The 72,089-nt window shown below is 41.1% G+C and overlaps 1 protein-coding gene across 1 annotated transcript; it reads left to right on the top strand.

Annotated features, from left to right (window-relative positions):
• The first annotated feature begins 20,145 nt into the window (after positions 1-20,145).
• Positions 20,146-43,003, top strand: NPTX2 (neuronal pentraxin 2). The gene is made up of 5 exons (XM_066577512.1): positions 20,146-20,574; positions 23,964-24,180; positions 34,878-35,122; positions 40,251-40,430; positions 42,776-43,003. The coding sequence occupies exons 1-5, from the start codon at positions 20,146-20,148 to the stop codon at positions 43,001-43,003; spliced, it is 1,299 nt and encodes a 432-aa protein (XP_066433609.1).
• Positions 43,004-72,089: the final 29,086 nt, after the last annotated feature.

Below are 72,089 nucleotides of genomic sequence, written 5' to 3'. Positions count from 1 at the left end.
ATCTTTATGCTGACAGTGCAGTGGGGGGGGGGGGCACTCTTGCCGCTATTGTGGCTTAATAGTGGGACCTGGGAACTTGAGATGCAGCCCAACATGTAGCCCCTTGCCTGCCCTATCCGTTGCTGTGTCATTCCCATCACTTTCTTGAATTGCCCAGATTTTCACAAATGAAAACCTTAGCGAGCATCGGCGATATACAAAAATGCTCGGGTCACCCATTGACTTCAATGGGGTTTGTTACTCGAAACGAACCCTCGAGCATCGCGAAAAGTTCGTCCCGAGTAACGAGCACCCGAGCATTTTGGTGCTCGCTCATCTCTAGTTAGTACATCCATATATTTTATTTTTTTATTCATAGAATTATAGAATCATAGAGTTTGAAGGGACCTTCAGGGTCATCGGATCCACCCCCCTGCTCAGAGCAGGATCACTAAATCATCCCAGACAGATGTCTGTCCAGCCTTTGTTTGAACACTTCCATTGAAGGAGAACTTACCACCTCCCATGGTAACCTGTTCCACTCATTGATCACCCTCACTGTCAGAAAGTTTTTTCTAATATCTAATCTCTGTCTCCTCCCTTTCAGTTTCATCCCATTGCTTCTGGTCTTTCCTTGTGCAAATGAGAATAGGGCTGATTCTTCTTATTACATTTTTTTGTTAATTATTTTTCGATACCTACTATGAGATATAATCGTTTAATTGTTGAATTATTTATACTGTAAATATATGTTTTTTTTCCTATATGCTTTTTATGTATGTATTTATTTATTTTTATTTTAATCCATTTGCATGTATTTTTGCAAAAAATTTTGTATTTTGTTTTCCTTTTTCCTTGTTTTTATTAAGTCTTGTACTTCCATTTCTTTTCAAACGATTATATACATTATTTTTATTCATGTACATTCTATATAGTGCATATCCAGAGTGACTTAGGGCTCGGTCAGACGAGCAATTTTTCAGCGGATGAATAGCTGTGCTAAAAAGAAATCGTACATCGCATGTAGAAAAATCGCATGACCGGGTGCATTTGCACTCACACGTCCTATCTTTTTCAGGTGTGATTATTTAGCACCTCTAAAAATTGGACATGTGACCACTTCCATTGGAAAGCATTGGTTCTAATAGAGCCGATTTTTTAATCGCGTCTATTCATGCACTAAAAAAATCGCTTGTCTGACCGCGGCCTAAAGAAGAGGAGTATTTTGCCTTGAAACACTGTGCGTTTCAGCAGGTTTTTTTTAAATAAAGCAACACTTTCTTCTAAATATCCAAGCCTTTGCACAATTTTCTAAAAGTGGTCGTGCCACTCGATCAGCGTCTTTTTATCTCTACCCAGAGTGAAAAACTATAATAGATGCTGCTTCGCATGCCTTGTGGTGAGTTGTGACATACTTTGCAGTGTACATCAAGTGTCAGTTGGGGCTGTGTCGGCTGCAAGAGATTGAATTAAATATTTTTTCTATCTTCCATCTAGGAACAGACCAGGCCCCCTAGGTTCCTGATGTAGGGGTGCCCTTATCAGGGCAATCGCTCTGCATCTAGGCAGGGTCTGCAAAACCAAGATTGACCAAATCCAGCTCCAATTTTCAATCTGATGTTTGAGAAGTGGAGCTGGGTTCGGCCAGCATGGCATGTTAGAGCTGTTGAGACTGAGATCCTGTTGGATGATAACCCACCACCCTGTCATTATGGAGCATGTTAACTGTGGCCTTGCTTGGAACTGCTCAAATGAAGAGAATCCTCTACCAGAAGAACTGGGGTAATTGCAGATCACTACCTAGAGAAATTACTATATTATGGGTTCATCAAAGCCCTGGAAATGCTGATGGTGAGGAGAGACTATTGGGGTGAAAACTTAAAGTACCCTGAAGTTAGCACAGACTGTAACCAATACGATGTGTGCCCTATTGAAATGCTGTTTGTTGGTAATAGTAGCCACCAAGCTCTAGTGCCCTTGAAATATTCTGTAACCACCAAGCTTTGTACTTACTGTGATGCAGCCATTAAACCATGCACCTTTTTGGAGTAAAGTTACTCAAGTTCATTACTTTGTGTCTGCCCTGTCACTATGTGCCATCCGGAGGTAGGGCCCTGCAAATAGGGTCAAGGGCCATGCACAGAACTAATCCTCTTACAAAGACCTAGCCTGACAGTCCTTCCACATCTCTTTCCTATAAGGAATGGGTAGGAAAAAGGGCAAACATGCACTTAGCCCTGTTGTGCTCGTGAATGCCAGTGCCAAGGGGCCAACATTTTGATCCTTGCCATGGAGCCACCTTTACTGTTTACTGTAACCCTCTGTTTGGAGTGGAAATTACAAATTTGTCTTATTATATACAACCTGGTCTTGGGAAGTCTGCCAAGAATTTACATTTAGGTTATCTTAAAATAACTTGATTGTGTTGTGTGCATTCCAAAAACATTTTTCATACGTGCCTTACATACGCAGCCGGTGTATCTAGCATTTGCTTCAGTATGTGAGCTGTTTTTCATGTCCTTAAAAAATACTGAAACAGACTCAATTCTTTTATCCCCCTCATCTTTGAAGAAAAGCAGACTGCACACAGACAGCCCCCGGACTGCACGTGGATGGCATCTGAGCGATGTCCGTGTTTTTGTATCCCCATTGACTTGAATGGGCACGTCTCATCCACAAATTACATCAGAATAATGCACGCCATGAGTTTTTTCTTGCGATCCATGTAAAAAAAACTATTTTGTGTCTTGTCATAATGACTAATATGAGACAGTATGCTGTCCGAGGGCAGTTCGGTTTTTTAATCAGACCGCGCTCTGACTGTATACACATCCGTGTGCCAGAGGCTTAACTTTGCTTAGTTGTGATATGCTGTAGGTTAGCACTCGCTGGTTATTGTACAGAAGACGTGCGGAAAGCATTGAGCTGTCTTCTCTTTACACTTACAGAACAAGACAGTGAGAAGTGCAAGAATTAATCTTCACTTGTATGTCACATTCCTGCTACAGTCCCTGGGCTCAGTCGTTGGTCTCACTGGTCTGAAGTCAGACTGCGCACATCTTCTGGTGAATGGAAGGAATCTTAAACTTGACATAACCACTTGTGCAATCCATGGGGGTCAGTGTGTACACAGTCATCGCTGTCTAAATAGCGTAACAAATGAAAGGTGAATACAGAGCCAAAGAATAAGAGGAGTAAAATATGGCCGTGGTTACGTCTTCAGTTTATTTATACTGCCTCTTCCATCCTTCTACTGTGTATATTGGGGGGAATATCATATGCCTTTTTAAAGCCAGTATTGCTGGAGGTCACATTTCCATAATTTGCAACAAATTTGCAAAAATGTCACCTGCTGATGATGAATTATGAGCTTTACATATATCTAGGGATCCAGAGTCATTTATTAATGTCACCTTGCTACTGGAGTGAGATTGCAACAAAATTTGTGATTTTTTTTACAAAGTTGTATTCTTAAATCTGTCCAAAAACCTCAATGCACTCATGCCCCACCTTCTCTGCTAGACACTTCGGAAAAGTGGTGTGAGAAGCATACAACAGCAAAAGGTTGCAATGTTTTTTTTAGTAAAACCCTATCTTTTCTCCTTAAGGAGAGCACCTAGATGGTAAATGAGGAGACTGAAATGGCCATGCACGCTTCTCTGGGTAATATGCAAATAAGGAAGATGGAATAAATCCTCCACAGTGCCACCTATCAGAAGGCAGCATTCCTTCAAGCCCAAGTCAGACCTTTTATACAAGCCTTGTAACAATGACCGGGAATTAAAAGCAAAGCCAGACTCCATGTGCAGACAGCTGTTTCCGGGGTGTTTGTCCTTCATCAGTGTACAGTAGGAGTCTGGCTTTGCTAGTGAGAGGCCTGGGACAGGGGGTCAGAAACGCTATATTTTCTCCTTAGTGAGACCACCTAGACGGTGAGTGAGGAGACTCAAATGGCCAAATTAGTAAAACCCTACATGAGCAAAAATTTGGACTTTTTGACAATAGAAGACTATCGCTCAGCCATGATAAATTCAGCCATTGTGTTTTTCAGGCTGCTTGCATCATTTGGATACAGTGATGATGTATATATAATAACAGCAATGAGATAAACTGGTGTAACCCAAAGTTTCTTTAGGTCAAGAAGACTTAAATCTGTTGTCCAGTTGTAAACTACTGATGATCTAGCCTTAAGGTTCCTTCATACAAGCATATGCACAATTGCGCGTGACTCAGCGCTGCGTTTTTGGGAAGCAAATGATGCTTTTTTGCTAGCGTATCAGTGTTGTTTACTGTACTTTTGGTGCTTGTAGGGCATGGTTTTTTGCATATTAGACACAACCAAGCACCAATTTAAATGGCTATCTAGCCTAATAAGTTCCAGATGTGTTCTTTTTCTCACAGAATTGCGCATCCCGTTGCACACTGCGTGTGCATTTGCCCTTTTCCCCATAGAAATGGGGACCTTTAGTGTGTAAATGTTCACAAAAATATAGAATGCTGCATTTTTTTAGCTTGAGCGCAAAGACGCTCGTGTGAAGGAGCCCTCAGTTTAGGCTCAGTTTCAATAATATACCAGCAGTAGTCTTCCACCAAAGATCCTCATTGATCAGCCTTTCACCCGGCTGGTACGCTCATGCACTGAGCTGATCAATTTCCATTGCACTGGTAAGACAAAAAGAAAAAAACATTCCCTAGTACAGTATAGCGTAAACTAGAGACAATGGTACTCATATATAGGAATAGCGTTACCTGGAGGGGTTGTGCAGCCGTACAACACACTGATGAATCTGTTGGTAAGCAGCAACTGCCGCAGTGGATAAGCAGTGACCTCCGTTATCAAGTCAGCAAAAAAGGCATAAAAGTGGAGGATCTGGCATGCTGATGAAAGGAGACCCAGAGTTAAAGTTAAAATTTTAATGGCATTGTACTGTAAAGCTTGGTATTTCAGGCAAAGTTTCCATTCACTTCAATGGGAACTTTGCCTGTAATACCAGGCCTGGCCACTGCAGAGAGAATGGAACTGTCTGCTTCCTGTAGAAATCAGCTCAGTGTACAAGCACACAGGCCTGGAGAACAGCTGACAGCTAATTGGGTGAGGGGGTCTGGGTGGCAGACCTCTGCTGATCTACTGTTGTTGGCCTATCTTGAGGATGGATTATCAATAGTTTACAGTTGGACAACTCTTTTAATAATTAGTTGAAAAAGTTGATGGCAGGTTCTCAAAACAGATAGCAAATAAAAAGTTTATAAAGTTTTATAATTATAATCATTGCACCCCCTTCCCAACCTCTTTGGTCATCCTGTACAGCAGTTTGTCGGGATACCATCCTGATTCACTTTGAGCACAGCTGCATCAATGCCAGCACTGGCACCCATTCTCACAAATTGACATTACAACCGCTGCACCAGTGGCTCTCATAGTTCTCCAGAGGTACCCCCAACTAGCATGGGCCCAACTGAACCAAGATGAAACCTTCTCTGAAGATTTTTGATCCAGGGATTACTCTTACTGCCATTATGGAGTCGGGGAGGAATTATTTTCCACCAGGGTGGGGTAAATAGGCTTCTGCCTCATTTGGTTTTTTTTGCCTTCCTCTGGACCAACACAGAGTGGGGGTGGGAACAGGCTGAACTGGATGGACATTTGTACTTTTTCAGCTTAGCATACTATGCTAATAGCTGAGGCTCTACACCCAGTATACATAAAATATCTATTAGATTCAGGCTTAGTGTCACCTTTCTAAAAACATCGCAAATATTAAAGGATATTCCCCTAGGAACGCCCTTGTGGGTCTTTCTTTTTCCCCTTCCATTATTTAGAATCAGCAACTTCTAATCAGAATTGACACACGTTTTGAGACATAAGAGTGTAAGTCTGTCGTTGACAAACTTACAAACCCATTATCATAGGAAATCGCTAAAGAAGTAATGCCATAAAATAATGTTATGAGGGGAAATTTCCATAGAGGTAGACCACCTGCTCTACGGTCCATGGTGAGAAGCGGTCAAGGACTGCTGAACTGCTTTCCACACTTCTTCTCCCACTGTCACAGAATATTTGCGAGACCACTATAAGGGGGGGACTATTCTAACTTCCATTGACTTAAACTGCAGTAACATAAATCCATATGTCATTATCACCCTCTAGTGGTGGCTCCATATAGCAAAAATGTAATCATTTAATGTTATGACCGTTTCAAGGAAAGTAGAGTTATGTGTAAAAAAACAAAGTTCTGATTTAGCAGGAAATTATGGTGGAAATGAGACTGAATAAAAAGTCATGTAGCTCTCAGTATAACACTCCAGCATTAACCCTTTCCAATCTACTGTCTGACATCCGAAGACATTTTAATTGAAGGCTGTACAGCTACAATGTTGGAAGACGTCCGGCAGTGTATTCTTACTGTATATTACTGGCTGCTCTGTCATTGGGGGTCTCTCCAGCATGTCCCATACCGCAGTACTGGCTCTAGCCAGCAGACAACACCATTGTATAATGGCAGAAAGCCCCCTAGAAAACCGTAAATCTAAAATTCAAATGCAAAGGGTTAATAATAAACATTCCCCTATGTTACAAGCAAGTACACAGACAGCTAAGACAGCGCTGCAGTGAATGGATGCTCACAAACATCTCCCATATGTCAACTTCTTAGCATTGTGGCATGGGGAAGGTTAATTTGTCGTTCATTGTAATCATATGGGAATGTTTCAAGTGGACTTTGGCTTAGAAGAAACAGTGTTAGAAAAGTTTTCTACATGTGTATAATATAAACTGCTCAAAATAATTATGGGAATACTTTAATCACACGTCGGATCTTGATGAATGAAAGATGTGCTCAGTGTGAACCTGATCTTATCTGTGAAGACAACGGGGCGCCAGAAGCAGATCTGCCAATTTTGATGTTTTCTGGTGAATACCAATTGAACTGTATGGTGCTGGGCTGTGGGCACAGGTCCCACTACAAGGCATTGTGCCCTCATGGAGTCTATTTCTGACAGTTTGGTCAGAAACATGCAGGTCAGTAGCCCATTGTAAGTAATTTTGTAAGGCTCTGGCTATGCTACTCCTGTTCCTCTGGTCCTGATGCTGGGTTGATGCCTTTCTACAGTTCTGTCCTGCTTTCCTTGTGTAATGACCATGTCCTGGTATCTGCTCTAAATTCTTGAGACTGTGCTGGGAGTTGATGCCCTTCTACGGTCCTGTCCCGCTCTTCTTGTGTAACGGCCCATATCCTGGTATCTGCCCCATGCTCTTGGGACTGTGCTGGGAGTCAATGCCCTTCTACGGTCCTGTCCCGCTCTCCTTGTGTAACGGCCCATGTGCTGGTATCTGCCCCATGCTCTTGAGACTGTGCTGGGAGTTGATGCCCTTCTACAGTCCTGTCCCGCTCTGCTTGTGTAACGACCCCCATGTCCTGGTATCTGCCCCATGCTCTTGGGACTGTGCTGGGAGTCGATGTCCTTCTACGGTTCTGTCCCGCTCTCCTTGTGTAACGGGCCCATGTCCTGGTATCTGCCCCATGCTCTTGGGACTGTGCTTGGAGTTCATGCCCTTCTACGGTCCTGTCCCACTCTCCTTGTGTAACGGCCCATGTCCTGGTATCTGCCCCATGCTCTTGGGACTGTGCTTCGAGTTCATGCCCTTCTACAGTCCTGTCCCGCTCTCCTTGTGTAACGGCCCATGTCCTGGTATCTGCCCCATGCTCTTGGGACTGTGCTGGGAGTCGATGTCTTTCTACGGTTCTGTCCCGCTCTCCTTGTGTAACGGGCCCATGTCCTGGTATCTGCCCCATGCTCTTGGGACTGTGCTTGGAGTTCATGCCCTTCTACGGTCCTGTCCCACTCTCCTTGTGTAACGGCCCATGTCCTGGTATCTGCCCCATGCTCTTGGGACTGTGCTTCGAGTTCATGCCCTTCTACAGTCCTGTCCCGCTCTCCTTGTGTAACGGCCCATGTCCTGGTATCTGCCCCATGCTCTTGGGACTGTGCTTGCAGTTCATGCCCTTCTACGGTCCTGTCCCGCTCTCTTTGTGTAACGGCCCATGTCCTGGTATCTGATCCATGCTCTTAGGACTGTGCTGGGAGTCGATGCCCTTCTACGGTCCTGTCCCGCTCTCCTTGTGTAACGGCCCATGTCCTGGTATCTTCCCCATGCTCTTGGGACTGTGCTTGGAGTTCATGCCCTTCTACAGTCCTGTCCCGCTCTCCTTGTGTAATGGCCCATGTCCTGGTATCTGCCCCATGCTCTTGGGACTGTGCTTGGAGTTCATGCCCTTCTACAGTCCTGTCCCGCTCTCCTTGTGTAACAGCCCCTGTCCTGGTATCTGCTTAAGGCTCTGGGGATTGTGCTGGGAGACACAGCAAACCTTCATGTGACAGCATATATGGATATGCCATCCTGGAGGAGCAGGACTACCTGCGTAAACAATGTGGACTGCTTTATGCTACCAGTAGTAACAAGGACAGTAACAAAACACAACACTAGCGAAGAATCAGTCAGGAAGGATAAGGAGAGAGGAATTCTCTGCTGTTACCACCTGCAAAACCATTCCCTTTTTGGTGGTTGTCTTGCTGTCGCCTCTCCAGTCACTTGTCGTCACTTTCATTTGCACCAAAGCAGGTGGAATTGATTAACGATGTCTCCTACTTTCGAATGCGCCATTTACGGTCCTCTAGGTAATATGCAAATAATGGAGATAAAACAATACCTCCGCAGTGCCACCTATTAGAAGGCAGCAATACCTAAAGTCAATGTTAGACTCTTTAGACAAGCCTTGCAACAATGACCAGAGGAGCGTAAATGGCCTTTTGAGTCTCCTCACTTACTTCTAGGTGCTCTCCCTAAGGAGCTAAGATAGCATTTCCGACCCACATCATAGGCCTCTCTCTAGCAAAGTCATAATCCTACTGCCCACTGATGAAGGGCAAAAACCCTGAAACAGCTGTCTGTGAGTGGGTTCTGACTTTGCTTTCAACTCCTGGTCATTGTTGCAAGGCTTGTCTAAAGAGTCTAACATTGACTTTAGGTATTGCTGCCTTCCAATAGGTGGTGCTGTTGAGGTATTGTTTCATCTCCCTTATTTGCATACTTTCTGACTGCACAGGTTGATATTCCTGAAGTTTAAGTGACTTGGGGTTTTACTGTCATGCTGAAGTATTTTCTTCTTTTTTTAAAACACTGTATATTATATTATTTCTGATCCATTACTAAAAATCATCCCACAAAACTGCAGATGTAAATGTTAAAATGAGTCAACGGGAGAACAGGAACAAAAAAGGCAAATGCAAACTTGAAGTGTCATTGTCACCGGCAGATACTCTTGTGTATTGACAAACAGATATAAAGATTATACTAGAAGAATTCAGTGCATCGTCTGCCGCTTGTTATGTAGAGTACATTAGCAAATCTTATGAATCACATCAACTAGACTATATCATTTTAAGAGTGCAAGGTAGTAGAATTGATTTCAGATTTGCACAGAGTAAAGCAGCATTGATCACTCCCATCCTAGCTTTCTACAGCCGAAGAATAAATACAATAATGAATGGGAAGTGAGTCTGCGGACGAACACAGCGACAATAATGATATACATCGCATTTGTTAACATTCCCAGTTGGAATATTGTAAAGTAGCAATTGCTGCACCCGCAGATAGAAAGTTGTACAAGGGACCTTTAACACAGGAGGGAAGATTCCACAACAGCTTTGCACAATACGCCCTCCTCCAGCCCCAAAATTCGCACTGCTAACGTGCAGATTTTATTCCGGAATTAAAAGTAGCCGCATCTAAATCCGCGATTAAGCCTCCTTCACACGAGTGTCATTTTGACACTCGGATAGCTGCACTAAAAAATGGCAGGTATCAGAGCATAAAATCACATGAAAGAAGAATAGCCGCAACCGAGTCGCGGCTATTCTTTGCGATTTTTCACGACTGGCCGCGGTGTCTTGCAGTGAACTGACGCTGCAGCCATGAAATCCCCTAAGTACTTAAATCACTTTAACTGCCTCACTAGAGGCGCCTATCATTATTTAGCAGTGTTAGCCGCTGTTAAACTCCCTCCCCCTCCCTTTTACTCCTCCCCTGATCTTTTGACATGAGAGATAGTCGGTCATTGAAATAACACACCTATGTTCTATCTTTTGGGGGGCAATTTTTTAAGGCACATCAAAATATTGTTCATCTGAAGGAACCCATAGGAAACCATTGGTTCTAATAGACGTGATTTTTTGACGCACCTACTATGCATCAAAATGACGCTCATGTGAAGGAGGCCTTAGTGTGGATTTTGGTGTGCAATTCAGTGATGGCATATTCCACAACTCTCTTGCTAAATATTCTATCCTGTGTGAAAGGTCCCTCAGGTTAACTTGGATGATAGCGTCGAATATTGCAGCTCAAGTGGTAGCGCCTGGTATTGCAGCTCAGGTGGTAGCAGCTGGTATTGCGGCTCAGGTGGTAGCAGCTGGTATTGCAGCTCAGGTGGTAGCAGCTGGTATTGCAGCTCAGGTGGTAGCAACGGGTATTGCAGCTCAGGTGGTAGCGCCTGGTATTGCAGCTTAGGTGGTAGTGCCTGGTATTGCAATTTAGCTGGTAGTGCCTGGTATTGCAGCTCAGGTGGTAGCGCCTGGTATTGCAGCTCAGGTGGTAGCACCTGGTATTTTTAGCTTAGGTGGTAGCGCTAGGTATTGCAATTTAGCTGGTAGTGTCTGGTATTGCAGCTTAGGTGGTAGCACCTGGTCTTGCAGCTTAGGTGGTAGTTAGAGATGAGCGAGTATACTCGCTAAGGCTAACTACTCGAGCGAGTAGTGCCTTACCCGAGTATCCTCCCGCTCGTCTGCAAAGATTCGGCTGCCGGCGCGGGTGACAGGTGAGTTGCGGCGGTGAGCAGGGGTGAGCGGGGGGGAGAGAGGGAGAGAGAGATCTCCCCTCTGTTCCTCCCCGCTCTCCCCCGCCGCTCCCCGCCCCCCGCCGGCCCCCGAATCTTTAGAGACGAGCGGGGAGATACTCGGCTAAGGCACTACTCGCTCGAGTAGTTAGCCTTAGCGAGTATACTCGCTCATCTCTAGTGGTAGTGCATAGTTTTGCAGCTCAGCCCCATCCAAGTAAGGCCTAATTCACACGAGCGTTATATCGTGACTATCTGAAGCATTGATTTTCAATGTATTCGTTTAGACTAACAATTTTTTGTATTGGAGCGAATCATATAGCACATAAGTGCATTATTTCAGCATCCGAAATTTTTTTCTGCAGAAAAACACAGGTGTAGCCCTATCTTTGGACTGTACAATGCTGGTGGCTTTATAGATTCCTATGGGAGTCTATGGGAACCATCAGAAAAGGGAGGGGGGAGTTTAGTAGCGGCTAGCGCTGCTAAACACTGACAGGTGCCTCTAGGGAGGCATTTATAAGTGATTATTATTAGTTCTGCCGAACGAGGGATTTCGGGGCTGCGGCGTAATTTCCCTGCATTACGCTGCAGCCAGCCGTGTGAATGGATGCGGCTATTTTTCGTTCATATGATTGTATGCTATGAGCTACAAAACATAGAATCACAATGCTTGTGTGTAAGAAGGTAGTTCCACATTGGCGATTATGATTTAGTTGCCGTGATTTTTGAGTATTAGCGATGCTTTTTTTTCCAGAATAATCTTACATAGGATCGCTGCCATCCGCAATAAAATCGTGCAATTTTTTTACCACGAAAGTTAATAAGTAGGGATGAGTGAGTATACTCGCTAAGGCACTACTCGCTCGAGTAATGTGCCTTAGCCGAGTATCTCCCCGCTCGTCCCGAAAGATTCGGGTGCCGGCGTGGGGCGGGGAGCTGCGGGGGAGAGCATGGAGGAACGGAGGGGAGATCTCTCTCTCTCCCGCCCGCTCTGCCCCGCACCCCGCCGCAACTCATCTGTCAGCTGCGGCGGCCCCCGAATCTTTATGGACGAGCAGGGAGATACTCGGCTAAGGCACATTACTCGAACGAGTAGTGCCTTAGCGAGTATACTCGCTCATCCCTATTAATAAGTCTTTCTAAAGTTAAAATTGCATTGCAACGCTAGTTTGTGCATTGCGATAAAAAGGAGGCTTGGTAGGGAAACATGGGAAATAAAAAATTGCACATCGCTGTAAGATAGAGCATGCCACGATTTTTTGTTCTCGCAACATCGCAGCAGTGAAAACATCGCTAATGGGAAAGAAACCATTTAAAATCATTGGTTTCATAAATCTGTTTTTTTTAATCACTCTTGCATTTCGCAATTTCATCGCCCGTGTGAAACCACCCTAAAGGTAGTCAAGGATGGTTTCACAAGCGTATATCGACCGCGTTTTCATACTCGACTGATACATGCAACCGTCTGAGGCATTGGTTTTCAATGCATTCGTTTACATGGATGAATATACGGTGCATAAAAATATCACACCGTAAAAAACGGAACATACGCAACTGACATACACATTGGCGAAAATACTGTGGGTCAAAAGATAGTTCTGGTGTTATCTTCTGACCAATATACAGCAGCGGCTCCCATAGACTCCTATGAGAGCTGGGGAAAAAAAGGGAAGGGGAGGCATTTTAGCAGCGTCCAATGCTGTGAAAGCTTACAGGTGCCTCTACGTAGGCATTGGAAGTCATTCCCTCCCTATCACAGGCTCACCTCTCGTTCCTCCCTGCTCGTTCTGTGCAATAGGAGCGGGCGGAACGGGGCAAAGCGCCAGTCCGCCCAGCCTCCTCCTATTGATGGCTATGGACAAGGGGCGGGAAGAGGGCGGATGCTTAGCTCCCCCTCCCCCCCCTTTCCGCCCCCTCCTACTGCACAGAATGAGCAGGGAGGAACGAGAGGTGAGCCTGCATGGGGGGAAGCAGAACAGAGGGAGGGAGTTTAGCCACGCTGCTAAACTCCCTCCCACCTACGGCCGCTGTCATGGGCCCCCATAGCAGCCCATGCAGCGGCCGACGTATTCCGGCCCAAAAGATAGTTCCAGGACTATCTTTTGGGCCCGACGTACAAACGCCCGGCGCTATATTGGCTTTGCCGGGCATTTTTACGTCTCAGAAATACGCCCATTCAATCTGATGCATTGGAATCCAATGCATCAGATCACAGCACATATCGTGAAAACGGCCGGCCGATATTCGCTCGTGGGAAAGAGCCCTCAGGCTGAGCTGAAGTACCAGGTGCAATAACCCTTCATTCTGCTTATCAGTGAGCGTCTATGGGGTCAAATCCCGACTGATTACACATTGATTGCATATCTGAAGAATAGGCCATTCCCGGAAAACCTTTTCACTGAATGAAGTTTCTTCCTGTGTTGTTTCTCCTTTGAAAGCCATTTAGAAGACCTTGACCTTCCATTTTCACAACCTGCTGACTAATCATACTATTATACCATGAAATCCCGGTCAGGAGAACCTTGCATTATAAAGCTCTAAACCTCCCTCTGACATTGACCTTAAGTTTAGCCATTATCTTTTCAAGTTTGAACAAAGGAAAACCTCTGGGGTTCCACATATCACTCCTTAAGCATTAACAATGTTGCTATTGCATATAAAAAAAAACATAAATGTGATATAGTATCATATAACGCCAAGGTAAAAAACACACTAAACATCTGTTTTCTACACACCATGAATGACATATGACTTTTCATTACTGCACAGTTACAATCTTACTACTTAATGTCCTACTAGTCTGTCAGTCTTTACTGTAGTTTCTAGATTGTCATGCTACTTATCAACCTGCTGTTTCCAAGTTTTTCTCTAAGCCTTGTGGGAGTACAGAAAAAAAGATATATTGACTGATTAATTTATTTTAATGTAAAGGTCTTTATCAAGGACTGGAAAAAGTGTCTGCTGTGTTTCCTGAAACAGCACCAAGTCTGTCCATGGACTGTGTTTGGTATTACAGCTCATCCCCATTATTATCGTCTGCAATACCACATACAGTCCATGGACAGACGTCGTGCTGTTTCTGGGAACACAGCAGATACTTTTATCCAGTCCTGGACAAACCCCTTTAAAGGTGTTGTCCCACTTCTAGCTGTTTTCAGACAGGTCTGTATGTTGTGCAGTGGCCCATGTTGGTACTGTAGGCTGAGTCCTATTGAAGTGAATGGGACTCAGCCTGCAGTACTAAGCCCAGCCACTGTGCAATGCACAGAGCTATTTCCTGCAGTAAAACAGTGGAACAACCCTGTTAATAAAAGATAAACATTGGCAGTAAAGCATGTTAGATTTGGGGCTATAGTCTGTGGATGGCCCTGCAGAATACCAGGAGATCCTCTGGTTGGCCCAGAATCTGACATAATAATGGGACCTAAATGTTCAGCAGGAGAAGCCTAATTTGGAGTTAACTTTGGAGCCAATCACTTTCCACTGGGGTCTATTTCTTAAGTGATGGTTCACAAATAACCTATTGATGATATGTACTGTGTGTAAAAACATAAGAACAATAAGATAGATGATGGGCTCTCAGAATAATGTTCTGAAGGGCAGACATAGACTGACCCACCAAAGCAAAAGCTCATCACTCTATGGGTCCCTGAGCTAGCAGTGGGCATCCTACATGAGCGGCGCACAGCATACTACATGCACTGCACTTTGCTGTCAGCCAATGCATCTATCACAGTGCACTGGCCATAAATTAGGAATGGGACTAGGGTGACATCATGGTATCAGCTCCAGCCCATGTGACCCTCTTGTTGGCACATGCTCAATATATTTTTGCCACTGGCCACCGACAGGAGCACTTCTCTGTATGTGTATAGGCTGATAAGTTGGCTGAAGATGGGAAAGCCTAGCCAGCCAATTGCCATTAGTTTATGTATATTTATTTCCAGCCCCTTCAGACTCTCTACCTGAAGGGGTTTCTGGTCCAGTTGGCGGTTTCTGATCAGCATATTACTAAAGATAAGTCTTTCTAGTGATTATTTATTATCTGGGGTGTTGTAACATCATATTGCCCACACTAGTGGTTTCTACATCTGTATTACATGTAACCTATGCCACACTCCATGTTATTATCTAGGGAAAGTCAGGGTCACCCCAGGTTCCTGACATGGGGTTGCCCTCATCAGGGCGATCACCCCGCTTAAAGATGGAGTTCTCTCTTAACAGTAGGTTAGGGTCAGTTCCCTTGTCTTTCCCATGTACATTTTCTTTACACATACTTTGTGTTATCCACGTTTGTGCTAATATGTATTTACTAGTCCTTTTAGGACATTATATTGAAGTGCAGGAAGAACACTATGGTTGCTCCCTGGACCAATGTAACAGCATCCATATCAGGTGCATTGCAGACAGGCCAGTATACTATCTCCTCAGGCAGGGCCTTGCCTTCTCAACACCACCACAAGGTCCCCTTCCATTAATTATCTGGCAACTTCTTATTCCTGCCTGATGGTGGTTGTTCAGTGGGCCCTAATCACCGTAGTCTAACATTGCTAATGAGCCTAAGGAACCTCAATCCAGGGGTCCCCTTGCATATTCCATTAAACAAACTCCCTTTATATATGCATGAACAAATGTATAGAATACAGAATTTGTAAATTGATACATATTATGAATTCTATGGAAAACAAACTAAGGAACATTGCAGTGCAGGTCATAATAGATAAGAGCTTCATATACAGTAATAGAATACATCAAACATCCATCTTCTGCCACAAAACATGTTTGTGTCTTCCGCTAATAACCCTTCATCCTGCAGCAGCTCCTGATCACCACTTCCCATTACTAGAAGTCCATTAATACACTTTCCTAATTAAAAATGCATCTCCCCTATGGGCAGAGGAGTCTCTTTTTTCCTGTTTTCTCAATGATAGCTAAGCAGTGAAAGAAGGATAGAAAACAACATCGCTCTACCCTTAACCCTTTGAGTATTTCACTAAGCTGCCATGAAATTAAAGTCTGATGCTGTGATAATGTGAATGCATCATGTTATTTGCAAAACCTAATAGCCATGTGTGATTATAAAGTGTGAGCACCTATGAATTTAGGATATGTATAAAGACACGCACAGACACATATACACAGTTGATTCCCATTATCATGACCACCTCCTACTTCGATGTCGGTAATAACCGACATGGGAACTGCAGAGCACCACATGCTATTACTATGAGAGGTGAACGTTGGCTACAAAGGTGCGCAAGGACTGACCAATATGCTACAGTGAAGCAGCTCACCACGAAAATAAACCAGGGGGCTACCAGACGTGTCTAAAACAACAGTTTAGTAAACCCTAATGCATATGGGTCTCCGAAGCAGACGGATATAACTGCACCTATGCTAACAAACGTTGCATGTGAGGTAAAGGCTTCAGTTTGCACGTCAGTATCGGAATTGGACCACCACTGATTGGCTATGGGTTGCATTCTCCAATGAGTCACATTTTCTGCATCATCAAACGGATGAACATTGGCATATCAGACAAGAAACATCAGAGACCAAACACCCCGCAACCATTGCTGGAAGAAGCCAAGATGATTGTGGTAGTGTTATGGTCTGGGGAACTTTTTCATGGATTCTCTGGCCCGCTCATCCATGTGGAAGGCACTCTGTACCAGTTTGGTCTTCCTTAGGGTAGATGAGATCTTCCAACAAGAAAATGCAACATGTCACATGGCTAGAAATGTCTGACAGTGGTTGGAAGACCACGATCAAGACTTACAAGTACTTCCCTGACCCCCTAATCCCCAGACTGAAACCAAATTGAACATTTGTTGGACCCCCTCGATCATTGTATTCGCTTTATGGATCCTTCCCTACGCATCCTCTAACAACTGTGGGATGCACTGGAGTCAGACGGCTCCAGATACCTGAGACAATCAGCACCTTATTGAGTCACTCCCAGCCCGTCTAACTGATGTCCATGCGACACACGGCGACTACTCTGGATATTAGCTGATGGCCATTATAATGTGACTCGACTCTGTATATATGCATATATGTCAACTGTAACAAATAAAATCATCAGCTAAATATTCTGCAGATCCCTCACATGCCAAAAAAACTGTTTTGACTCGTTGAGAAATGGACTTTACAACATCTCCACAGGTGACCTCTGGTATCTGGCACTATTGGCACCAGATCCTCTAAGTCCTGTAAGTTGTGAGGTGTGGCCTCCATGGATCAGACTTGTTTTTCCAGCATATCCCAAAGACTGAGGAGAATTTTAGAGGCTAAATCAACACATTGAATTCTGTCTTTAAAACCATTCTCACACAATTTTTGGAAGGTGGCAGGATGCCTTATCCTACTGAAAGAGGGTACTGCCAGTAAGGAATACCTCTGCCATGAAGGGGGGTACTTGGTCTGTATAATGCTTAGATAGGTGGTAGATTTCACATCCTCATGAATGCCGAGACGCAGGGTTTTTCCAACAGAACATTGCTGCGAACATAATACTGTTTCCATCCCCTAGTCTTCTTCCCACACCACATCCTTGTGCCATCTTTTCCCCAGGTAAGTGGCACACATGCACCCAGCTGACCGCATGATATAAAATAAAATGTGATTCATGAGATCAGGTCACGTTCCTCCATTAGTCCATGATCCAATTCTGATGCACATGTACCCACTGTAGGCACTTTTGGTGGTGGACAGGGGTGAACATGGGCACTCTGGCCAGTCTGTAGCTGCACTGCCTCATACATGGCAAACTCACATGTGCCCTAAACTATATAAAATCAATATATTCATCTTGGTACTGGACCGCAGCATCTGACAAGTGACGTCACCCAGACAGAAGATGTCTTGTCAACCTGTCATATGGCAGGTTTATAAGATGTCACTGTGGTCAGGCCTCCTGCTGGCTGTAGAGGTAATGCGGGTAAAGAACCCATGTGACTGCTGCGGAGCAAGTAAACTATAACCGAGGACAAAACCGGAGTAAGGGAAGCAGCGCAGCAGCAGGAAGGTGAGCATTTAAAAAAAAAAATCTGTCACCCCTCCTCTCCACTGCCACCAATGTTTCCATATACCAGATAACCCCTTTAAGGGGTTAATATAGCCAACCCCTTGTCAAGAGATAATCAATATATTGTACCTGTCAGTGGTTTCAAGGTCACGACTGATCAATGTGTGTGTGTATACACATATTTATATACGTACAAGGTAAAGCTTATAGACAGGTGTGGAAAAAATACTGCGAAGTAAGATTTTCTTTCCAAAATTAAAGACGTTCGATTGACTCCAAATTTTTTTTTCTGCAGCAGGATAACGACCACAAACATACAGCCAATGTCATTAAAGAGCCACTCTGGTGAAAACACATTTTGCCATCCTTGCCTACCTCACCTGATTGCCTATCACATTCTGGAGGTCTCTGTGTATTCCAGTCACTTCCATGCAGTGCAGCCCCATGTCTGATACTTATCAACTACCATATTGAGATTTTTTTACATTGAGTTTCACATCTATGCCATAGTGCATCAGTACAGCATTAACCGAGGCTATACCATTTCTTCCTGCTGGAGGAGACAGTTCAATTCATTACCTTCTACATTCACCTTCATAGGCTACAGACCATAAGTATACAGTCAAGAGGATGAGCTGTGATCTCCTCTATTATAAGAAGAGCTATGCGATCACAAAAAATTCCAGAGTGTCAACAGCACTTCCCAATGCAGTGCAGGGCAAAGCAATGCAATGTCACCAAACCTGGAATCCACAGGTCATCCTTGCATATAGAATACTTTGTTTCGACCACGATGCTTGATAAAGACTGTTACAGCCAGAATGTTGCACATATGGAGTTATAAAGCTTGAACTTTTTCAGAAGCACCAGATATTCTGGCACAAAGTATTCTGTATGCAGTAGCTGTGTGACCATCATCAGTAACTGTGACAGAAGTGCCCATCTCCCTCTCTAGGCAATTGCTGTGGTTGATCCATGCAACAGCATTATACAGACTGAGAAATTGAATTAAAAAATGAACACATAACCCCAAGTAGATCTGAGCTGGACAGAACTGAGATCACATGACCACCGGAGGAAACCAAGCCAGGAGTTTCAGATAGAAAGAAAGAACTCACCTAGGTAACCCTAGCTCACTTATATATATAATGGGGCAATAGCTACATAATAAATGCATTTAAAGAAAAATCTCTTGAGTGGCTCTTTAAGAACTATCTTTGGCGTAGAGAAGGACAGAGGGGCCTGGAAGTGATGATTTCACCCCCACAGCGCCCTGATCTCAACATCATCTAGTCTATCTAGGATTACTGAAGAGACAGAAGGATTTGAGCAAGCTACATCCACCGAAGATCTGTGGCCAGTTCTGCAAGATGTCTGGAACACCATCCCTGCCGAGTTCCTTCAAAAAGTGTGTGCAAGTATACCTAGAAGATCTGATGCTGTTTTGAAGGCAAAGGACGGTCACATCAAATATTGATGTGATTTAGATTTCTCTCTTGTTCATTCATTTTGCATTGTGTTAATGGATAGTACTAATCTATTAACCCTTCTATTTTTGAAGACATTCTTACTCTACAGCATTTTCCCACACCTGCCTGAAACTTTTGCCCAGCACTGTATACTCTGTAGTTACACACAATCACCATGATTCAGCAGTACACACAGATAATCCTAAAGACATATGATACTTATATTTGCACTCAATATACACTCTAAATTACTTGTTAACATGAGTAGATTGCACATGGCAGTTTCTTTGCATTTCCTAAAGCTAAGTTAAAAGGAAGTTTTCCCATATTATACCACTAGTGTCTCTTGTATCTCTCACAGCCTCCACCAGCTCCATAACTCTACATTCTCCTAGGATGAGATGACGTCTAAGTAGGAAAGATGCTGCATCCAAGACCCGCCTGTTGGAGTGCTGTCCCTTTAAGATGAGCAGAGAGCTGAGCTGCTACACAGATCTGAAGGGAGAAGATCTCACAGAGCAGCCAAAGGAAGAAGAGCTCCAGTACAAAGTGTCATCTTACAGCTCATTCACTCTGACCAGTCTTGGACCAACTTCACTGAGTCTCAGACCACAAGACCATCCACCAACCAAGTAGACTGAAGCAACTTTTATCCAGCTGATCAGACAGCAGAGATCTGAGTCTTGGATCATAGATTCATTATTAGTAATTTGCTCAGGACAATTTAACAATACCAAGCAAGCAGTCCCCCCTGTTGTGTGGAGCAGTAGTAGTCGGTATGATCATCTTGCTGAGTGGGATTATCTGTTTATTGGCTTTTGCTACCGGCAATACTATTAAGAAGCAGGAGAGCACTGGAGAACGCTTTGTGTGCACTGCTCTGCCCCCTGATGCCACCCCAGGGTGCTCAATGCCTGGTTTCACCCCAGAAGAGGAACTGAGAGCTACTGTTATTCAGCTCCGGGAAACCATCCTGCAACAAAAAGAGACCATAGGCAACCAAAAGGAGACTATCAGGGAGCTGACTGCAAAACTAAACCGCTGTGAGAGTCTATCTGAGGATGGCAAGCATGGCACATGGAAAAAACTTACCGGGAAATCAGGAGGGAAAGATACTATGGGGGATCTTCCCAGAGACCCCAGTCAGGTCATTGATCAGCTCAGTCGCACCATGCAGACCCTTAAAGACAGGCTGGAGAATCTAGAGGTAAGGAGCTGGCTTGTCTTAAAGTTAATGCTGTTAGAAGTGAAGAATTCACCTGTCTGGGCATGAATGGTGTACCCTCATATCAGAGCACTGGACACATGATGTAATACTCAGCTCCCATTCATGCTTCTTGCAAGGAGGAGGAAACTGACGGAGTCTTGTAGTCACAGGCAGGACTTCAGCACCAAGGACAGGAGATCCCCATAGAGAAGCACGGGGAGCGGTCGGAGGGGCTGCGCGGGGCGAGCAATGCTATTATGTAGGGATGTAGCAGAGCTGAAATTGTAACTGGACTATTTAGTTTATCTAGTGTATCAGATAAGATAATTTGCAAGAATTAACTACAGTCCTTTATAGAGCAGAACTATAAGCAAATTGTAAATGAGCGCATCACATGACCAACTCAGCTCAGCCCGACTTCATTGATAAACTCAGCTCTGCTGTATCTGTGTATAGAACTGCAGAGGAATTCTATCTATCTATCTATCTATCTATCTATCTATCTATCTATCTATCTATCTATCTATCTATATGTCCCATATCTATCTATCTATCTATCTATCTATCTATCTATCTATCTATCTATCTATCTCATATCTATCTATCTATCTATCTATCTATCTATCTATCTATCTATCTCATATCTATCTATCTATCTATCTTTCTATCTATCTCCTATCTATCTATATGTCCCATATCTATCTATGTATCTATCTATGTATCTATGTATCTATCTATCTATCCATCTATCTATCTATATGTCCCATATCTATCTATCTATCTATCTATCTATCTATCTATCTATCTATCTATCTATCTATATGTCCCATATCTATCTATGTATCTATGTATCTATCTATCTATCTATCTATCTATCTCATATCTATCTATCTATCTATCTATCTATCTATCTATCTATCTATCTATTCTTACATGGGGTGATTAAACAGGACATATGTCCATCAGGGAAGGAAATCTATCTATCTATCTATCTATCTATCTATCTATCTATCTATCTATCTATCTATCTATCTGTCTCATATCTATGTATCTATGTATCTATCTATCTATGTATCTATCTATCTATCTATCTCATATCTATCTATATGTCTCATATCTATCTATCTATTCTTACAGGGTGTGATTAAACAGGACATATGTCCATCAGGGAAGGAAATCTATCTCATATCTATCTATCTCATATCTATGTATCTATGTATCTATCTCATATCTATCTATATGTCTCATATTTATCTATCTATTCTTACATGGTGTGATTAAACAGGACATATGTCCATCAGGGAAGAAAATCTATCTATCTATCTATCTATCTATCTATCCATAATATTAAGTCAACATGTAAATTAACCTCTTAGAAGCCTGTATTTATACTGTTGTTTCCAATTACTATATTATTAATAGATAGATATATCATCTCTCCACAAAGCCAAGACATTTTGTGCAGCACTACTTCCTACACTTAATAACGGGGTCTGATCAGAAGCAGTAAATAAAAAGTGAATATGTGTAATAGATGTATACTATACCAGTACAGTTCATCAGCATTGTGAAAGCCTAAAGCTCAGTCCATACACTTTCAATCTGATGAACTAAAATGATATGCATAATCTGGAGTCTGCTGCATAGGGGTTGTGTAAAATGGGAATCTTTAGAATGAAGCTGAAAATATCCATTAGCCCAATTATTCAGAAATCAATTGTGCTAGAAGAACATTCTTATAAACAAAACTTTAACCATTTCATTTCTCATCTGATTATTACATGTTTTGTTATTGCACAGTACTATAGTTCTACATATGGAATGAGCTGTATATAAAACCAACACCCCATTTTACAACTGCTGGTTATTACAGTTTAGTAGGAACTCTAATACATCTCTTTACTTTGTATCTGTGTTTTATAGTTAAGGCAAATGGAGACCAGCAGCTTCTTATGTACCCAACACTGACCCTATTACACCCTGATGCGTTATATTTTGACTCTGTAGAACATCAGATCAGGATCAATTCTGTATGATTCAAAGACACAGATGAAGTTGCTTAAATAGGGCAGCTCAGGATAATATCATGCTGTGTTGTGTACTCATTATTTTCATGAAGCTTGGTATTCCATTGGGTATACTGTAATTCCCAGTGAGTGACACAGCTATTTCAAAATGCCTTCTAGAATTAGAAGAACATTATAATTCTTGGCGCAATTACACAAGCTGGAATGTGAGGCGACATCTATACATCTAACATACGTAGACACTATATTTTATAATGCACACACATGTAGCAGACATGAATTTGTCCCTTGAAGGGATATTATGGCTTCAGTAAATTAATGTTTTCTGATAATGAAAAAGTTATATAATTTTCCAATATGTCCTTCTGTATCTTTTCCACTCAGTTTTTGCTACATCTCTACTTGTTGTTTTTCAATATTGACCTTCATGGTTTACATACCTGTTCTGTATATGTAATGGTCACACTGGTGTATGCTCACGAAAATGGGCAGAGCATCGCTGTGATCATTACATGACCTGGACAAATTTTCATCCCGTAGAAGTCAACCCTGGTTCAAATTGAATAACAGCAATTAGGGTTTTTAAAAATTGAGTAGTATAGATTACAATATACTGTTTATTGCAAAATTGGTATATAATGAAGGATTCTGCTGAATGACTGCAAGCAGAGATCTTGAAAACTATGAGAAATTGATTCAAAAAGTATATTGGTAAATTGTGTAAAATGTTTTATCATAGAGTATAATGTGATTGTTGGTACTGTGATACCCCTTTAAGATAATGCAGCATTTTTAGAGGTAACACATTGCAACCTAACAATGAGTGATATAAAATGTCCCTGAGAAACTTAGTTCTGCTACATCTGGACCTCTAAAGTGATGACAACATGATGGCTGGGTAATCAAATAAAGAGGATACCGTGTTTCCCCGAAAATAAGACAGTGTCTTATATTAATTTTTGTTCAAAATGGTTTAACTTGTTTACATGTATAGCTGCCTGGACACTATTTAAATTGACTTTTTTAATTAACTGTTAGCAGGGCTTAATTTTGGAGTAGGGCTTATATTTCAAGCATCCTCAAAAAGCCTGAAAAATCATTTTGCATGCTCAAAAATTCTGGAAAATCATGCTATGTCTTATTTTCAGGGTATGTCTTATTTTCAGGAAAATAGGGTAGTAGAAATGCAGTGGTGGGTATTTTGGCTTCCAATGGAGTAATGCATTGTTGATTAGTTTTGGCACATAAAGGGTCAAGTCTTTGTTTATGGTAGGATGCCAAGAATCCACTGCAGGGAGGACTATGAATTTGGATACCTAACCTATCCACCAGATACCTAATTTATTTATCTTTTTGTTGAAGCATCAATTGAGATCCAATGTGTCTTACTCGGCTCTGCCTCCTGATCTTCGAGAGATGCTCCAGAGGAGGCTGGGAGACCTGGAGCATCAGCTTTTAAACAAAGTGGCAGAACTTGAAGATGAGAAGTCATTGCTTCATAACGAGAGTGCAGCACACCGGCACAGGACAGAGTCCACTCTTACTGCTCTCCTGGAAAGAGTCAGTGAGCTGGAGAAAGGTAATTCTAGATTACTTTAAAGAATCTGCATAAGAATGTTATCATGGAGACAGAATTGTCTCAGCAGGTTTTATGGACTTGGTAAAGTTAAGAGTTCTCTAGGATTAGAAAAACATGGCTTCCTTCTTCCAGAAACAGAACGACACATGTCCACAGGTTGTATGTAGTACTAATAATAGCACAGTTTGCTTTTACTTGCTATGGAGCTCGCCTGCAATACCAGACAAAACCTATGGACAGGTGGGGCGCTGTTTTTGGAAGAAAGTAGCGAAGTTTTCTAATCCTTGACAATCCCTTTCAATTATGAATATGATGTTTTTCTAATATACACTTCTATCAGGATAAATGTTCTAAAATAGCAATATGAGCATGGAATGTATCAAAGAGTGAAGATGGATGGATGGATGGATGGATAGATAGATAGATAGATAGATAGATAGATAGATAGATAGATGGAATAGATAGGAGATAGATAGATGGAATAGATAGATATGAGATAGATAGATATGAGATAGATAGAAAGATAGATAGATATGAGATAGATAGATATGACATAGATAGAGATAGATAGATAGATAGATAGATAGATATATAGATAGATAGATAGATAGGAGATAGATATGAGATAGATAGATAGATAGATAGATAGATAGATGGAATACATAGAGAGATGGATAGAAAGATAGATAGATAGATAGATAGATAGATAGATAGATAGATAGATAGATAGATAGATAGATAGATAGGAGATAGATAGATATAAGATAGATAGGAGATAGATAGATAGATAGATAGATAGATAGATAGATAGATAGATAGATAGATAGGAGATAGATAGATATAAGATAGATAGGAGATAGATAGATAGATAGATAGATAGATAGATAGATAGGAGATAGATAGATAGATAGAAAGATATAGGAGATAGATAGATATAAGATAGATAGGAGATAGATAGATAGAATAGATAGATATGAGATAGATAGATAGATAGATAGATAGGAGATAGATAGATAGACAGATATAAGATAGATAGGAGATAGATAGATAGAATAGATAGATAGAAAGATAGATAGATAGAAGATAGATAGATAGATAGATAGATAGGAGATAGATAGATAGGAGATAGATAGATAGATAGATAGGAGATAGATAGATAGATAGATAGATAGATAGATAGATAGATAGATAGATAGATAGATAGATAGATAGATAGATAGATGGATAAAAAAATAGATAGATAGATATGAGATCTATAAGTAGATTAATAGAATTACCCAGTTCCGCACAGGTCTATTCGTGTAACTGCTTGATGTTTATGTGTTTGATTAAAAACTTTGTTTGCTACTAATATGGCACCAACCTAATAAACAGAATATACTTCAATAGATTCATGGCAAGTAAAGAAAAATTGCTGGGTTGTTATGTGCAGGCATTTGACATCTCGCCAGTGGCGTCCCAAAGAAATTTTAATGAAAGGGGTTGTCCGGTTTCTGGACAACCTCGCTTCCATAGGACCCCCTCTATTAAAATAATGAAGTGAAATATACTTAGCCATTTGAGGCTGCAAGAATCCAGTGCTGCAGCCGCTGTGGTCCTGGTGATTGCTGTGACGGATGGTATTACAGGAAATCAAGGAACTGCTGTGGCCCATGGGAGCCTGCAGCATCACCATATGATCTTCTGGCATCAGCACTCACATCCTGAGCGCCCTGATGCTTAGAGTTCAGGAACATGATGCTGCAGCTTCTCATTGGCTGCAGCTGTCACCTGATTTCCTGTGACATCATCTATCACAATAGCGGGACCACAGCACGGCAGTGTTGAATCCCAATGGCTACGGAGGATTAAGTATAATTGAATTTATTATTTTAATACAGGGGGTCCTAATTAATGTAGGTTTGTTCAGTAACCAGACAATCCCTTTAATATTTGCATTTGTATTCTAATTTTTTGTGACTATGTTGAGAATGGTAAGTCCTAGAGAGGTGAAACGTTCGGAAGTGTCTGATTTTTCTATGTGGCAAATTTGGTGCAGATTGGTCCAGTCATTTGACCGTGCATTAAGAACAGACAGCAGAAATACATTTTTACATTAATAAAGATTAGATAGATAGACATTTCTTCTAGAAGTAGAATACTTTTGTGATATGTACTGTAGATCAGTTTTACTCAACTTCAGTCCTCAGGGAACACCAACAGGTCATGTTTTCAGGATATCCTATAGTAAAAACACCTGTGGCAATGTCTGAGGCACCGACAATAATTACATCACATGTGCAATACTGAGGAAATCCTGAAAACATGACCTGTTGGCGGTCCAGGAGGACTGGAGTTGAGAAACACTGCTGTAGATAAATGCGATAGGTAAACAAAGACATGGAAAGACAAATATTATATAGATATGAGAACTATAGATAGGTATTATATAAAATAGATATTAGATGATAGCTATAAGACGGAAAGAAAAATAGATGGATATGAGATGGAAAGATAGATGAATATGAGATAGATGGATTCATAGATATGATATGGAAAGGTAAATAGATAGATATGGGATAGATATTAGATAAAATAGATAGATACATAGATATGGGAAGGATAGATAGATAGATGTGAGAAGGATAGATAATAATAATAATAATAATAATCTTTATTTGTATAGCGCCAACTTATTCCGCAGCGCTTTAGATAGATAGATGTGAGAAGGATAGATAGATAGATGTGAGAAGGATAGATAGATTGGTACGAGATAGATAGATAAATATGAGGATAGATAGATACAAGATAGATGGCTAGATAGATAAACAGATAGATGGATATGAGATAGATATTAAATAACATAGATATTAGATAGATAGATATGTATTAGATAGAATAGATCGATACAAAAAGGATAGATAGATAGATGGTGGATAGTAAATAAAATAGATATTATATAGATAGCTAGATGGATAAATATGAGTTGGATAGATAATAGATGAGATAGATAGATATGAGATATAGATAGATAGATAGATAGATAGATAGATAGATAAAATGGTCAGTTCTGTGTGTGTGGCCTTTAGCGGTAGATAGATATTTAAATGATAGATAGATATTAGATAAAATTGCTAATAAATAGATATGAAATGGATAGATTGATAGATATCTTGTAGGATCAGTTCTGTATGTGGCCCTTAGAGGTAGATAAACAACAGTTAATGATCCATACATATGAGAAAGATGGATAGATAGATATTAGATACATAGATATAAGAAGGATGGATATATAGATATGGGATAGATAGATAGATAGATAGATAGATAGATAGATAGATAGATAGATAGATAGATAGATAATTCTTGTGGAATATCTTTGTGCAGATACATAGATAATACAATGTCACAGCCCTTAGGACATAACATTTTGATGATGAGTTTCACAAGTGTTAATGTCTACTGACATGGATGAAAAGAATTAGTGCACTATAGACTACTCCATATGTTTAATGTATATAACCTTCTGTACTTTACGCCTGGTGACTTGATGTGTACAGGTCTACCTACAGTCAGTTTATTCTCCTGTGTACACTAAGTATTTTTTGTCTCAGCTTTCCAAAACGGAAGGAGTTGTAATCATTGTCAAAGCTTATATACATTCATGCATCTTATGCCAAATGAACTAAACTGTTGGATCCCCATATTAAATGACAATGGCTCATACTATTACTCCTTGTAAGCCAACTATACAACATAAGTGAATACTGTTAGCTACAGTTAGGGATATTTTCTCAAGCAATGTTATAATGTTGCTGCATTTTATTTATAATCTATACAACCTGTAGGAACGGACTGTAAAACATGGAATTATCGTGGTAAGCTGGGGTCTGATTAAACAGCACACCATATCACATTGTGAGAAGCAGAGCCCCAGGTCATGAATTCAAATCTATGTTTGCTGGACATGTTACTCCTTAAGGACCGGGAAATCAAATATCGCCATGGGCACTTAGCAGTGTGTTGCTCAGTAACGAAAATGGCTGAGGGGGCTGTTTTCAGTACTGAAGTGTAATTGATGTATAATTAGTATACTGATTAGAGATGAGTGAACCTTTCAAAAGTTCACTTTGGCTGGTTTGATGAATTTTGCCAAAAAGTTTGATTCAGTCCGATCCAATTAGTTCAAACTGAACCAGAAGTTTAAAAACCCCCTTCCTGCAACTTGAGCCCTAAAATAGGGGTGGTGGTAGTGGTGGTTCTTCTTAAATGGATATAGTTTAGTGGTTAGCCCTGTTGCTTTGCAGTGCTGGTGTCTCAGCAGATGCTTTCTTTGGTCAGATTTGAAGCTAGGACTCAGCACTGCAAGTCAATAATGCTAACCTCGGAGCCACCGTGTGGCGTCCTGCCTCCAGCCACATAGTGTGTTTCCTCTTCTTGTCCTCCTTCTTTGGAGAAGCAAGATGCATGGTGGCTCAGTGGTTAGCACTATTGCCTTGCAGCACTGGAGTCCTAGTTTTCAATCTGAGCAAGGGCAACATCTGCATGGAGTTTGTATGTTCTCTTTATGTTTCTTCTTCTTGTTCATCTCCTTCTAGAGAAGGTAGAAGCATAATGGTTTAGTGTTTAGCATTGTTGCCTTGCAGTGCTGGAGTTCCAATTCCATACAGATTTGAACCTAGGACCCAAGGGCTGCAAGGCAACACTGAGCTTCATCCATTGAAGAAGGACCACCACTACCAGGCTCTCACACAGTGTTGAATACTAGTTTGGATAGTGGATTATACTAGGTTTTTATGAACTTCAGGTTCAGCATAAATAAAGCACATGAGGTTTGAGTTTTTCCTGAACTGAAATTTTAGCATTTTAGCAAAGCTTGGCCCGGATTCGGGTTCTACAGGTTTGGTTCACTCATTTCTAATACTGATGTGTGACCAATATCAAGGCTCATTTTTAAAGTTGTACAATAAGACCCCATACTGTGGTGAACTCCGGTGAACCACATGTGGCCGAAGTCCTGCCCACTAGCAGTGGCCAATGGCTGGAAGATTTTCATAGACTCATAGAATGGTAGAGTTGGAAGGGACCTCCAGGGTCATCTGGTCCAACCCCCTGCTCAGTGCAGGATTCACTAAATCACCCCAGACAGATTCTGCTGGTAAAAGGGCAGCTCTGATGTGTTTACAAGCTGCAGCAGCATGCATACAAAATGTCACAGGCTGCTGCAGCCTATTAACAATGCATCAGCAGGGAGGCCCAGAGCTGCCGGCCGGGGACTTGCAGGGAGAGGTGAATATGGGCTAATTTATTCTTTTGGGGCATGAGGAATCTAGTTTTAACAAAAATATTTAACTTGGGCAACCCCTTTAGCAATGAATATTGGTATTGAATGTCTGCATGCAAAGGCTCTGGGAATTGATACTGAATGTATATAGAAAAATCACTGCTATTATAAAAGTATATGTGATTGATAATACTGACAATGCTGTATATACTGATGGATATACTACTAATGCTGTAGTACATGTAAATGATAGTAATAACAATGTAATATACATCAAATACTAATACTATCGCAGCATACATATTTGATACTACATGATTCAACATACACTAGTATCTCTACTCCTCCTGCTCCAGCATTCATAAATGACAGTAATAACAATATATCATATACTAATGTGTACTACTTCTGATACAACAGATATAGTTGAATATACTAACAGATTATCACGTGCATATACTATTTCAACAAAGTTGAAAGAACTAGTAAATGTTTAACATTAACGCATACACTGTACTACTGCTCCAACTATACTACGAATATCATACAGTAATACATATACTATACTACAAATGTCATGTACTAATGCATAGCGTATACTGTAGTACTACACTACAAATGTGATACATAAACTGCAATACTACTATACTACAAATAGCATATACTAGTACATACACTGCACTACTACTAGAGATGAGCGAACGTGCTCGGCCACGCCCCTTTTTCGCCCGAATACCGCGATTTCCGAGTACTTCCGTACTCGGGCGAAAAAATTCGGGGGGCGCCATGGCGGCACGGGGGGTAGCAGTGGGGAGTGGGGGAAGAGGGAGAGAGAGAGGGCTCCCCCCTGTTCCCCGCTGCTACCCCCCGCACCGCCACGCCTCTCCCCGCCCCCCGGCGCCCCCCGAATCTTTTCACCCGAGTACTGAAGTACTCGAAAATGGCGGTACTCGGGTGCGTAAGTACTCGAAACGAGTACGTTCGCTCATCTCTAACTACTACTCTTACTGTACTACAAATGTCATATACTGATATACACACTGTACTACTGCTCTTACTATACTACAAATAGTGTAAGGTAATACATATACTTTACTATTACTATACTTCAAATTTCATATACTAATACATACACTGTACTACAAATATTGTATAATAATGCATACACTACTAATACAGCCGTATCCATAATTTATATGATAGACTAATACATAACCTACAACTGTTGCAGCAAATATCTCGATAGTACTAGCAATATACAGTATTATGCAGTAGTGCATATAACTATGGCTGCCTGCATTATGTAATTCATGGTACGGACAATGTATTATATACTTTACATATACTATTACTACTTGTAGTATATTGTAACTGATAGGGTTAATAGTGTACCAATATACTAGTACATGTATGACTATTGTTTCAGCATATATAAATGACCTATATCTGACTGGTTTCATGTTCTACAACTCAACAAAATGAATAAGACTACAAGACATCAGAAACTGCAACAGCACCATATGAAATTGATAGGAATGTGTTGTGTATGATTAAAACTCTTGCCTATAACAGCAAGAGCATGAATAATGCATAAAACACTAATATTGGAGACAGTGTATTTATAGACAACTTCTATAACATGGTTGGCTTAGATACAGTGGCTCAGCTTTATATATCATAGCAAAGCTCTAAATAATCGAATCACCAAACACAATAGTCTGATATCAGTTCTACGCAGTGATACTGATTGCAGTGCAGTTACCTCCAATGATGACAGTTGGTATCTTCTCTTATTGGAGTCAGACAGTTTCCCTTTTCTTCTTTATTTGGGCCCAGACCACCATGAAGGCTTCTTCTAGCCACTATTCATCTATGCACAGTCCCCCAATCATGCTGCTACCGCTATTGACCTCTACACAGCAGGAGTGCCCCTCTTTGTTCTCCATGTAGTACTAGTATGTCCATACATTAATAGCTCCCCCATAGTGCCCACCACAAAACAATAATGATTTCTCATTTGTGCCTCACAGTAGTAGTGCCCTATTGTGAACCTCCAGAAAGTAATAATACTTCTTTTTGCACCCACAAGGTGACCCTGAAAAATATTTCTCACATGTTCTCAAAGAAATAATGCCCCATCTGTACTCCTAAAATATAATAATGTTTTCTCTGTGCCCCACAAAATAATAGTGCCTCCTCTGTATCTCCACAAAGTAATAGATCTGCTGCAATACCCTCAAAGCAAATATACCCCTCTCTGTGCTCTTATCAAAACAATAGTGTCCTCACAAAGTAATAGAGCCCCCACTGTGCCCCCACCAAAGTAATAATGCCCCTCTAAGTAATAATGTCTCCTCCGAACTCCCACCATATCAATAGTGCCCTTTCTGTGCCACTGTAAATAATAATGCCCCTCTGTATAACTGTGCCTATTCCCGACACTCCACACAGCAGCACAAATGAAACTTTATCACTCACACTTTTGCCAGACACAGTGCCTGACTCCTCCCATGTCTCCTGATCCATGATGGAATGCATGCAAGACTTGGGGGAGGAGTCAAGCTACGTGAAAGCCGCAACCCCCGTGACAACTTATCTGGAGATAAAATTGTAGGTTTGAGTAAATATCATAAGAAAGTTATATATTTATCTGCTACAATATTGCAGAAATGAACTTGATTGGTCAAACCCGCCCTTGTTTTTCTTGCTAGACGGTGTTGACAAATCAGGTCCATTGTATAAGAATGTATCTTGAAGACTATATTTTGTGATATGTATCTAAAGAATGCTCTTAGTACTAGGGAGATAAAAGCATGGCTCCATTACTTAGTGTAAAGTGCCTTTGATCTGCTTTAATAGTGTATTATGTTACTGGAAGGTAGAGAAATTAGATTTTCCATTTTAAGATAACTTACTTAGGATCCGCAAGAATATTTAAGAACATTTAATCGCTGTATAACACATACAGTAATGGAGATTAGAAAAATGAAAGTTGGCAGGAAGTAGAAGGCAAATGTTTCCATCTGTAGGATTATGGGAAGTGTAAGCAGGGTCTAAAATGACATGCGAAACGTAATAGGACAGGATCTAATATAGTGTAGGACCCCCTCTAATCTGGCGAAATGCAGCAACTCGACTGATTCCACAACTCCCTGGTATTTGTAGGTGTAGGATCTCAGTTGTGAAAGGACCTCTCCACCACATCGCATAAATGCTCAATTGGGCTTATATTGGGTGAAATGGGAAATCCACACCATTAGTAGGAACTCTCCAGAATGCTCCTCAAATTAATTTCTGGACAACTTAGGCTCGATGGCATGGTGCATTATGCTGATTGAATATTTATCATTGTAATGGTACTTGAAGTCTATAAAGGGCTGCAAATGGTCACCAAGCAGTGAAATGTAGCAGGAACTGGTCAATGGTGTGTTTAGGTGGACCAGTGGATCCAACCCATGCCGTAAGAATGCACCCCACAACACTTTGGAACCACCACAAGACTGCACAGTGCCTTGTTGACAACTGGTGTCCATGGCTTTATAGGGTCTGCACCACAGAGGAACATTACCAAAACTCCAAATCCCTGGACCATGCCGCATTTTGCTAAACCTCTAGGGTGCAGTTAGAAATCTCACAAGTCCAAGTGTGGCACTGTGTCCAGTGTTGTGATGTTAACATGGGCACTCTGGTGGGTCTTCTGCTCCCACATCCCATGGAAGCTACACAATGCTGCACTGACTTGCAGGACATGTGTGTGGAGCCTACTGCATCAAATGTGGATGTGATTTCTGCTGGAGTCACTTGTCTATTTGCACAGACAATTCTACTTAGACACTGCTGGTCATTATTATTAAGCCACCATGGGCTGTAAGTGACAATGCCTTCAATTATGTATTCCCGGTACACACGTGACACTGTGGTTTGAGGTATGTTAAATGCCTGCATGACTTCGAAAACTGAACGTCTCATCCATCTGAGTTAGGAGGGGTATCATCTCTCCTTGAGGAGAGGACCTAGAAGGTGTGTGAGGTGACTTATAAGGCCATACATGCTCCTCTGGGAAATATATGCAAATAAGGAAGATGGAACAATACCTCTGCAGCGCCAACCTATTGGATGGCAGCATTCCTGTAAATCAATGTCCGACCCTTTATACAGGTCTTTAGAACAATGGTTGCGAATTGAAAACCAAGCCAGAATCCATAGACAGACAGCTGTTTCAGGGTTTTTTGCCCCTCATCAGTGTACAGTAGGATCCTGACTTGGCTAGTGAGAGGCCTAACATCCCCTCATTCCCTGGCTTGGCTAGTGAGAGGCCATTATCCATCTGACACCCACTTTGATGCCTCATTCGAACTCTGAATTTATGTCACCTTGCCATGAGCACGCAAGATAACACCTCACAATCTATACAGGTGGGGGTGTTCCCAAGCCGTCCCCTAAGGTGACATCACTTCATAATCAATTTACATATTGGTTTCCCATGACTTTTGGAATGTCAGTGTATTTCAGCACAAAGTGTTCAGAGACGTTATATGAGGTTAGACCAGGAAAAGAGTGCAGTCATGTACATATGCACCTATTATGCTCTGTACTGTACTCGCAGGCTTCTTTGCAGCTTTACTCTACCCATAAATGCCTCGGATTTAATGTGAAAACATATATAGGTTTTCTCTGTTGAACTATGTATCAGCATTGTTTGTAGGATAGAATAATATTGTAATACAGTGCTATACAGAGCACTATACAGAGTGTTTATGGTAATACGGAGCCACAGAAAACCTCTAAAACGGAAAGAACATAGCAAATAACTGTCGGCAGACGCTGCCTCTGGCAGTGGCTTGTCACCTGTGGGAACAAAGGATCGTGCATGTTAAAATCCCACATGCCTGATCCCACTTATAGCCCAAGATCTGCATCAGGGGTGAGTTAGGGGACCCTATACACATCAGATTGTTGGCCTATCCCTCTCTTACATATATGGCCAGTTTGCGTTGCACACCCATACAACGCAATGAGGCTATACTGTGCTCCTGTATGGCTCCAATTTAATAAGAAGGCATATGGTGTTTTTTTTCTATTGGATTCATGCGGACTTTAAAAAGTTGTGTTCCATCAAATGTAATATTTTGTAAATATAATCCCTTAGAAGTATTGCTGATGACTACCTCTACACTATGGCACTATATGAAGGTACTACATGGCGACACACAAAGTACCCACAGTTGCATGTTCATAGTACAGAGCCATAGGGACTTAATGCACAAGTGTGATTCCTACACTGCCCCCTGGTATGAACAATATATGGCACAGATGTGCACAATGTACCAGCAGATGAAGCAATGAATCTCTCTATTTTGTGTCAACTTCAGCTGAAATTTTATTTGTGACTACAAAAGCTTCAATTTAGTTTTAACCTTGTATATCCTGACAGGTAGCACCGCATTCAAATCACCAGACGACTTCAAGGTTTCTCTCCCACTTCGCACAAATTATTTGTATGGGAAGATTAAAAAGACTCTGCCTGAACTCTTTGCTTTTACAATCTGCATGTGGCTGAAGTCCAGTGCATCACCGGGTATTGGAACCCCATTCTCCTATGCTGTACAAGGCCAAGCCAATGAGATTGTGCTGATTGAGTGGGGAAATCACCCGATTGAACTACTGATCAATGACAAGGTATGTGCAGCGTGCAATCTCCTATAGCTTGTGCATAATATATATAATGTCTTGTAATATGCTCTCCTACCAAAAATAGTTGGACACCTGAGCAAGAATCAAAAGTAGTATATATTTCCATACGTTAATAGTACTTAAAGGGGCTCTTTTGGCTCTAATGACATCAGATACTCTCTGTGGGATACTTTCTACTCATGTGTGATATACTTCAGCTGGCATTTCCCTCAATGTATCCTGCAAATGTCTGTCGAGTTCTCACAACGAAGATGTACGCTGTTTATATTTCCTGACTCAATGTTTCAGTTCATCCCAAAGATGTTCAGTAAGGTTCAGGTCAGGACAGTCCAATTGTGGAACATTCATATCCTCAAACCAATGTAACACAGCGTTGGATTTGTGACTAGGTGCGTTGTCTTGTTGGAAGTATGGCCGACCATTCCCGGAGTATTACCACATTGTCAGCAGCACATTATTGTCTAGAATGTCAGGGTACACCTCTGTGGTCATGGTTCTTGTCACTACAGCCATGTCACGTAAAACATCCACAGACGATAACAGAACCTCCACTGTACTTAACTGTTAGCATAACACACTCAGGCAAAAGATGCTCCCTAGGCATCCTGTACAGCCAGATACCTCCATTTGATTTGATGATGGAGTAGCATGATTTATCACTCCATAGAACATTCTTCCATTGCTTAACTGCCGAATGAAGATGCTCCTTGTAATATTGTGGACCAGCCAATGCATCTTCTTTGAGAGAACTCGACAGAGATTTTCGGGATGGATGGAGGGAATTACCAGCTGCAGTGTTAGTTGAAAGTATGCCATAGAGAGTATATTATGCCATTGGGGTCAAATGAAGCCCCTCTAAGTATTAACATATGGAAATAAATACTACTTTTGATTCTTGCTCAGATGTGCAAATTGCTTTTGGTAGAATAGTGTACAAAATCTTGTAATAGGTTTTTAAAATTGAAATGGAGCTCGGCTAATGAGAATTAGAGGGGTGGTTCATGAATGGGCAATAACATTGTGTAAGCAATCTATAATGGTGACGTTTCACAGGGCTAGACTATCAGTGACTAATTGGTTCGGGTCTGAGAATACTCCTAATCACTAGAATAGAGGGATTTTAGTGCTGGAAAAGTAAATCATTGCTTCTAGGGGAGACAATAGTGCCTTACAGATATCCCATACAGTGACACATGGTAATAAAAACTCATAGGGAACCTGTGCAGCCATACAGGATCCATGTACATGGTTATGCTGTGTTCATGAGCCCTCAGTGTGCCCATATAACTTCAATAGCTGTCTTGTTTGAGTGACTGCTATTTCTCCAAGCTCCCACATACACATGAATGCGCCATTCAACTGTATTTTACACAGGGAGAGTGGAATAAGCTGCAGACAGATAGCTCTTGCAGCAGCTTATCTCCAGGGGAAACTAAAGGATCAGGCATTAAAATTCAAGATACCCAATTTCTCTTTCCCCTGATATCATCTGTTGGGGAAAAGTCGTGAGATCGTCATACACATACTATAGCCACCCAGTCCCATCCAAATTGGTGGGTTCAGATGACTATTGTTTAAAGAGTCCAAGGTGCCACCAATATAAAAAAGAGAAAAAGAAGTGTCTCATGTGCTGACCCACTGGCAAATAAGCCCAAAGGCAATGCTGTTCACCTGGCAAAGCTGGGACTAGTACAGCACTGTAAGTGCCAGCTCCGCTCTACACTCACTAGCATCCAGTGATGACTGAATGTGGGACCTGGAGCTCCAATTGGCACACACCAGGGAATGAGGATGGTACTGTATGTAACTTTTTTATTTAGCAGAATGCAGACAATGCATTTCACTTCATCAGACCCGGTTCCCTAGTGTGCACCAATTGGAGCTCTGAGTTCCACGTCCTTTGAAGGTGCCATCAAGTTCAATTCATCTCCCATCAAATTTCAAATTCTGTCTCCTATCTTCATGGTCTTTCCCAGCACTACAAGAAGAGGTAGCCCCCGCACCAAAAAGTAAAAGAACAATCCTTTATTTAGTAGAATCTATCTAGCTATCCTTAATTTATTGCTGTGATTGTGGCTGAACTAAAACGCATAAGAGATTTTTTTTAAATCTGAGCACATTTAACCATTTCCAATCCAATTTGTACCCTGGTTTTCCTAGGGGGCTTACTCTTTTTCTGCTGTTATACAACGGCGCTATCTGCTGGCTAAAGCCAGTACTGCATGAGGTGATACGTTGGATAGGCTCTGACAGCATAGAGGCTGTCAATATACAGTAAGAGAACCCCGACGGATGTCTTCCAACATCAGAGCTGTACAGCCTTAAATTATAATGTCTTCAGACAGTGGATTGGAAAGGGTTAATGCGAGTCTTCAATAAAAAGGATTATTCTTTTACTTTTTGGTGCTGTAGTTACTTCTCCTTGTTATGTAGCACTTTCCTGGGATCTGTCCTTCATCTATGTGCATCTGCTATTCCATACCAAGCTGACATTGAGGCTTCCTTCATTTGCATCTTACCTTTCGCAGCGCGGTGAGCTGAATCTGCCTTTTTCTACAGAATTTTGTCTTATCCAAAGCACCTTCATGATTGCCTTGTAGACTTTCTGTTTTCTTAGCTCTCCATAGTTGATCCTTTGTCAACACAAGCTTCAAAGATTTACTACCTGCTCCTTAATCTTTCAGCTTTTGCATCCATAAAGTCACAAAAATTTGATAGCTGCAACATCTCTAATATATATCTATCTCTATATATACTGTAGATATAGATATATATCTAGATGTATATCTATATATATATATATATTTTTTTATTTTTTTTTAAATTTTTTTTTTAATTTTTTTTAAGACAACCCAAAGGTTAACTTTATATTCTATGCGGTGTGTAAAGAAACCTCCTGTTAGATTTATTTGCATTGTCCACATAATGAAGTGTATAATTTACTTGCCGTGTAATGTTTTCTCCAATGCTTATTAGGCCAGTAAACATATATAGTCCCATGGTGTGTAGTAGTAATGTTGCTAGGAGACCCGCCGTACCATTCAGACGGCCTGGATTTTCATAGCTTGTCAGAAATGCATACAGATCTCACAAGCTGCTGTAAATTCATGCCTCTTAAATGTATTCCCAGCGCTGCCAGCATTTGTGAAGCATTCAATAACAAGGTGTAATGCTCCATTTCTGTGCTAAAATATGAAGGTGAAGGACATTCCTGTCTAGCAGAGACTGACACATGGGTTAGGTAATGGTGATTCATTTGTTAAAAGTTATATCCCAATTTATAGTCATTATTGCTCCAATGGACGTAAAATAAAAAATGGAGCAACTTTGCAAATAAAGTATAAAATACTCTATTATTTAATGCATGCATCTCCTACGTAGATCTGCATGTTCTCATGGTTCCAGTGCCCAAACACCATTCTTTGGAGACTCGTATAGAGTATTTTCTATCCCACTTTATGGCAGGGATAAATCTATTAATGGAGTTTTCTGCTCAAATTCTATGGATGACCTATCCTCGGGATAGGTCATCAATAGTTGATTAGTAGGGTCTATAGTTCAGAACCCCAGCCAATCATCGGCAACACACAGGGGTACAAAGCAAAAGTAGTCACCTCCGACCCCTGTGTAGTGGCCGGCGCTGGTATTGCAGGACATCTACTATTACAATCAATGGCAGCTGTGTCTGCAATTATGAGCAGCAGACACTATAGAGGAGTCGGAGCTAACTGTTTCTACTCCGTAACCCTGTGTGTTGTGGCACTAACAGAGGATGCCCAATCAGCTGATCAGCTGGTCCTAAGGAATGGATCTTACTGATTAACTATTGATGGCCTATCCTGAGGATAAGTCATCAATTCAATAGTATTTGCCGAGAAAACCCCCTTAACAGAAATATTGTTATTGCACCCGGACCTCTACCAAATTGGTATGCCATATAGACTAATTGTGTGTATATCTCCTTAAAAAGGTTGTCCAGTGGTAATGTCTTACTGGTGTAGGTGTAAAATAATATAGGAGGGGTATACTCATTCACCTGTTCTGTGCCCCCAACACTACGGTCCCCTGTGGTTTCCACATACTTCTGGGTAGTGTGGTCACATTCTGTCTAGGTTCATGACCACTGCAACCATTCAGTGTACTTAGTATAACTAATGTTGAGGCTAGTATATGTCACAGTGGTCACAAGCCTAGATAGTGCATAGCCTAGACAGTACATAGTACATAGCTATCCAAAGGCCACTTTATAATAGACACCCATCTAGTAGCGCTTTGGCTCTCATTTGGTCTTCAAAACCACAGCAATTCATGTTGCTTGGATTCCACTAAATGTTGAAATTGTTCTGCAGGAATATTGGCCCATGCGGACAAGAAGCTTCTTGTAGCTGCTGAAAATTAGATGGCGGTACTGGTAAGCTCTGAATACTGTAGCAAACAGGAAGGGGTCATCAATTTATGCTGCTTGTGGCAAATACTGCCCCTTCATCAGCACGATGCAACAGAAATCTTGTTTCATCTGCTGAGTAGTCCAATTTTTGTACAGTTTTTTACACTGATGCCTCACCTTTCTGCTTCTCTTAGACAGAAATAGCACTGGTGGTCTGCTGTTACAGCCCATCCGCACTAAGGAACGGCGAGTTGTGTGTTCTGAGCAACATTGTGGCAACAGTGTTGTATTCAGTTTCAACTTTTTTGACTGTACACCCGCTGTACGGCAGAACGATTCTTGACATCCTCCTCTGACCCCTTTCGTTGACAAGCTGTTTATGTTCAAAGGATTCCTATTCTCGGTATACTCTCCACTGTGTTGCAAGAGAAAACCCTACAAGGTTGGCAGTGTGTGGCCTGGCTACTCTAGCACTGATGATCAGACCTCGTTGGAAGTCACTCAGATCATTGGATTTCCTCTTCTAATATGGATTCATCCTGAAACTGATCCAATTTTATTGTGTAGTTATAAAATATGTGAATATAAAGACACTTAGAAATGATTCGTCATCCACGGAAAATCAATAATGTTACTACAAAATCCTTTCCCTGTTCATTCAGGAAAATAAATGCTACCAGATACATTGATAAAATGACTGAATCCTCATTCTGCTTTTTCCCACAGGTCGCCCAGCTTCCGTTTTCTCTTGGTGATGGAAAATGGCACCATATTTGTATCACATGGACAACCAGGGATGGAATGTGGGAAGCATATCTAGATGGCGTCAAACTGGGCTCAGGGGAAAACCTGGCCCCTTGGCACCCAATTAAGCCAAATGGAATTCTTATTCTGGGCCAGGAGCAGGTGAGTGCAGTCTAATGAGTCCTTACACAACATCAATCTGTATGAAACATATACCGCACCTGAAAGGAACATCAGAACAATAGTCACACTGCTTCCAATGCTTTCCCTATAGCACCCAAGGGACCAATGTCCTTTTGTTTTTCCATATAAATAACCAGTCTGAACATTGTGCTGTTGCGAAAGCATGGAATTGATAAAAACAGCAATTCCCACGGCAAGTTCTCTTTGTATATATAATAGTGGAGGATTTTTTCAGTTTATGGTAATACAAACTTACATTATATTTTGACATATAATAAAGCAGCTTGGAAACTCACTGAAGAGTCGGACTGGATACATTTACCATTCAAATAGTAACCTGATTTGCAGGAATGGAATGTAATACAGTAAATGTGGTTAACATACACTTGAGTTCGGATTGTGGGCCTAAAGGGGTTAAGGCATACTGTATAGATGTCATGGAGGGGAGCGGGGATGGGGGGGGGTAGTTCCAACAATGACTGGTAGCGGAAATGTATAGCTGGCCACAGATTTCCCAAGCAATAACACGGTAGTCATCAGGGGCTTCTGAAGCTGGTTTTCAAAATGAGACAATCCTTTTAAGTTTGAGGCTTTCATTTTAATGCAGTTTACGGATATTCTAGTATAGCATATAGAAGAATTTCTACAGCTGATACTTTGGTGTGCAGCCACTATTACACCAAGGAATTGCAATGTTACAGCAATGGAAAACCAAATCCTGAGGGCTTGCCTGTCTTGTCTAATACCCTATTAAGACATTTTAGGTTAAATGGTTTTTCCAGTTAAAAACTAATTTTTTTAATTAGATCTAAATGACTGAAAACAAAAAAACAGAGGGTACTTACCTCTCCTCAGCTCAGGTGATCCATTGAGGCAGTCCCATGATGCTCCTGGCCTCTGTTGACAGTGGAGGTCAGGTGATCATTGTATGCCAATCAGAGGCCATAGCATCACCGCCCACTCTCCTGGCATCAGCACTGACATCTTGGGCAACATGATGCCATGAGTTCAGAATGGTGATGCTACAGCCTTTGATTGGTCATCCAGCACTGCAGCTCCACAATTTTTCTGGTCTCTGTTAACAGCAGAAGTCAGGTGACCACTGTCTACCAATCAAAGGCTGTAGCATCACCATTCTGAACTCATGACATCATGTTGCCCAAGATGTCAGTGCTGATGCCAGGAGAGTGGGCGGTGATGCTTTGGCCTCTGATTGGCATGCAATGATCACCTGACATCCACTGTCAACAGAGGTCAGGAGCATCATGGGACTGCCTCAATGGATCGCCTGGACTGAGGAGAGGTAAGTACCCTTTGTTTCATTGTTTTTAGTCATTTGGATCTAATTAGAAAAAAATTAAATCACAGAGGTGAGAGAAAAAATGTACAAAAACATAACTCACAGAAAAAGAAGCCAAATATGCAGCCCCTGATATGTTGCAGGACAGGCTCAATCACCATGTTCCTTGATAGCATGTAGAGTGCCAGCTTGCAATAATGGAGATTCGCTCCCCCAAGGATATCAAGTGGAAATTCGAAGATCTTCACAAACCCAGGATATAGTATATCTAATTTTATTGTAATTCACAAAATTCTTTAATTTTGTGGATTATAATAAATTGGATATACTATATGCTGGCATTGTGAAGATCTTGGAATTTCCACTTGATATCCTTGGAGGAGTACATCTCTGTTGTTAAGCTTTGCTGTCAATGCCCTCTGGTTTATTCAGAGGTCCTCATTTTTGGTGATTGCAGCATACCCCGTGATATTGTTCCAGCCTTGTGCTCTGAGTGCAATATCACAAGGTGAGCAGATTTAGTATTCATTACATTCACCCTTTGTGGAGATTACTACCCATTGAAGCACTCTGTCCTTCACTCAGGGACTGACTGGACCCTTGTTCTTGGGATTGGTGGAGGTCCTAGAGATCGGACCCCCACTGATCATAAAGTTATCCCTTATTCTGTTGATAGGAAATAACTTTTTAACTTGGCACAACCCTTTAAAAAGTTTGACCCGCAATTTAATATTACATATCTCTTTTGGATCTCACTAAACAAGACAATTCTTCAAAAGTTGCCCTGCTTTGTGTTATGGTCATTTTAATGGGGTATTTATTGGCTTCTTTGTCTGATAGTTATGAAATGAAGATGATTTTGAAATGTATTGTTTCCATCCTGTGACATTGTATATAGAAAGTGTTAAATGGTACTTCTTGTATAAGTAGGAGTACATTGCCCATTATAGTGTCTACATACAAACTCAGAGGCAAAAAATAGGCAGATTTATTGGCCTCTCTTTTTCTTTTCCCCCTCCTTAAGGACACTGTTGGAGGAAGATTTGATGCCACTCAAGCATTTGTTGGAGAACTGAGTCAGTTCAATATCTGGGACCGTGTCCTAAAGACAGAAGACATCATCAGTATAGCCAACTGTACCACCAACATGCCAGGAAATATTATACCATGGGCTGATAACAATGTTGATGTATTTGGGGGTGCAACAAAATTGCCCCTGGATGCCTGTGAAGAACGTTTGATAGATTTATAGCCAAGACACAATTCCCTAAAGTGCCCTACTCTATGGAGACAATCTCTTATGAGGTTACTGATCCTACAATGCACTTATTTGCTCAGATGATTTTTTTTTAAACCCTTAACAAAACAGTAGTATCAAAGGTGGAATCTAGCTCAAAGATACCACAATGGTATCAGCTATTAGTGCATAAATCCAGAGAATGACAACAGTACTTCTATAGGGAGTTCAGACTTACTGTCTCCTTACGGTAGCCATAAATCTTCCTATCAAATTATATGTAGCTTAAGGATGATTGAGAACATAGACAGTCATGGAAGGTGGGGCTACACTTAGTTGTAGCTAGTGACAGTGGCCATTTTTATTTTTGCCATAAGACACTTTCCATAGTATATAGTGTATGTATTGTGCTCTTTAATGTTCTCTTTGGTCGAGGACATTTGGCCAAGGCATACAGTGCAAGAAAATGTAATTGAACCCTTCATAATTACCTGAATTTCTGCATTGATAATAAAATGTGGCTTTATTGCTATCTAAGTCACAATTATAGACAATCTAATTATACTAATAACATGCAAGCTGTTGTGCTGCTCATGTCTGAGCTCTTCCAATAATTGATTGAATCCAGGCTAGGTTCACATCAACTGTTCTTTTTTTCTTGAAAAGAACAGATTTGTCAGTAACCAGGCTTTGTGAGCCTTTATGTAATGGACAAAGCACTTATGATACCTGCACCTCCAATCCTATCTTCTTAATTAGAACACCCTTTATCGCTTGGAGAAGTCATTAACACAGGGGTTCACTTACTTTTCTCCATGCATTTTGGATGTTTAGTAAATATTCTCAATAAAAGACATAAACAGTAGAACTGTTTGTGTGTTATAAGTTGAGTTAGATTGTATTTATCTATTAATGTGACTTGAATAACAATCACCCCGCATTTTAGTAGTGATCACTGCAGAAATCCAGGTCATTCCAAAGGGTTCACTTACTTTTCCTTGCAACTGTAGATTGCAAATAGTCCAAACATTTGCAATGATCAATCTTACTAGTTATGTAGACTTAATTACAAAGGGTTGTACAAGATCACTAGTAAGATTGCAAAATATAGCTTCTATATAGAATACGTATACTTGTCTGTGCAATTGTTTCATCACTATAGAACGCCCCATACATTGTGGCGTCATATTGCTTTATGCCAGACAGTCTTCCTCTGGATCTATTCACTCTAGCATTGTTTTCACCCACTGTAGAAATTACCCTTATTGATGATAGAATCAACCTGAACAAGACATTTTGATAACATATATTATATTATATATAAATATATTTATTCAACTTTAATTTACTCCAAATGATGTAAATAACCTATTTGGAGATGGATGAAACACAAATTTATACTAATTTATACAGACTATTTTTTGCCAGAGCTGCTATGAAATATAATATGTATAAAATATTATTAATGCACAAATGTAATGAATTTGTATGTTATTATAGTACAATATACTAAACCTAATGAAATAACCTAAGTGTGAAAGTTAAAGAAACCAATCAAATATTGGCTCTTTTTAGTCCAAGGCACATTACCTGATCAAAGCCAATAAGCCAATATCTGATTGGCTGTATTTACTGCTAATTAAGTAATTTTAAAAGGGTTGTCTGAAATTTAGAACTTTTATTCTAATTTCATTTAAAGAGGACCAGTCATGTCAGTGGGGCCACCTACATAAATTTGCAGCCATGGCTCCATTAATACTATTGCTGCTCCTATTTACTCTCTACTCAACTCCATTCCCCTATATGAGCTGCCCTTAGATTTGGCTCTTGGCGAATGTGTCAAGTGGGTGGTGCCAATAATTAAATCTGATGTCATTGGCTGACAGTGAGCAGAAGGGACCACCCACTTTACACGTTCAAAGCATTGGAGGTCGATTCTAAGGATAGTCAGAATGGAGGTAAATAGGGAGAAAAGAAGAGCAGCAATAGTGTTAGCAGGGCCGTGGCTGCAAAGCTATGCAGCTGGCCCTGCTGATATAAAGACGTGACAGGTCCTTTTAAAATCATTTAATGGCTGCTTATTTTGTGCTAATGAGCATCAAAATAAATTGCATTGTTATAATTTGTAATATCTTCCCATTACAAACTGTAATGACCCTACAGGATAAGGGGATGATGATCTGTTGGCAGGGATCTGATTGCTGAGATCCAAACCAATAATGAGAATTGAGGTCCCATGTCCCAATGTGTCCCAGTGAAGCAACAACTGAGTACTGCCAATCCATTCAATTCAATGAGACTGCTGAGATTGCCGAACGCTTTAAGTCGGTTACTGTATCTGTGGCGGTCCAATTGAAATGAATGTAGTAGCAGTGTGCATACTAAACTTCCCACTCCATTCTCATTATTGATGGTGGTCCCAGCAGTCAGATCCCCATCGCTCACATACTTATCCCCATCCTATGAATAGGGGATACCTTTAAATCTTGATACAACCCCTTTAAGCGAATGTTGGCTCTTGTTAAACCTGGACTTTACCAATGAAATGGTGGCTATGGTTTATCATAAACTTTTGCACTATGTTAATTAGTCTGTCCAAGATACAGCCATATATATAAAAGAGCTAGTTCATAGTATGAAATTTGCAAGCGGCTCTCTATCCTTGCAGCAAAAGCTTTAGAATAGTTTCCATGAAATTAGAAAAAAAACATAGTATAACTGCAGCAAATATAACTTTTTTTCCAAGAAGTATCAATCAAATTAAAAAGTAACCGAGCTACAATAATGTAGAAAACTTATATCACATTCACCACTTGCAGTATTCAGTCTCGGGATCATTATACTGACAGTTGAATTAAGCTCTGAATAGGAATGGGCAATAGAATGGCAATTAGTATTTGTAATGTTTCCAGTTTGATTTAAGGAGCTGTTATTACATTACTCAAGTAGCAAAAAAATATTCCTTAAATTCTACATAACGTGACATAGTGTTAAATGATTGCTCCTTCCCATCATTCAGCATAGTGTTTGTGCAACTTTCGATAGCTAGAGGGAAGGAACAGTCTCGCCGTATAGTTTATGCTTCCATTAATACAGTACTATAATGGCATTGAACAAACAGTTCATAGCTTATTTAGTTCAGTGAATCAGTCAAAGGCCAGACGTGACTAGTTCAACTAACCTCAAGCCAAGCATGTAGGCATTCATTTGAAGCCCCCAACCTGAATGCTTCTCCTTTACATGTGGATTCCCCCAGTTGAGGCTCACCCTACCTAACAATGAAGTATCATCCATTCACATTCCTTCTAGTCAAAAAGTTGAATGCTCTTGGATTTGACCATACTAGGATGTGACCAGGGTGAGACAACCAGTACTAATTGGATATGAAGTACTCTTTTTCATAGTGAATACATCATTGTTATCGAATCTGCAGTACCCGTTCAGGTGCATTTTACTAATTAAAGGCATTGTCCCACTTCTTGCTGTTTGCTGCAGGAAGATGACAGCCCCATACATTGCACAGTGGCATGAGTTGGTACTACAGGCTAAGTCTCATTCATTTCAATAGGACTCAGCCTACAGTTTCAACCACTGTGCAATGTATGGAGCTGCGTACTTCCTGCAGCAAAACAGCAAGAAGTGGGACAACCCCTTTATGCTTGTGTAATTGTAGGCTATGGGATGCTTATCATGATCACTTTTATTTAAAGGGTTGTCTACCAGTAAACATCACCTTCTTAAACTAGATCTATAGCTGTCCAATCATCTTAGATGGCTGTCAGCCAAAGCTTTTCCTCCTGAGGGAGAGTGCAATAAGTTGCTACCAGTTAACTTTGGTGGTGGTTTATGTCCATTGGGATCGAAAAGATCAGGAATGTTGAAATCCAACATGCCAACCCTTCTTCCCTGACCCGGAGGAGAGGACACCACCATACATATTAGATGTTTGACTGACTAAATCAGCAGTTTTGGCTAACATTCATCTAATTAGTATGGCCAAGTAATCACTTATAATATTGACCTTATAAAGGTTGTCTAGCTTAGAAAACTCATTTTCAAATCCCCTGTTATGACATTTCAAGATAATAGACGGCGTTCCTTATGCAGTACCTTTATAAATTAGCAGGACATAGATTAGCTGTGAAGTGTGTCTTTTCAATGAAGGACCTGACTTGTCAATGCATTATAGACAGTCCATTTATGTCAATGGGCACTATTTAATGCTTCATTTCCTCTGCAAGGAAATTGAATTTTTCTGTTGAGTCACCCAACAGATCTCTGGGGGGCAGTGAGACAACCTGACATTAGCTTATTTTTGGGGGACTCTTTTACCAAAAAGTATTGTAAAATTGATGGAGTTCCAGTGACTAGCCCACAGGATCAGTACTCGGGTTTCTTATCATTGGTTGTATATAAGGGAACTGATGTTTTAAGAAGAGGTTGTTGGCTGGATAATCCTTTAAATTCAAAATGGCAGCTATCAGCCATGCATGTAAGTGAATAGAGAGTTAAAGGGGTTGTCCAGTTTAAAAAGAAAACACATCTCATATACTCCAATTTAAAGTTAATAGAAGATTCCTCTCTTAGTCAGAGTAGAGAGCAACTAAAAAGAGTGTCTTTTACTCCAAAAGACCTGTTCTATCCTCATTACACAGATTTAATAGGAATGGACCCTGCTTAATTTCCCGTGTGGGGGGTGCTACAGGGAAATTAAACATTTACTGCTAGGTTTTCCAAGGATAACAGCTGATCCATGAGGGTCCCAGTAGGGAAACACTTTGTGATCAACTTATTGTCAAAGGACCCTTCTAACAAGTAGAACTTGTCCAAAGTGGAGAACCTCTTTAAGTTCTCATTATAGGTTAGACCATCGTAGTAATTGGGAAGAACATACAGTAGTGATAAAAAACAAACAGATAAGCCTTTAAAATTAGAAATTGTCCCCTGCCAGTTATGTTTGGAATTCTCTTCACATTCTTCATTCTTTTTTGCCATCTGTGCTGTTTTTCATCGGTTTAAACTTTGACGTCTTTGCTGTACAAGGCCAGCAATGAGCCAGTGCCAAAGTCCCATTATGCTTGCCGCATAACAATATGTACATGGTATAATTTCAGTGATAAAACATGCATTTGAATTGTTTTTCTACAGGAAACAGTTTGTCAATGTGCTCGATTTCCTATTATCATATTCTGTATAATATGTTCCAGAAGCATTATAGGCTTGATGGAAAACATGGTGCAAGGAACACATAAGACAATTTTAGCTTTTTTGAATGGAAACCTTAGTGCATGATTCTGAGAATTTCTTCTCATTCGTGGTCGGTGCCCCCCAGTGCAACCAGCAACATGACCATAAAAACGGAATGTTAGAACTTTACCACTTTCTTAATGTAGAACTTTACAGATCGAAAAGAGACCAGAAACCTCTAGGGTCTTGATTTTCTTCTATTGGTAGGATGGCTGAAGTGTAATCTTCCACATTTTTTGGATATTGGCCAAGAACCAAAACCAGGAATGAAGAAGAACCCTGTGCATCCTCAGAAAAGATTTAGCAGGGTGTAGCACGGGGTCCTGATACCTGTTGTAGCCACTACAACAGTAATAAGGTAACACATGGCTGGTTACCTTGATAGCAGATGGTAGTTGTTTGCACCATGTTATTAGATAAGCCATTTAATTTCTATTGATGTGTTTTACTAATGTGCTTTTTTTTCTTATGGGAATCTTTGCAATGAGCGGCTACTGCCTAAATGATCTATTATCTGTGTTAAAGAAGTGGAAGACAACATTTGGCACTTAAGCAGTTCTGCCATCATACAGTAGGAGGCTCCTCTTAGATTATATTAGGGAATCTATTAGTGCTTGGCTGTTTCGCTCATTCTCATAGTGATTGAATGGAGTGGTAGCCTGCATGCAGTACCACTACTCCATCAGTTGTGTGACTGGGGGAGACCATTCTGGCAGTCAATAGAAGTCCCAGTGGTTGGACCTCCTTCAATCTATCATTTTGATTCCTCCTAGTGGTCTGCTTAAGAGGCCAGTCCAGTTTTGGGCAGTTCTGGTAATACTTGTCTGCCATTGCCACAGTTCCTAAGTTAGACCAAAATGATCCTGTTTATCTATCTACTGGCAAGACATGGCCTGGAATTAGTCACCCACTTCCAGTTGTATAGATTAGTCATACTAGACATGACATTGATCTTGTGAATGTTGATTAGAGGGGTTTTACCGGACTACCAGTGTCCATACACCTCTGATAGCTTTCAGCAGAAAGCTCACTCAGCTGACAGCTATTTCTCCTGGCTATCCCATACACAGAAACACTTAAGGTACCTTTACATGGGGCGATTATTACACAAGTAATTACAGGAAATAGCAAATTCAGGTAATAGTAATCCCGTGTACAGAGCCATCGACTGAGCACTGAGCGAGAAATCGCTCATTTGTTGGAGTCATTTGGTTTTTAGCTCACCTAAAAACCAAATGACTATTGACCTGTGTAAACAGGCAGTCATTTATTTATGAACGTTCACCTGTTTCCAGTAAATAGAGGTGGGCGGCTGGAAGAGAACGCCGGTGCGGTCCACCTCTATTCACTGAAGGACTATCGCTCCTGTGTGGAAGCACCAGAGTGATAGTTGATGGGACAGTTTTTGGGCGCTTATGCACCCAAGAGTTGTCCTGTGTATAGGTACCTCTAATTTGGCGAGCATTCTTCTTTTTTTAATAGGCAAAATGGAGAAAGCTAATGCCAGAAAGCTCTGGCAGTAGCTTATCTCCAGAAAGAACAAAAGGATTAGATATTGAAGTTCAAAGTGCGGGATTCTTCTCTCTACTGGCATCATCTGTCAGAAGACAGTCAGAGACCTTCTATACAGATAGTCTCACTAACATCAATGAGTCCAAAGATTGCTTACCTATTCTAAGGATCTTTTAAGAGAAAAGTTGTCTGATCGGGGGAATACCAACACTGACAACTGCTGCTTATAAGATTAAATGGAGGTAAGCCGCAGTACCAGTCACAACTACATATATGGATGCGTTGCTGTGCCCAATTTAACATTTAAGGAAGTATTACGATGATCAGTAAGTGCTTTGGGGACCTCCATCAATCATCACCTTTCCTAATGCTTTTAAAGTCCCAGAAAACCATTGATTTAGGCAGATTATTATGTCCATATGTCCTATTAGGGCACATACACATGGGAGGGGTTGTAGGAGATAATCCCTTAAAGTTTGTAAATGAAAGCCTCTGCATTGCAGCTAGCAAAATATCTCAAGATGTTGAATGGAATATAATAAAGGCGTGATTATATCAGATGTCTGTCATGCCTCATGAGAGTTGTATTCCTGCCAACCATTGAGTGCCAAAAGTTGTCTTTCCTTGATATATGGATGTAAAGCTTGCGGGTATTTACTACAGAGATGTGGCAGGGAACTAGAAAGATTTATACTGTTCTATAATATTTATTTTTCTTACGTGTATGTAATGTACATTGATCTGCCACCGAGGTAATCCGCCCTGGTAGACATAGGTCAGATTTTATAAATGGTATGAAGCCGATCTTCAGATGTTTTAATTAAAGACGCAGTATCGGAGAATCGTGTTTTAATTGTGTGCTGCTAATTATACTGAAGTGTTTGCTACATTGTTTTTCATGATGCCTTAGCTTATAAAATCTCACTGGAAAAGTGATCATTACTATTCTTCTTTATGGATTTTATTCTTCTTGTGTAAGCGCTCCACATGTTCCTATTTTACTGATAGTTTAAATGCGATTTCTATATTCTCATGCCTGACCTGCATACACATTATATTAAATATTTATGCTCATGCATATGTAAACCTCCAGTCATCCGCGTTCTTGGAGATGTTTGCTGGTTCTGTCAGCTCAAAAATGGAGGGAACAGGTTTTATATAGACAGAAGGATTTAGGAGATAAAACTTTTAATGTATAAATGCTGAATCGCTTGACGGTGAGCAAATGTTGACCCAGAAGTAGAAGAACCAAGTGGTCCATAGTCCTTGCTGCATATCTATAGGGCTCACTGACTATATCATACAGGCTTTTCTTAAAAGGGTATTCAGCCATCTCCAGCAGTCCCACAGAAGTGAATGGAGCAGAGGTGTGCATGCTTTTGGATGCGCCAGGGCTGAAATCTTGGAATCTGTGGGGGTCCCAGCATTCGGAATCCTACCAATCAGCAAATCATCCTTTATGCTAAGGACAGGGAATAACTTCCTAACACACAATGCAAGAATGGAAGAAAAGTGCACCACAGATTTTTTTAATGCAAATTCAGATATGTTATTTATTACACAAGGTTATATATGGTTTCCAAAAATTAGTTAAAAATATTTTAGCAATGTTTTGTACTTGCTTGTCGTTTTGTGATTGGGCACTAGGAACAGGCTTGAGTTCTACCCTGCCCATCGGAGTGGGTGGCAGACTGGTTGAGCATCCGCCCGGTACCTCAGGGATCATGAGACCCAGTTCCTGTAGGATCACCATTGTTTTATGGTCAATGTAAGTGGGACTTGATGCCAGCAGGGCTTCATGGTCTGGCTCTAGCCATACCGGTACAGTGGAGGTCCTTGTCTTATAGAAGGCCCAAGCTTGGTTTAATAAACGATGAAGAACTGACTGTCAGCTCAAGAAGTACACCCTCATAACTGAGAAAGTTTGCTTTCAACTGTTACTTGGCCGGTTAATGTAAAATCTTCTCCCTGTACATTGAGCCTATTCAACAGTGTTTTACAAAACTTAAACTCTTGTGCAACAGGCTCTAAGTAATGCTTACCTGGTAATTGGGTTCATTCTCCGGAAAGCATAATGTTCATCTAAGTCAAACCAGAGGTGGGAGGGAGCAAGGGAGATGGCAGGCTCTAAGACCCTATGGCATGCAAAGTTCACTAACTCATGCTTCACGCCCACAGGGAAACTCTTCGACATACAACCACTTTTAGGAGCAACTCTGAAGCACGTCCTCTCAGCCTGTCATAGTCCTTGCTGTACCCACATTTTGGTTTCTTATACTCTCTTGCTGACACTTTATCTTCCAAAAAGGTAGAAGAAAAAACAAGCGGATCTGCTATCTTGGACCTAATTCTTACCAACAGGGAGGAAATGTTTGAGAAAGTAAGGGTGGCTGGGACCTTAGGGGGCATTGATCATGCTATCCTTGAATTTTGGGTAACAAAGGGATGAAGACTTGAGAAGACTCAGAAAGGCAGATTTTAATGGACTCAGAAAGAGGGTTGGAAGGATCCAATAGATGGATGTTCTTAAAGACTGAAATGTCCAAGAAGTTTGGGAAATTAGATTCTCAAAGTACAATCATTAACAATCCCTAAAAGAAGGAAGAATGGGAAGCATTTGAAGAGACCAAGATGGATGAACACAGAACTTACACACATGCTAAAAAGGAAGAAAAATACGTTTAGCAAATGGAAAGAGCGGGGAATATCCAAAGAAGAATATAATGCGGTCTGCAGAAACCGTAGGGCAAGTGTCAGAAAAGCTAAAGCTAATAATGAATTGAGGCTGGCAACAAAGGCCAAAAGCAATAGAAAAGGATTTTAGGGGTATGTCAAAAGCAAAAGAAAAGTCAAAGATGTTTTAAGATATTTACAGGATGAGAATGGTGAATTGGTTAAGAATGATGTTGAGAAGGACAAACTTTTAAATTCCTATTTTGTATCTGTTTTCTCTCAGAAGGTAGATGTAACATCAACTGATCTTCCCTGTGCTATTGGGGGAATAAAAGAATGCAGGCAATCTATAAGCAGAGAGATGGTGAGGGAACACTTAGCTAACTTAAATGAATTTAAGTCTCAAGGTCCAGATGAATTACATCCTAGGATACTAAAGGAAGCAGAGGATGAAATTGCTGAACCACTCGCCATAATCTTTGAAAATTCCTAGAGAACAGGAGAAGTCCCAGAATATTGGAAAAGGGCAAAAGAAGATCAACCCAAAAAACTACAGGCCTGTGAGCCTGACTTCTATACTGGGAAAGATCTTTGAACAAATTGTTAAACAACATGTATGCAAGTACTTAGATGAGAAAGCAGTATTTGACAAAAAAAGTAATGCCAGACTAATTTAATTTCCTTCTATGACAGAATCACAGACTGTATTGATCAGGCAAATGTGGTGGATATAGCATATCTTGACTGTAGTAAAGCATTTGACAAATTATCTCATACCATACTTATTGAAAAAAATGACCAAATATGGGATTGACAAGGCAACTATTAGGTGGATTCACAACTGGTTGAGTGATCGTACTCAAAGAGTGGTCATAAATGGCTGCACATCCAAGTGGAAGAATGTATCAAGTGGAGTACCACAAGGTGCCGTCCTAGGCCCAGTGTTGTTCAATATGTTTATTATTGATCTAGAGGAGGGAATTAAAAAGGGATAGCTAACACTAGAGAAAAGGAAGAGGATTAAAAAAAATCAAAACAAACTTGAACAGTGAGCAGCAACTAACAGAATGGTATTTATTAGGGAGAAATGGCCTACATCTGGGCAAGAAAAAAGCACATATAGAATGGGAGAAACTGGGCTAAGCAGCAAATGTCAAAAAGGCTTGGGTATACTAACAAATCACAGACTGAACATTAGTCAACAGTGTGATGCAGAAGCAAAAAAAAGGCAAACATAATTTTGGGATGCATTAGAAGAAGCATAGAATTTAGATCACGTTGATTATCCCCCTCTCCTCTTCCTTGGTCAGACCTCATCTGGAATACTGTGTCCAGTTCTGGGCACCTCAATTTAAAAACACATAGACAAACTGTAGCAAGTTCACAGAAGAGATAACAGGATGGTGAGCGGTTGGCAAATCATGCCCTATGAGGAACAGTTAAAGGATCTGGGAATGTTTAGCTTGCAAAAAGCAGGCTGAGAAAAGACTTATTTCTACAAGGAAATACTAGAAGCAATGGGATGAAACTAAAAGGGACACACAGATTAGATATTAGAAAAAACTTTCTGACAGTGAGGGTGATCAATGAGTGGAACAGGTTACCACGGAAGGTGGTGAGTTCTTCTTCAATGGAAGTGTTCAAACAGAGAGGCTGGACAAATATCAGTCTGGGATGATTTAGTAAATCCTGCATTGAGGTTGGACCAGATGACCCTGGAGGTCCCTTCCAAGTCTATGATTCTATGATTCCGGTTGATAATCTCCTGCTCAGAACCAGATGCTCCTTTCACTCTCTCCTCGTTAAAAAACTGTTTTTGTTACACATAAACACAAGAAAATATCAGCATGAGAAAACAAGGCATACTTCCTCCTTACACTTTGTCAGACTACTAGGAGACTGAAGGACAATCGATCAATGAAATCCTCTATCCAAGAGGGGACCAGTCAGTGGGGGTCCAGATTCCCAAACAATTACACTGTAAGTCTGCTATAAAGTATGCCAGGAACGTATACTTTACTTTGGATCTATAGTGGAATTGCTTGGAAATCCTGACCCTCACACATTGGTTATGCTTTTGCTTAATAACTGGCAGAGTTGACTTTTAAAAAAAAAGTTGCTAAGGGTATCAAATGAATTAAAATAATAAACTATCCAGTACTCACTCCTTACTTGTCCTTCCGATTCAGTGTAACTCCACCAAACCCCACCGCTCTAGTCCCAGAAGCTCTTGCAGAGGTCTCATGCTGTTCATAATTCATGTGACCATGGCAGCTAATTACTGGCCTCCGTGGTCATCATACGCAAGACCATTGAAGCCATTGACTGGCTGCAGTAGTCACATGATGAATGGCATGTGACTGCTGCAGAAGCTTCTGGGAACATTGAAAAATGGGTGAGTACTGCACAGTTTATTATTTTAGACCATTCACAAGTTTTTGAAAAATCCTGGAAATAATTGGTTCTTAATCTTCTGCTTCTGATTTTGTGAAATTCCACATTATATTGCTGATCTGCACTGGTGGACTACCAGTCTTTCTGGGGTGCTGAGGTCCTAGGTCCAAATCCCATCAAGGTCAACATCTGCATGACTTTGAAAATCTCAATTCAGATGTTGCTCTTGGTCAATGCTTTGCAGTGCTGGAGTTGTAGGGTCAAATCTCTCTTTTGTGATGTTCAGCTCAATTTTATTGCCCTATTGATCATGGCGAGAAACAGTAGTCTGGCAGCATATGTTTGTTATCATAGCACTTCTGTGTCTAAAAGAGTCATAAGCCATGACTATAGGGTGTCCCTCAGGCCAGAAGGTGCCATTATTACAATAGCACCAGTAGGATCATAAGGCCGTGGATTTCTTGCAGCTGCTCTATATTAAAGGGCCCATCTGATGACTTTGAGTGATTCATAGAAGAAAACCTTTGCATGCAGTGAAGGTATTCCTTGGTACAGTAAGTGTGATTTCATGTGCATTCGAGCAAATTCTGAAAAGCGAAAGTAAGATTTTCATTTACAGGGTGAGTATATTCAGACGTATTTATAATGGGATTCACCAACTCTTTAGCATTCAGTGTGAAGGTAGATTTCTTAGCATACTATACTTAACCCATGCAAAACTGAGCCTCATACATACAAAAGAGCAATAGATAATGCTAATAAACGATGCCATGTCCATTCGTAATGTGCAGGATTTAAGAAGTGCAAATATATGTGCTAATTAATGCTAGCCATCTTGTGAGGTTAAATGATGAACTGTGCAATGTTCTATTATTATTATCACTATTAATTCCTGTTGCTTATAGCAGTAATATATCCTGCATCGCTGTACAGAGATTGTCACCATTCTCTTCAGTCCCTGTAACAAATTGGTTCCCAATCTAATGTGCCCATCTCTGACACTAGGGCCAATTTCGTAGGAAGCCTGTCAGTATGTTTCTACTATGTTCAATGAAAACCCTTTTGTACAGAATATACAATACAAGTCTAAGGGTCCTTTTACATGAACCAATTCTTGATCTTATGTAACAAGCACCGATTGACAAAGCATGTCTATTCAGCACGCATTTACATTTCTTTTAAATGGCCTGAGAATCGCTGGTGTGAGAAGTAACAATCACTACTGTTACATTCGTGCAGGCCGTCGGAACAACGACCTACACAAACGCAACGAGTTGTATGACTGGAAAGGAAGAATGGGAGCATGGGACGTGCATACACAACCAACAACAAACAAGCGTAAATCAGACATGCATACAAATATCTCCACGAAAAACAGGGACATGAGACCCAACCACACATTGGATAGCCGCATACTTCACAATGTACTAAACAACTAGACAGATGGAAATATCTGTAAATAAGTATGAGGTATTGGTTTGTATTTTGACTAAAACACATAAGCTCACGAGCCCATGTCAAGGGTCCTTGTTGTGTTGTCAGTCCCTACACTAACAAGACAACTACAGCAAAAGAAAGTTGAACTCTGCCTACAAGTGGGTCGATTGTCCTGATAGGGATGGCTCCATGCTGGAACCTAAGGGCCATCTGTCTAGATGGTAATGAGCAGGAGCACCAGACAGGGGAATACAACATAATACACACTGAACAGGAAAGTTCACTCCTAGTGTAGTCCACACCTACAGACATACACAGAACAGGACCTTCTTCATACCAAGTCTAGTCCACACCTTCAGATATACACTGAACAGGACCTTCTTCACATATAGTGTAGTCCACTCCTTTGGACACAAACCGAGCAGGACCTTGATCACACCAAGTGTAGTCCACACCTTCAGACATACACAGAACAGGACCTTCTTCATACCTAAAGTCTGCTCATCTCACAGACAGAAGGAAACCCCACTCAGAAGCTCATGCATGTTTAGCTAGTTCAATTGTCCACACATCAAGAAAGAGGTAAGAGAGTCAGACATCACCCATCTGATGGCAGCAGGGAACATGGTGTCAGACATCACCCATCTGATAAAGCAAAGAACATCCCATGTCTAGAGGCCACACCTGATAAAAGGGAAGGGAGGCGGGACCCACAGAACTTGCAGACAGGTAGATCAGGTGTCCAGACAATCTTCTGGGAAGGTAGCAAAGCAACTCAAACAAGTCACATGCACAAAACCAGGTACTGAGTGTGAATTATGTAAATGGATAAATGTTCAGCGCCCTCTAGCTAAAGGGGCTGGAACTTATTTGCACAGACCGGTGGGCACTGGCTGGCCGGAGAAATCCACACACCCAGCCAGCTCAATCATCCCACACCTATGGAAGTGTGCTCTTGGTAACCCATAGAACTACAGGTCTGTAAGCATCTTAGCGGCAATGAGTAGGAGCCATGGGTGTAGTAGTCATGCAAGTCTGGAGAGGTAATCAGGGATGAGCCAGGAGTCAGCAATGGATGGTCTCGGTATACAGTACAAATGGATGAGGCATGTACGTAGTCGGATAGAAAGCCACAAGTCAGCAACAACTGGTCTCCATATGCAGTACAGAAGGATGAGGCGGGTACGTAGTCAGATGGGATGCCAGAAGTTGGTATCAGGAGGTCTTGTCAAAATGGCAGAGGAGCAGGCAAAGGCGGAGCTGATCAAATGCTGAGGAGCAGAATAATCAAGCACTGAGGAAGCGGCTTTTATAGGCAGACTAATCAAGAACAGAGGTGGGGAAGAACAGGGACTGGGTTGCAGGGTCTGAGAACAAGGCTAAAGTATGCAGCAGAACTTGTCCAGCAAGCTCAATAGCTCACTGCAGAGAGCTACTGATTGGAGTACAGGAGGTCATGGGTTTGAACTCTGACAAAGAACCAGGAGCAATACGTAACAATTACTATGATCATTCGCCTCCAAAAAGTTGGTTGTTCTTTTCCTTATTCACAAGGGGAGATTTATAGCTGACCAGCAGGCATTTTTATCCCTGCTAAACAACCATGACCAGCCAATGATTGAGTGTTCACTCGTCCATCAGCTATACATTGTCTGTTTTACACAGCCTGATGACCAGGCAAACAAATATTCCAGTTGAACATCTAAAAGATCCTTAAAGGGATTTTCCCATGATTTAAAAATTGCTTCACAACCACTCGGTCCCTCCTGATTCCTGTTGACCAGGACATGTGACTGCTGCAGCCAACCCCTTGATATAGAAGGTTACTGCTGTGTTCAGTGATTGGCTGCAGCAGTCACATGTCATGAGTCCTGTGGTAACTGAATGTTGATTGTTAATGGCCATTAACAATCTACAGTCAGTTAACACTTGAAGCTGTTGCCTAGCTGTAAACTATTGATGGTCTATCCTCGGGACAGGCTATCAATAGTAGATCAGTGGTGGTCCACTGACCATAACCCCCAATGACCAGCTGTTCCCTGGGCTAGTTTGTTTGTACATGGAGTAGATTTTTACAGGAAGCAGACAGCTCCATTCTCAGTGTGGTGGCCTGACTTTGTATTACAGTCAAAGCTTTCATTCACTTCAGCGGGAACTTCGCCTGTAATACCAAGCAAGACCACTCTAATGGGAACAGATGCTGTGTGCTTCCTGCAGAAATCAGCTCTGTCCATGACTGTCCATGCAGTCTGCAGCGTTATTTTCCGTCCAAAAAAACGGATACCTGATGTTTGCTTCCCATTTATTTTGAAACCTCATTAAAATCAATGGGGGAAAAATGCATCCGCTTTCTTCAGTTGTATTTCAGTTTCTCTCCTGAGCAGAGCCCTGAGCAAACCCTGAACTAAGCCCTGACTCAGGTGTGAAAGCAGCCTTACTATAAAATCTCTTTTAGGTAGATTTGGTAACTACATTGGTAGAGCAACATCATAGTGAGTTCAGCATAGAAGACAAATCTGATGATAAATTCCTGAACGATGGACGTGGAATAAACCTCACTGGTGTCATTAAACCATTAAATAACACTTTGGTTTCATGGAACAGAAGCAGCTTTTATAATCCCATTTCATTTTAACTGTTTTCATCTTGATTACTTTTTTATATCATCTACAAATACGCAGTTACATAGGAAGATTAGCGCTTGTACTATATAAACTATTTTTTTTTGTATTCTATTGACCTTTTGCACAAATAATTCAAATTTTCACAATGTTTGCAACAAAACCTCTCTTTTTGCTTTTCCCTTAAAGTGAATTTATCACCCTTTTAAGTAATAGTAATCCCCAGTTGGGGCACAGGTTTTAAAACATATGTTATATGTTAAAGTGTTTTTTGGGCTATTTTTAATGATGACCTATCCTCAGGATTGGTCATCAATAGTTGATCAGCTGGGGTCCACTGCTCAGAACCCTGACCAATCAACTGTTCAGGCGCCCGCTGTCACTGACAAAATACACAGGTTACAGAGTGGAAGCAGATCACTCCAAAACCTTGTGTAGTGGCTGGTGCTGGTAATTGCAGGCACAGCTGTCATTGGTTTTTGCTTCAACTCCGTACCTTGCATATTTTGTTGATGACAATGGCTGCTGGAACAGCTGATTGGCCTGGCTCCATCAACTATTCAAGACCTATCCTGACGATAGGTCATCAATAGTATTTATATGGAAAACCCCTTTAAAGTAAACCTGTCACAGAGTTCATGCGTCCCAAAGCATGGGCATCATTAACCCAGGACATGTACAAATGGGTGATTCTTAAAGCCCCTCTTACATGGGATGACTGTTGGCGCCTGACAGTTGTACAAGCGATGATCACTCCTATGCTCTTACCTATCCAGTAAGCGACTTGCACGATAATTGTGCCCTGTAAAAGCGGCTTTAGCTTGGCTCTTAATGCAACATGATATCACAGTGGGCTGTGCTACCAGATTGGTTTATTTACACTTTTAATTGCTTTGAAATACCGTATATTCCGGCGTATAAGGCAACTGGGCATATAAGATGACCCCCCAACTGTCGACTTATACGCCGGGAATACGGTGTAAAAAAAAAAGCAGTACTCACCTCCCCTGGTGTTCTGTGGCACTGCTGCAGGCTGTCTCTCCCTTCTCGTCCCTGACAGAGCATTGCTTTCTGGATGCGGGGCTTCAAATCCCCGCCTCCAGAAAGCTAATACTGTGATTAGCTAACTCACGTGGCGTCAGCCAATCACAGCTATTCAATGACATTATTGAATGGCTGTGATTGGCTAACTCATGCGGTGTCAGCCAGTCACAGCCATTCAATTTAAGGAGGACATTTTACAACATGCCTGGAGAATGGGCCTAATAACCTTCCAGAATGCCACGATTCAGTTATTGCTGGATATCTCTCAAAGCACCCTTGGGATGACTATTGAAAACCTTGTCAGGGCAACTCATGGAAGCACCCTAAAAGTGGGGTCACCCTTTTCACCTCATTATACGGAAAAATGGATCCACATTCTACCTCCATTCCCCAGCTCAAGCTGCAGAACTGGCTATTTTCTTGGAGCTAGAGAGCTTATCCACTCCGGATTGGCTGTTTGTTCTACTGCTTTCTATACAACAACACTCCCTGCCACAGCAAGACAGGTGAGGCACGAACCCCAGGCCCTGACTCCATATAATGGGAATGGTCCTCCATAATCCCATCCTATATTCCCAGAAGAATGAAAGACATCCAGTTTCGTACAAAGAACTTTCACCTCACCATATCTGTAAAGACTTCGACCTCTAGCCTACTACCTCTCTCATCTGTCCTTTCTGAGCGAGTGCAGATGCCACCCTTTCTGGTGTGGTTGCCACTCTGCACTCATTCGGGCTTACTCTTCTCTCCTCTAAGTGGAACCTCCACATCTCCCGACTGACTTAGTCTTAACCTGGGCCTTAAATGGGGAGCATGCGGTTGCCCCAGGGATGGTTTCTGGTGCCTGTTTTTCTACCTCCCCAACTAATGTGGTGTCTCACAGGCCGCTGCGGGAGACAACCTGGCAGCCTGGGACTCACCAATGTGAGTATTCTCACTTTTCTTACCTGTCTTTTCTTCTCTCCTTTCACTCCCATTTGCCTGGTCCTGGAATAGGTTGGACTTGAGAAAGGTACCAAGGAGGTACTGAAACGCGTTGTCTGCTCTACACGTATGTGTTGCACACATACGGCATTTGTGTTTGTCCGCTCTACACGTGTGTGTTGTACACATATGGCATTTGTGTTTGGAGAAGGATAATAAACCTGTGAAGAATCTTTCTTATACATTGGTCGTAAGAAGATTGGTTTGATCATTCGGAGTCTTCACTACAAGGAGGGGGATTCTGCATCACATACCCCCCTCCTATTGAGTAAGTGTTTGTTTACCATCTTACTTATGAAATAGAGACAAAAAAAATCTTTTTATTCTCACCATCTCTGGCAGAGCAGAGTTTTTTTTAACAGTGTATTGTTTTCTTGTCTTTTTGGGGGCTCTCTACTGAGAACCCCCTTTCACCCTGCAGCTCTCCCTATGTTTAGGTGATTTGAGATCGGTGACTTCAAAAGGGAACAACAGGACCTTGTGGCGCACATTCCATTTGTTTTTTTTAGATGGGGAGAGGCCGCAGTGGTGCTGCCCCCATGACTCCAAGCTCCATTCAGGCTGGATCTTCTAAGCATGTTTATTCTGAAGCATCCAGAATAAGACATACATGACTGCAATATCCATGCTTGTACTGGATTCATGCTGCAGATGGTGACAGGTTAGCTTTAATTACTGTACGGGTTGAGGGGCACCACATGGATACATCCAGCACTTTTTTATATAGTGCCAACATAGTCCGCAGCGCTTACAAAGCAGGGGGGAATGAACAAAACCACAGTTACATGTAGTAATTAATTGATGCAGACAGTAGGGGTGAGAGTCCTGCTCCAACAAGCTTACAGACTACAAATAATGGGGTGATACAGAAGGTAAAGGGGCTGGAGATGTGCCCGGTATGGTGAGGTGGAGAGTGAGGGATGCTATACACACAGACAATGGTCAGGTTGAGCTGTATAGTGGCTGAATCGGTATGACTGCAGGGGCGGTTAATTACGGCTAGCAGGAGTTGCAGTCAGTAGGTCAGGCAGCATGTTATCAGCAGAGACAAAAAGAGTTTAACCAGCAGCACTCAATTTCACCTAGTATGGGTGGGACAAGAAACCAAATGCAAGAGCCATAGCAAACAGGAACCTGAACTCTTGTTCCCTTTATGGAACCACGTGTAGAAGAAAGAAGTCCTGTGGCAGCATAAAGGTGGTGCAGCATAGATTTCCCCAAAACATTATTCCTCCATAACAAAATGCTACATTTCAGCCAAAAAAATGGTATTTATCAAGCTTAAATGTTACAAACAACACATTTATACATACAACATATAAAACTCAACAACCAATCACAACCACCCACTTAGACACATAAGTAGTTGGAAACCAGCAGTATTGCCATGGAGAATATCTGATGTCATTAGGGCCAAAGGAGGCTCCACCAAGTGTTAACATATGAAAATAAATACTACCTGTGATTCTTGCTCAGGTGTGCAATTGCTTTTGGTAGGATAGTGGATAGGATAATAAACATTTTAATAAATGTTTGGAGTCTTGGATTATTCATATAGGCCTTGTGTGGTGCAGAGTGTAAGCTCTCACTCACAATCTGAAGGTTGCAAGTTCAAACCCCCAATGGTTTAGGTGGCTGGCTCAAGGTCAACTCAGCCTTCCATCCTTCCAAGGTCAGTAAAATGAGCACCCAGCTCGTGTGTGGGGTAATAAATAAAAATTACCTGGAAGCGCTGCGTAATAAGTTGGCGCTATACAAATAACAAGATTTATTTTTTTATATAGGGTGAACAGTCATGGAGAATTACAATGCAGGATCCTATAGTGCATCTAAAGCTTAACAGAAACTTAAAAAAGAACATTCCATGCATTGTTTCTCCAGACTGAAAACCAAAGGATTTTCCTTTTATTACATTGTCTTTGGTCTAAACCCACAAACATCACTAATATTTCATTTAGAGAAAGATCTTTGTAGAGGAAAAAGAAAACCGGTAAAAGAAAAGGGCATCAAGAAGACAATGGATTTCTATCTTCTCTCGTCATTTATATATTGCAGCCGGTGACAAACATCATCTGCTTTAAAATTCCCAAAGTGCCTGCAATAGTCACAAGTCAAGACATCCCTTTTTATCCTTCTCACCGAGGGAAAGGGTGGAAAGTTACTGCAGTCAGAATGGAAATGATTTTGCTGAATTATCTATATGAAGTGCAGGAGAAGAATGAGAAAGCCAAGGACAAGAGGAAACATTGTATAACAGAATCGCAGTTTCTCGCGAAAAACCATCATGTTGCTTGAAGTGTTTCCTGTATGCAAAATTCATCTGCATTGTTTAATAAGACTCTCACCATCTTGTCTAACCAATAAACGCCCAAATATGTTTCTGAAATGCTAATTTCAATAGCAGACAAGAATCACTCCAAGTGCATTAGCCAGACACAGAGTGAGCCAAAGAGTGAGACATTTTAGTAATTAAAGCATAACTACTTTCAATGGCAGTGACTAACAGATACCTTGCCATCGGAGAACCTGGGTGGGTCCCAAGGGTCCTCCACCGCCTGGCCTATAGTTTAGCATGATACCGGCCAGATAACCATTTATTAATTAATTTGCCCTTTATCCTTCCTATCCCCATTAATCCCTAGTGTTCTTATTTACAATACATATTCATCATTCCTGTCTACACCTACCACTTCTCTTTGAATAAATGCCAGCCAAATCGCTTTCGCAAATGGAAATTTTAGCTTTTTATATCAATGTATAGCAATGACATCAAGTACGCAAGAGACAAAATGTCACCAATTTTGTGAACACAGTCCAATAACAGCAGTTGCCAGGCTATTTAAGCCCATACGGCATGTAAAAATACACATAGGGATCCATATGATGAATGGCGATACTGAACGAGAGAAACAAGTGTCTGCACCCTTACCATCTCCATATATGTGCTCCTTGACACAGAGCGGTGGGTCACTATACTATACATTCTTTGTAGGGTCCTTTGGCTCTTACTGCTCCTCTCCTGCACAAAAATACAAAGTTCATATTTTGATCAAAACATATGGGCCCATCTGCCACATCCAGGCGACCATTGCTTTCAGATAGGTACCTGACTCTAACAAGAATGTCATTAGTGAGAAAAGTAGGTGCTAGCCTCTTAAAGGGCTTTTCTCACTAATGACATTTATTCCCTATCTACTGGATAATGGATAAATGTCTGATCACTGGAGTTCAAACTCTGCAGCAATCTATGTGCTGCAAATCCTCCATGAGAATGGAGCAGTGGTGTGTATGCATGATCATTGCTCCATTCACTTCTATAGGAGCGAGGAATCAATGCGCTTGGCAACTATCCTCCATCGCATAGAAGTTAATGGAGTGGTGATCATGCTTGTGCACCGCTACTCTTTCTCAAGGAAAATTCAGAGCACAAAGATCTCAAGATCATTGGGGGACCAAGCATTTAAACTCCCAGTGATCACACATTTATCCCTTATGCAGTGAATAGGTAATAAATGTAATTAGTGGATAAACTTCTTTATTATATTTAAGGCATCTGGTAACACTTCAAAGAGTGAGACTAAAGTATATGTGCATAGGTTATAATTTACACCAGTTTCGGGTGTAAATTCAACATGCCATGTGCATCTACGCCCCCTAATGCTAAGTTCCAATCACTTTTTTTTAAAACGTGGAGGAGGTCATAATAAAGGCTCAAAAAGTTGCAATTGTGGCACAATTGTGACTTTTTGATGCTGCAGTTCTAGCACTAGTAGATATAATACAAATGTCCCAATTAGAGATGAGCGAGCATATTCGCTAAGGCAAACTACTCGAGCGAGTATTGCCTTTTGCGAGTACCTGCCCGCTCAACTCAAAAGATTCGGGTGCCAGCGGGGGGTGGGGAGCGGCGGGGGAGAGTGGGGAGGAACGGGGGGGGGGGGGGGTGAGATCTCTCTCTCTCCCCCGCTTTCCCCTGCTCGCTCCCGCAACTCACCGCTCACCCCCGCTGGCACCCGAATCTTTTGAGATGAGCGGGCAGGTACTCGCAAAAGGCAATACTCGCTCGAGTAGTTTGCCTTAGCGAGTACGCTCGTTCACCTAGTCCCAATATGTTCTTAACTGCTTAACAACCGGTGTTTCATTCCTAAATGACTCTTCACTTTTTAGTGAATTTGCACATGCGATGGTTTAACTGCACTACGCTGCCCAAAGCAATTTCTGTGGCTTTTTTTCTGACACATAGGGCTCTTTTTTATGGAGATGTTTGAGGTTTTTCTTGTTTTATTACTGGTAATGTTTACAGTGGGTTAAGTTCTTTTTAGTTCATAGCTCTTTATTTTTTAAATGTGCAAATTGATATTAAAATAAAGCAAACTAACGAGTTCCATACCCTGCTTTGGCCTTTTTGTTAAATAATTTGTATACTTTTAGATTACAGGGTGGCTATAGCAATAGTTTGGGTCAATGTTAACATTCTTTTCTTTGCATTTACATTTTATTGTCTGATTTTATGATTTTTTGTACTCATTGTATTACATTTTTTTAACATACATGTCCTCCATGACATCTTAAAAGACCTCTGGGGGACATTCGCAATATTTTTAAATTTTATATGGCAGTTTTCCACTGTACTATAACTGGAGTGTCCATTGGTGCCCCAGTTACAGGTGAAAAAAGTCCCTGACATGAGTCACTGGCAGAGCTGAATAGGGGATTTAAAGATATCCTATCATCAACTATAAGTACCATAAACTAAGTTATTTAAACTTTTTTGGATCTAAGACTCCCAAGACCAATATTTTGCTTGGTTGCTAACTGCAATTTTCTTGAGACCTCCTTGTTGTATTACTGTCAATCAGAACCAGCTGTCCCATCTCCAGTCTCTGGACTATATAGAAGAACACCTACGATCACAGCATCATGGGCTAGTTCCAGCCAAACCTCATTTCTTGAGCCAATAGAGACTGACTTTTCAAGCTGTCTGCAATCTTGACTACTATAGATGGGAGATGTCTGTTTTCTTTGCATACCTCTTTGGATCTATTTTATTAAGCCCGAGGAAGAACACTGAGAGGTTCGAAAGCTTGCCATAACATAATGTATTTTTGTTAGTCATTAAAAGGTATCATATCTACAAGCTTACTTGGCTTCTCTTGCTGGGAACAATCACTTCTTTCCTAGTTGGATACTTTAATAAATTCTCACTAAATTAACATCAGGGAGACCAGCTGTCCGGATTACTGCATGCCTCATAAATTGTCAAGTAACTGTCCAGGGTGCTGAACTTGTGCTTCCTGCTAACTCATTAGATTATCACCATGAGCATATGATACAATCATCATACATGCATTACTGACACCATTTATAGGTTGAAGTATATTTCAGGCAGAGGAATTTATTTGGTCAGATATATAATAGCACTTATTGTGATAGAACAGAATGTACTTCCCCAAAAGTAGTGTTTGGCCCTGAATTTTAATGGCATGCTAATAGGATAAGAAGCTTGTCATGTCATATTTAGGGTTAACGTTATGTGAAGATTAATTTCTACATATATTTGCTTTTGTGATCTTCAAGTCCCATGCATAGAGTACAATAATAATATTCTGGCTGTTCTCAGCCCTCAATAAGGGGAGCTTACAAGTTTACTGCATGCTGTTTTTACTTTGAACACTATCATAAAGCAATAAGCTACTAAGGTCAACCCAGTGGTGACTAAAGCACACGTGATTTTATGGTTTAAAAGGGTTGTCTATCTCTTAACTATTGATTATCTGTCCTCAGGATAGGTTTAATAGTTGATTGGTGTGGATCTGCTGTCCCCTGGACATCTGCTGATCAGAATAGACAAAGTATACATCAGATCACATTCTATACTGGTGTTGGACCAGAATTCTGGCATAAGTTGTGCTTTTATTGGCGCAACTCAATTTAGTGTAATTTATTATTGATTTGAGCAAAAAAAAAAAAAACAGATAAACTATCCTACCAAAAGTAATTGGACACCTGAGCAAGAATCCAAAGTAGTATTTATTTACATATGTTAATATATAGTGGAGCCTCTATTGACATTGGATACTCTCTGGCATACTTTCTACTAATGTCTGATACACTTCAGCTGATATTTCCATGCTGCAAATGTCTGGTGAGTTCTCTCAGAGAAGATAGATGTTTTAACATGACATTCCAGTTCATCCAAAAAGACATTCAACAGGGTTCAGATTTGGACTCTGTGCAGCCAGTGCAATTGTGGAACATCAATGTCCTCAAACCAACATAAAACAGTGTTGGATTGGTGACAAGGCACGTTGTCTTGTTGGAAGTATGGCTAACCAGTCCCAGAGTATTGTCACATTGTTTGCAGCACATTATTGTCTATACTGTCAAGGTATAGTACTGTGCAAAAGTTTTAGGCAAGTGCAGAAAAAAAGCTGAAAAGTAGATTTTTTTTTCCAAAATAGAAGGTGCCTGGCTCCAAATTTATTCTGCAGCTGGACAACAACCTCAAACATACAGCCAATGTCATTAAGAACTATCTTCAGCATGAAGAAGAACAAGTCCTTGAAGTGATTATATGATCCCCAGAGCCCTGATCTCAACATCATTGAGTCTGTCTAGGATTACACAAAGAGTCAGATAAATTTGAGCAAGTCTATATCCACCGATTAAAAAACCATTGTTCTCTTATTTTAACATAACAAAACCCATTGTTAAGTAATGGCTCATTTACATGGGATGATTATCATTCAGAGTTCTTCCAATCTCCGCACTCCCATGGAAATTTGAATGATAGTTGACATGGGTAAATGCATGCAGAGACTGAACCACTGAGCGAAAGTTGTTCAGTCATTCAGTTTCAGCATGCTTGAAAACCAAATGACGAGCCATTTAGTGTAAACAGCAGTCGTTCAGTTCTGAACCACTGTCTGCCTAAAGTGAATGGAGGCGGGCAGGGGGAGAACCCTCTCCAGCCGCCCCGCCTCCATGTCGGCAGCAATGCCAGTGATACACGCTTCTGTGTAACAGCAAAGGAGCGAGCTTCACTGGGAGTTGCTGTCAGGTACTGTTTGCCTGACAATTCATCCCGTGTAAAGTGTAAATAAACCACTGTGATATCCCAATACATTAAGAATCCAGCTAAAGAGTAATCCACCTGTGTATCTAATAGCGTGCAGTTCCCATATGGCTGACACGTTCAGGGGTCTGCATCCTATGTAGCATGGATTAGGGCATGGAACATGCTAATAACCCATGATCCATGCTATTACTTTTGGTAGGATAGTGTATTACACCTCTCACGTCATTCTTTAAAAAGTATCTAGAAAAGATCATGGATTTCAGTGGAGTGAAGTTTGTGGATAGATTTAAGAATTGTAACTTTTTAAAAAGTTGGTAAATTTGTCCCAATCTCAATACAAAGTGACTCCACATCTCTCTAATTTGTCACATTTTGAAACTGGAGAAGGAACAAAAGCTGCCAGAAAAGTGGTATCAGAAATTCCCCAGATGATACATTCCCCCCATTGTGTTGTGCTTAGTGCTAAGTCTGATGGACTGACTCATAACTCAGAATTTCAAAGAAGACAAGACAGAAGTAATTCACCGCCTCTCTGGCTCTAAGTATAAAACAGTGAGTAGCTTTTGCCTAGGCTGCTTCTTTAAATTACCATTTGAGAGAGCAGCTCCCTGGAATATATCAAGTAAACTGGTAACTGTCCAGGGTGCTGAACCTTTACTTACCGCTAACTCATTAGTGTGTCACATAAGTACTTGATGTAACCATGATGCATCCTTCACTACATTAATCTACCTTAATTACAGGAAGCACTAAGAATCCAATTTATAGCTCACACTATATCTCGGACAGCCCAATCTATCACACGGGTAATAACTTGGACTGCGATAACATAGGAGGTTCTTCCCAAGATTTCAGATTAGCAAATTTGATGCCAAAATCAGATGACAAGTGGTTGGACTTAGATGCTTAGTAGACATATAATGGTTTGTGTAGGGGATGAGCGGTTTAATGACTTTTGCTCAGGAGGGTAATGAGATTCGGTAAACAAGCATAGCCTTGATAAATCAAGCTGTTAGGTTGATTTAGCAAAATAGCAATAGAAAAATCAATGTAAATATATTGTATTTGCTGTGCTTGGGAAGCAAATTGATCAATCAAATGTCCCCTGTGCTATTTCTTATCCCTGCATGGAATATCTTACAGTAGCCGCACTGATTATGGTGCATTTTCATCTCATAAAGATGGTGCTTATTTAACGAATATCAATCGAGGCTTCATTCTGTATCAAAGTTGCTTGCTCTTGAAATTTTTCCTTGAAGATAATGAAGTGGATGTTTACATTTATATACGGGCATTGAAAAGCTGACAGATGAGGTCACACGTCATTGGAAGTGCACACTCAGCATATTACAGTGTTAGGTCAAGTTTTCAGATAACTTTTGAATAACTTTTAGTCTTCTAATGAGATTTGGGAACATGTGACAACAACAGTAACATTCAAGGGGCAAATCCTTTGCATCGGGCATGTGTAAATGTCTGGATTCTAGTAAACAAAGTTTTATAGACAGAAACATTAATGGGGTAGTTTGGTAAAAAAAAATGTTTTAAAAATACTCTATCTAGAGTTAATAAAGGGGGCTATGACACTTGGGACGCTCATCAATTAACCAGAATCAAGGATACTGTAGCTGATAATTGTAAGATCAGGATAGAAAGTATTTGGGAAAGTTGGATATGTAGGCAAGAGTCACAACTAGGAGTCAAACAGGAACACCTTTCACAGAAACAGAAGTTATTGCTCAGACACCCTCCAATGGTGAAGAGTACTTTAAATAACACAGGAACCACCATAGAATCATAGAATGGTAGAGTTGGAAGGGAGCTCCAGGGTCATCGGGTTCAACCCCCTGCTCAGTGCAGGATTCACTAAATCATCCCAGAGAGATGTCTGTCCCGCCTGTGTTTGAAGACTTCTGTTGAAGGAGAACTCCCCCCCCCCCTGCCCCCGTGGCAACCTGTTTCACTCATTGATCACCCTCACTGTCAGAAAGTTTTTTCTAATATCTAATTTGTGTCTCCTCCCTTTCAGTTTCATCCCATTGCTTCTAGTCTTTCCTTGTGCAAATGAGAATAGGGCTGATCCCTCTGTACTTTAACAACCCTTTAGATATTTGTAGACAGCTATTAAGTCTCCTCTCAGCCTATTTTTTTTTGCAAGGTAAACATTCCCAGATCCTTTAACCGTTCCTCATAGGACATGATTTGCAGACCGCTCACCATCTTGGTAACTCTTCTCTGAACTTGCTCCAGATTGCTTATGTCTTTTTTTAAATGAACTGGGCACAATATTCCAGATGTGGTCTGAGTAAGGCAGAGTAGAGGGGGATAATGACCTCATGTGATCTAGACTCTATGCTTCTCTTAATACATCCCAGAATTGTGTTTGCCTTTTTGGCTGCTGCATCACATTGTTGACTTATGTTCAGTCTGTGATCTATTAGTATACCAAAGTCTTTTTCAAATATGCTGCTGCTTAGCCCAATTCCTCCCATTCTGTATGTATTTTTTTTTTCATTTTTCTTGCCAAGATATTGGACCTTACATTTCTTCTTGCTAAATACCAGGATTGATTTGGGAAAGGAAAACTGGGTGTGTACACTGGCCATTTAAGAAGTGGACTGACTATGTCCTCTTGCCCCCTATTGGAGATATTGACAGCAGGGAGAATAGTGCAATGCTGTCAACCTTGATAGATGGCAGGAGAAAGTGAGAGACACTGCCCGCCGGCCACAAGCAAAGGCTGTAACAGAAGGGGATCCTATGTTCAGGATCCTCGTCTCTTAGCCAGAGCATAGAAAAGTTACAGAGAACATCTCTCACGCTGGAGGACCTATCCTGTCCTTCATTACACAGACAATGCACTGATTTGAATTATTAGTATTTCTCCTGCAGTGGCACTGCAAAGAAATTCAACATGCAGTGCCACTTTCCTACCCCGGATTACACCTGTTTACTGGGGTCCCAACAGCTTATTGTCAAGGGACCTTTCTAAACAAGTAGGGAATGGGTTGGTACAAAGACAATATCCTATAAGAGTACAGGGTGTTTGAATGTCCCTGATCCCAAGGAGAAGCCATCAATGCTCAAAGAGACACTGTCACCACCAAGCATCACCATAAACTAAGTCAGTGTTTCCTAACTCCAATTCTCAAGGTATCCCAACTGGTCATATTTTCAGAATATCCTATAGTATGAATGCCTGTGGTAATGTCTGAGGCACCAACAATAATTACATCACCTGTGCAATACTGAGGAAAACCAGAAAACATCACCTGTTGGCGGTCCCAAAGGACTAGAGTTGGGAAACACTGAACTAAGTTATGGTGCTGTTTAGAGAGGTAACAGGGAGTCAGAGAATGTATTCCCATGCTGTCCCCCAGTGAAGTCCACGGGTGCTCTGAAAACCTGACTCTCTTCAGACAGCTGTGCATGAGCTGTCCCATAGACATCTATGGAAGAGCGCTGAAAGCAGTCTGAGAAGAGTCACATTTTCAGACCAGACATGCGCTTCACTGGGGGACAGCTCAGGAACCAGGGAGCTGGTGAGTACAATAAATACATCCCCTGGCTCCCCAACACCTCTCTGAACAGAACCATAACTTAGTCCTCCCTCACACAGGTGGTTTTTTTACAGCGTTTAGCGCTGCGTTTTCAGCAATGTGCTAAACGCTCCAATTCATTTTAATTGGGTGCTCACACAAACATCAAAACGTCAATGCTGCACTTTGAAAGCTATGTATGCTCTATTTTGGGCCATTTTCAGCTGTGCATCGCCCTTTAAAATGAATGAGCAGCCGTTTCAACACTGCTAAAAATGCGGCACAATTTGGCACAGCATTTTTGGCAGCGTTAAACGCAGGTTGCTACGCTGATATTCAGGGTGGAGGGGCTTTAAATATAAGCCCTACCCCGAAAGCTACACTATGTGTAAAAGAAACAAGCAATACTTACCTAGCAGTCGCTGTTCTCCAGCATCCCTACAGTCTTTCAAGCACTTGTCACCAGTAACAGAGCATTTCTTAATAGTAACGGGGTTTAAAGACCCCACCTCCAGCAAGAGTTTGCTCTGATTGGTTCATCGATGAACCAATCACAGCCATTCTATTTCAGC

This window comes from Eleutherodactylus coqui, chromosome 8, assembly GCF_035609145.1.
Source record: "Eleutherodactylus coqui strain aEleCoq1 chromosome 8, aEleCoq1.hap1, whole genome shotgun sequence".
Classification (NCBI taxonomy): Eukaryota; Metazoa; Chordata; class Amphibia; order Anura; family Eleutherodactylidae; genus Eleutherodactylus; species Eleutherodactylus coqui.
The sequence above is the reverse complement of the archived record's forward strand: the minus strand, read 5'-3'. Positions and strand labels throughout refer to the sequence as shown.

Excerpts from the sequence above, each read along its gene's own strand:
- NPTX2 (XM_066577512.1), top strand. The coding sequence starts at position 20,146 with ATGATCATCTTGCTGAGTGGGATTATCTGTTTATTGGCTTTTGCTACC. Across the intron at positions 20,575-23,963 it reads ACAGGCTGGAGAATCTAGAG|CATCAATTGAGATCCAATGT; the intron begins GTAAGGAGCTGG and ends TTTTTGTTGAAG. Across the intron at positions 40,431-42,775 it reads TTATTCTGGGCCAGGAGCAG|GACACTGTTGGAGGAAGATT; the intron begins GTGAGTGCAGTC and ends CCCCTCCTTAAG.